Genomic DNA, 72,089 nt, shown 5'->3' with positions numbered 1-72,089 from the left:
ATTTAAAGTAGTTGTTCTTGATTATAGTAGAGAAATTCATAGTGTGTGTGGGGACTAGATGTAACCCAAGTTTGGGTGAACCAAGATAAATCACAATGTGAAATCTCTCTTATCCTTATTCTTATATATGTTTAAATTACTTTAAGTTGCTCATATTTATTGGTACATGATTATGGCATATCATACTACGTTTATAAACAAATAGAAAGCATTTTCAAATACCTCAAAAGCACAAACTTCTAAGAAGCTATTTTATAGAGAAATTGCTTGGAAGAAAAATTAATTTTTTAAATCTTCAAAAGCATTAACTTTTGAACATCAATTTGATAAAAAGAAATTCAAATTTTAAGATAACCGTAATTCAATCTCCTTTCTTATTGGCTAACATTTATTTCAAGATTTTCTATTTCTTGATTTTGTATGAATATGAATATAAAACATTTAAATATAGTGAAAATGTAAAAAAAATATTAATAATTTTTATATTGTAAAATTATTTATTTAATTATATTTTTAATTATATATATATATATAAGAAGGTTGAAATGACACCAATGTAACTTTTACTAAGTATTACACTGCTCAATAATTTTATATTAAATGTGAATTTTATAAATCTAACTGTTAGATTGAAAGTTCCTTACTCTTAAATCATATATACAAAATTTTATTTTAATTCAAGATGATTTGATACTTTATTCTTATAAAACAAAATTGACGTAATATATACATTTAAAAATATAATAAAATATTAACATTTTGATTACCTTCAAGTTGTTGTTTAATTTTAACAAAATTTGATATAAACATATAAAATGATATAAAGTTATAATTTAACGATTGGATTTACCAAATTCACATTTAATATAAAATTATTGAGTGGTATAATACTTAGTAAAGATTATACCAATATCATTTGAACCCTCCTTATATATATATATATATATATATATATATATATATATATATATATATATATATATATATATATATATATATATATATATATATATTTATTATATCATATAAATAAATATATTTGTCTATCAAACATAATAAACTTTTTTTTATATAAATTTAAGCTCAATTTTTAAACAATATTTTTTCAAAAATTTAAATATGATATTTTTATTAAATAGGTCAAATTTTAAATAAATTGAGTTATAGTATTTTTTCTAAAATCTAACCTACTTCCAGTCATAATTATTCTTTAATATAAAATAATTATCTTAACTATAACCCTTAAAAATCAATTATTTCTTAATTTTTATGTGAATTCAATCCAAATGAACCTTAAAGTTCACGTGTTGGAGAAAAGAATGGCCAATGCTATTCAAAAACAAATTTTATACTTTAATAATATTAGTCTTTTGACAATATTTTTTTAATTTAATAAATTTATTTTAAAAATATATATTATATAAGAGCATTTTAATTGAAACGACGTCGCTGATGTAAACACTTGAGACGGGGTCGTTTTAGCAGCATCGTTGAAAGGGGTTATTCGCTCGGAGGCTGGAAAAGAGAGACAGAGAGAGAAGAAAGTTGGGGAAAGAAAAAATGGGGTATGTGCTGAGAGTGAGATTGGCATCGTTTTTCACAGGTGCTGCAACGGCGTCGTTTTTGGGTCTCTACATCCTCCACCGGGATTACAAGGTTGCGCACCAATCCTTTACTCAACAGGTACACGCGAATATCCACATAACTTATTATTATTATTTTGATAATTTTAAATATTCTTCTCAAAGATTTATGTTTTTGTTCCCTAATCATGTCTTTTGCGAGAACTGTTAATTGAAAGAATTTAGGGGTAATTAGATTAGCTTTTTGGAATTTTGGTTAGAAAGAGGGTTAAAGCTGAATTGATTATGATGATTGTTGAAATTGATAGATTAGATTAGAAATGCCACAATATATGTAAGATGTTGCAATTGGTTAGGGCTTTTATTTGGATATCTTCCCGTGTTTTTGCTATGTTACTGTCTTCAGCAGTGGTTATATTATGGCAATGCTGTGTTGTGGCTGATTTTGAAAGCTATTCTGCTGATCTAGAGGGAAGGTGTCCCTTTAGTTCTTATAATTTAGATGTGTGGGTGTGCTCTTTTGATTGATGGAGTGAGGACTGTGCAGAGGTAGATTGACTGCCTTACTTCCTGACCCTGCTTTTGAATTTTTGTTAATGGATCGTTTGGTCGAATTGAGAGGAGAAAAGGGAAAATAAAATCCTTCATTGTTGGTTAGAGGGGCAAAACATGAAACGGAGGGATTTTAGCCTCATTGTTTTCTCCCTCCTCTCCCTTCATAACTTCTGAACCATACAAGGGATTTTTATCAAATCACTCCCCTCCTACCAATTAGTATGTTAATGTTGTGAATGAGTTGGAAGAGTCATTGGGCCTATTTGAGTAAACTTCTCCATAACATTTTTAGGAGAGAAAAATAAGAAGGAAAAATGAAGTAAACTTTTTCATATATTAAAATTAACTTCTGCATAAGCTAATTTATAGAAACTCTCTCCAATTAGTTTTTTCAAAATCTTATTTTTAAATCATGCATAAGCTAGCTGTGTCTGGAGTTTGGATAATGGAGAGGTAGTCACGGACTCATGGTATTCTGATAGTTGATAGAATTCTTATGTTTTCCTGTTTAATATAATCAACTCATACTTGTGATATCTACATATATTTATTTATTTTGAGCTTGCTTTTAATTAGTTTAGTGAATAAATTTAACACTGCTCTTGCTGTTGGCTGTACAAGTATTTTCCTCCCTGCCTTGGCCTGTTTCTCCCTTGCCTTTTTTAAAATATTATTATGGTCATATAAAATTCTTTCACTCACGTTGCTTCATAGTTCTGTAAACAAATATTTCTCCTTGTTTTGCTATCCAAAAGACCTACTCATGTTCTCTAGCACATTCCCCTTCATTTGGACCCAGCATTTTCCCGTCTTACCTTCTTGGCTATATGCAAACTGGTCTTATCAATAGTGACTTAGTCTTGTTTGTTGGAGAAATGGAATGAGCAAAATTTTCTTGTGTTGCTTGTAAGGGACTTTAAAATTAAATAGAGGATGAATCTAATTAAATAATCCATATATTGTTTTCTTATATTTTTGGGTTATGACTTATGAGTGTCAAATGCAATGCTCTTGTTGTATTCAATATAGTTTTGAAGGCCTGTGGAACTTTTGTTTGAATGAGGGGGATGCAATGGGAGTTGCAGACTAGCATCATGATTTATTATTGTTGTCTCCAAATGAATGTCTGCTCTCTCTCATGGTGTAAAATTTATGTTCATTGTCAATTAAGAAAATAATTTTGGTTTTCTTTACTAATTGTTCATATTGGGTGTGAAATATGTTTTTGCTGCCAATTTTTTTGGGGTTTCACTTTGAATCTCTAATCCAAATTACATTTACTCATCGACGGAGCCATATTGTTCAATGCTTTTTTGGAGAGGTGGTGCATTTATCACTTCCTCCATCCAAATTGCTTCTCCATTTGATGAATGAACTTCCATTTCTTTTCCAGATGAATGATCTGCACCAATCACTAGAAAGTCGAATTTCTTCCTTGGAAAAACTGAAACAAACGGAAACTTCAGAACAGGTTGAAGCAACAGAATAAGAGTTTGGACTGAGGTATCCATTGTGGAAAAAATTGATTCTATGTACTCACTATGAAAAGTTACTTTTAGTTGTTTGTTTCCTAAGGAATAAGTTTAAATTGACTCATTTTATGGCACTCCATCTGACTTAACTTTTTCATCTGAAGTGTACGGATCAGTTGTGTCACAGAATGTAGTTTGGATTATTTTTGGCTAAGAGCATTTACCTTTCACCGCGGTTATGCGTGGTAAGTAATGGATATTTGGGTTCCTTTTTAAATATGAAAATTGTATGTTCTTTATTATTTCTATTGAAGGCACATGGCTTAAAAATTAAAAAAAAATATGTTTCTTTACAGCAGAATATTTAGTTTAAGAGTTTAATTTCCATGTAGCGAAATTATTTTACATCATCAACTAATTAGAAATTACCCATTGTATAATAACAGTTTTATCTTATAAATGGATGACACTGTAAATAATCATTGCATTGATGAAGTATTTTAATTAAATTATAGTATTTAAATATGCTTATGGAACATATAATTATCATTTTTTTAGGATTTTATAAAAAAATAATTCATTTTTAGTTTTGCATATAACAAAAATGAAGTGGTATGATTTTTGTAATCTTTAAGCATTAAAAACGTAAATTTTTTTTTTATAAGGACTGAATATATGAAGTTATGGTGGATTGATTTAAATCATTAAAGTATTAATTAAATTGTCCCTTAGATTTTTGTTTTTTGAAAAAAAGATGGGTTTAATTGTTATCCATCATTTTAATTATATGATCATTCAATTTTATTTTAGGTTTTTTGTTTGAACAATTAGATATATTGGATTGAATTTTACATGCATGGATCGGATGAATTATAAATAAACGAGTTATTTTGCCATACATACCAACTACTTATATTCCCACAAAACCCGTTCTCTCTTAAAAAAAAAAAAAAAAAAGTTCTTTCATTTCATTGATTTGTCATTTTAGAATAATTTTTTCTTTAATTCGTAAGAATTATAATGATAGTAATAGGGTTAAAATTAAAACTTTGCGTATGCCATTCGATTGTCAGTATTGCTCTTTTTAAAATATAGTTATATCCTTTTCATCCAAATTTCATTAAATCATAAGCATTTGAATACAACAAATTCTCATGTTTGCTTCCCTTCTCTCACCCACAAAATGAATGAGGAAAAAAAAAAAGAACTTCACCTTAGATTTAGCAAATGTTGGGACCTGGCGTCATCTTTGATCACAAATCCAACCATGACCATGGTCCGGTTATATAACTCACACATGAAGAAAAAAAAAATTATAATCAAGCACAACCATCAAGAAGACCAAAACCATGCAAAATGAAAATTACGTTTGCAACAACTATACTCTTAAAGCTCTACCAGGCCTTGGCTAAGGTTAACATCTTAACCATCTGGCTCAAGCTCAAGTTCAGAATGCAGCAGTATTGAACTCACCAACAAGTACCAGTATTCAGCATCTATACTACCCAAATAGTATTTCCAAAACGTGTAGAATAATGCCAATCTGACATGTTCCTAATTATACAACTTTTAGAGGTTGATATGGTAATGCTCATGTTCCCAACTCATCAATGCAAATGGATCATATCTCTAATTTGACCTTCACAAATTTAAAATAGAATAATGCATACAAAGTATAAAAAAAAAATATTAAATATTTTTTTTAAAAGTATCATGTAATTCAAATGGAAAAGTATATATACCAGAGAATGCCCAAATGATCAAGTCGGTCGTGTCGGCCGGCCGACGTATGATCGACCCCCTCGATCTGGTCGACCAATGATGATGAAAATGCCTAGTAGAAGTGGTTGATATCTTCATCCAAGGTCCATCTCACGTCCAATCTAGCCTTGAGGTTGAAAGATCTTCACGGAAGCAATGGAGGTTCAAGCTTTTAATGCTTGAAGAAACAACCATGGAGGTTCGGTTTCTCCTTTGGAGGAGAAGAAGAAGTGAAGCACCAAGACACAAAGGAAGGAATCCTTTGTGAAGGAACTTAAGGAGAAGGTGTTCTTCTTGGTTTTGTGACTCTTAAGGGAGAGAGAAATTTCTGAAAATTAATCTCATAAATGTTCAAAAGTGATTACAAAGGTAGAAAAGGAAGGCTTATATAGATTATGGAAGCTTGTGGAGCAAGTTAAACTAACCATGGTTCAAGAGAATCATTGTTGGCTTAACTTGACTGTCCACCATGGTTTAGGAGGCTTGTGGAGCAAGCTTCTAACTTAGAAGCTTGGGAAGCAAGCTAAGTTAGAAGCTTGTAGCACAAGCTTCCCAAAGGTGCAAGCTACAAGCAATTCCGACCAAGGTTGGTCTAGGCGGCCAAGGTGCTTGATTCCATGATTTTTCAATTCCAAAAAGTTGGAATTGGTCTAGTTTGGTTCCCCAAATGATGGTAGAACCTAGCTAAATCAATTCCTTGAAAAATATGGAACAAAACAAACCTAATATGTAAAATTTGGTCTAGGCTCAACTCGGACCCAATTACTAGTGGCACCCTCATCCCTTACTAAATGTCACCCCACTTCTATTACTGAAAATAAAAAAATAAATGACCCTTAATACAAGGTCAAATGGCGCAAAAGTCTCCAAGTAACATACCCTAAATTTACAATAGAATACCCTATAAAGAAAGAAATAAAGTACCTTACAAATACAAAGGCAAAAATGAACCTATATAAGAACTACTATGTACAAATGAGTTAGGCCTTCTCTTCAAGATGTGATGGCCCATGTGAAGAGTAGCTTGGGCTTAGAGAGTCCACTAACTTCTAAGTTAGCCATTCCTTCTTGTATGCTCCTAGCCATAGCTTTAGTGATTGGGCCCTTGGCCCATGGTCCATTAGATGAGGTTGGCAAGCTCGGCCATCGTGAATCCCAATTGCATACTAAAGCAAGATTATTTTACCTAATACATTGGTTTAATCCCCTAAATTTACGGGGGTCATTCCCTAATTACGGCCCATATACAACTAGTATAAATAGACCTTCAACAAGGTACATAATTCAATTCAACTACTGCATTTAATACGTAGATCCCTTATTGACTTGAGCATCGGAGTGTGATGAAGCTCCTATATGGCAAGCTCCTTGACCGAATTGAAAGGAATTCTCAAGCTTGAACCGAGAGGATCTTCAAGGCCGAAACTAGCTTGGAGAATTAATGTTGATTCAAGGATGCTAGCAATTCCGGAAAGAACTCCTAAAGCTCCAAAGAGGAAGGCTCAAGGAGATTAGAAGAAGAGAGTTCTTCTTGAAGAGAGAAGAGTGGCTTTCGGTGGGGGATTCAAACTAGAAGAAATGAATCTCATATATGCCAAAAGTGGAGATTACAGGGATCCTAAGAGATTTATAGGCTTTAGGAAATGTGATTGAGAAGCTACTAGACCAAGAGTTAATATTAAACCATGGTATGGTTAATATTAACCCTTGGCGCCAAAAGGAATTTGTGCCGTCCAGGTCGAAATCCGACCTGCACCTCTATTCGGCAGTAGGGCGACCATGCCTACTCGGCACTAACCCGACCGAGGGCTCAGCACAGACCTAGTCGATCATGACTCGACTCGACCTGGGGGACTCGATTCCTCTCGCCTATAAGGACTAAGGAGACTACTCGGCATTAACCCGACTGGGTCCTCTGCGCGGACCCAGTCGGTCAGAACCCGACTAGACTTATCCCCTTTAACCTCGCGCCATCAAGATAAGAACGGTTAGGGAAATCCCTTTATTCTCGGGGCCCAAGAGGCCCATGAATGACGTACCATAAAACCCAAAACCCTAGAGTTGAGAAAGCAGATTACACTTTTGAATGCTCTGGCTTTGAGGCTTGACCTAGGTAGAAACCCTAGTCCACCCCTTGGCTGGAACATTTTGGCGCCCACCGTGGGGCTACGGTAAAACTTTTCCTACGCCCCAAGAAATACAAAAAACCTACACTATACTATGGCGAGAGGCGGCACATCCAACCACGACAACAACACCCTACCATGGAGGAGATGATGGCGTTGATCAATGGCTTGAAAGAGGAGCGCGACCCCGAGAGAGAGAAGGAGAGGAAGTTTCCCGCACAAAAACAGAGTGGGCTCTGTGTTTTCGTCAGTGTAAGGTCTTGCACCGTTGGATCGAGCTGATTTTTGGACTGTAGGTTCCAGAAATGTGGTTCTTCATTCTGACCGTTCGGATTATTAACCGGAGGCCTGGTTTGGGAGAAAACAGCTTCATATCAGTAGGTGAAAGTGTTCCAGCACAAAAACAGAGTGGGCTCTGTGTTTTCGTCGGTGTAAGGTCTTGCACCGTTGGATCGAGCTGATTTTTGGACTGTAGGTTCCAGAAATGTGGTTCTTCATTCTGACCGTTCGGATTATTAACCGGAGCCCTGGTTTGGGAGAAAACAGCTTCATATCAGTAGGTGAAAGTGTTCCAGCACAAAACAGAGCTGGTACTGTGTTCTAATCGGTGTGAAGTCGTTCACCGTTGGATCGGGCTGATTTTTGGACTATAGGTTCAGGAAGTGAGGTTCTTCATTCTGACCGTTCGGATCGTCAATATGAGGTCTGGTTTGTCAAAGAACAGCTTCGTATCAGCAGGTGGAACCGTTTGACGGAAAACAGGATCCTAGTCAACATCTAATGGACTTTCGTGCTCAGATGTTAATTCGTGGAGGAAGCATGGGAGTCTGCTGCGAGGGTTTTATGCTACAAAGGTTTTTAACGAGGTAACATCAAATAATAAAAATCGTTATTTTCAAATTGATTGACTCGCAGGAAAACTCGTGATTGTCGGCAAAAGTCCGGCTGGGCGAGTATAAATAACTCGAAGACCAAACTCGTGATTGTCGGCAAAAGTCCGGCTGGGCGAGTATAAATAACTCGAAGACAAACTTGTGATTGATCGGTAAAAATCCGACTGGGCGAGTATAAATAACTCGAAGACAAACTCGTGATTGATCGGCAAAAGTCCGACTGAGCGAGTATAAATAACTCGAAGACAAACTCGTGATTGATCGGTAAAAATCCGACTGGGCGAGTATAAATAACTCGAAGACCAAACTCGTGATTGTCGGCAAAAGTCCGGCTGGGCGAGTATAAATAACTCGAAGACCAGACTCGTGATTGTCGGCAAAAGTCTGGCTGGGCGAGTATAAATAACTCGAAGACAAACTCGTGATTGATCGGTAAAAATCCGACTGGGCGAGTATAAATAACTCGAAGACAAACTCGTGATTGATCGGTAAAAATTCGACTGGGCGAGTATAAATAACTCGAAGACAAACTCGTGATTGATCGGAAAAAGTCCGACTGGGCGAGTATAAATAACTCGAAGACAAACTCGTGATTGATCGGTAAAAATCCGACTGGGCGAGTATAAATAACTCGAAGACAAACTCGTGATTGTCGGCAAAAGTCCTACTGGGCGAGTATAAATAACTCGAAGACCAAACTCGTGATTGTCGGCAAAAGTCCGACTGGGCGAGTATAAATAATTCGAAGACAAAATATTAAACGACCCTACTACACAAAATGTATTCCGATCTAGTTCTAGCAACGAACTTCAACTTTTAGATAAATCCCTAGTCGATTTTTGGACGACTAGATGTTTTGATATTCATTTTTAACTTAGAAAATTTTTTGGCATCTTTCTAGTCGGTATTTGGACGACTAGATGCTTTGAAATTCAATTTTTAACTTAGAAAAAATTGTGGCATTTCTGGTCAGTATTTGGCCGACTAGTGACATTGAGATTCAATTTTTAGACAAATAAAAAATTCCTCGTTCGTTAGGGTCGGAATTAGGACGACACGTTTTGCAACACTACAATTTATATATATAACTTGTAAGAACGAGTATATAAGAACAGCCAGCCATGAAGTTATGTGAAAGAAAAAGATACCTCTTTTAGGGCTCCGGAAAACCACGGTCCCACGTGACGACTTGATTCTCGGCGTTCTCTCGACACCTATTCCCGGCCCATGGCCGTGGAGGCTGCACCGTCTAGATCAAAATCTGACTTGATCTTCTACTCGAACAATACCCGACCAGGTTACCCGGCTACAAGCCTTCTCGCCTTACAGGCTCAAGGCTGGAAGGCAAGTGTACCGTCCAGGCCGAAATCCGACTTGACCTTCTGCTCGGACAATACCCGACCAGGCCGCCCGGTTACAAGCCTTCTCGCCTTACAGGCTCAAGGCTGGAAGGCAAGTGTACTGTCCAGGTTAAAATTCGATTAGGTTTTCTTCTCGGGTATTTCCCGACTATCGTATCAGGCCACAAGCCCTTTCGCCTTCTCGGCTCAGGGCTGGAAGGCAAGTGTGCCGTCCAGGTCGAAATCCGACCTGCACCTCTATTCGGAAGTAGGCGACCATGCCTACTCGGCACTAACCCGACCGAGGGCTCAGCACAGACCTAGTCGGTCATGACTCGACTCGACCTGGGGGACTCGATTCCTCTCGCCTATAAGGACTAAGGAGACTACTCGGCATTAACCCGACTGGGTCCTCTGCGCGGACCCAGTCGGTCAGAACTCGACTAGACTTATCCCCTTTAACCTCACGCCATCAAGATAAGAACGGTTAGGGAAATCCCTTTATTCTCGGGGCCCAAGAGGCCCATGAACGACGTACCATAAAACCCAAAACCCTAGAGTTGAGAAAGCAGATTACACTTTTGAATGCTCTGGCTTTGAGGCTTGACCTAGGCAGAAACCCTAGTCCACCCCTTGGCTGGAACAGAATTCAAATTTGAATTTCAAATTTGAATTCTTCCTTGCTTGACGGCACCAAATCCGGAGCCACATGGTGAGTTGAATGTTCATGTGATTTAAGTCTCATTTAGGGTGGATTTGAGTCACACCATGTGCGCCTTCTCACATGGCCCGTCACATGGTCCAAATCCAACCTAAATGATAGAAACATGCCAAGGCCAAGGAATCTAAGAGGTGATACTTTAAAAGAACCAAGAGGAATGAGATGATTTTGAAGACCTTTTCTTATATTGTATATAAACTTGTACATATTTCCTTTGTATAGGCTTATTTTTTCCTTTGTATTTGTGAGGCACTTTATTTCCTTTTATTAGTCATTGTATATTATTTTTAGGGTGGGTTACTTGGAGACTTTAACTCCATTCAACCTCATCTTTTGATACACTCATTTTCTATTTTTTCAGTAGTAGAAGTGGGGTGACATTTAGCAATGCTTGAGGGTGTGACTAGTAATTGGGCCAGAATTGGGCCTAGGCAAAATTTTACATATTGGACTCATTTTGCTCCTAATTTTTCATAGATTTGATTTAGTTAGGTCTCATCATTTTTGGATGAACCTAACTAAACCAAATCAAACATTTTTGAAAATAATTCATGGAGTCAAAATGACCAAGGCCGCCTAGCTCCCATCCATGGCCGAAATTGCTTTCACACTTGGAAGCTTTGAGAAGCTTGTGCTACAAGCTTCTCCTTAGCTTGCTTCCCAAGCAAGCTAAGTGAGAAGCTTGCTCCACAAGCCTCTTAACTAGCTTGGATGGTCAAGCCAACCAAACCATGGTTCACTTGAACCATGGTTAAGGTTAGCTTGTTCTATAAGCTACCTACTTCTATAAATTTGTAAACCTTTCATTTTCCCTCACTTTGGATGAATGAAATCAGAATTTCTAAAAGAATTCTCTCTTCTCAAAGTCTCAAAACCGTGGAGAACAAGTTCTCCCTAGTTCCTTCACAAAGGTTTCCACCTTTGTGCCTTGGAGCCTCCATCTTCTACTTCTTCAAGGAGTAACTGAGCACTCCTTAGTGCTTCTTCACCATTGGAGCTTCTTTAAAGGTGATTCTTCATCATTGGCGTGTCTAACCTCAAGAGAAGAAAGGGATTGAAGGTGGAACTTGAAGAATCATCAACCGTTCTTCAAGCTTGTTCCATCACTAAATGTACCTTAAATTACATGAAACTCAAATTCACATGTAATGAATCATAAATGGCCTAATTACATGGCCGAAAATTACACCTAACCTAAATGACCCAAAATACAAGGTCCAAGAAAGTTCAAGCCCATTGGGCCTAAACCTAAACTACTTTTAGGTTATAGCCCAACTAAAAAGAACTATGGGCTTTTCTTTAGCACTAACCCATTCTTCATGTATCCTCTTGGCCATTGTCCTAGTAGTTGGGCCCTTGGCTCATGGGCCTGTCGCAACCCAAAAATTTCCGATCTTGCGACCTATGGTTTAGACATCCTTTTAAAGATCTCATCAATTAAGGAATGCCCGGACACCATACTAATCCTTAATTAATGGTTTTGAAAATAGGTTCATGGAGTCGCCACCAATGTTTTACTCAAAACATTGGAAAAAGAAATGGTTTTTAAAAGTCCAATAATGGCCTTGATAACCAGAATTGGGTTCGGGGGTCGGTTACGTGTAGGGAAGGTATTAAGCACCCCTGCAACGCCCTAAATCGGTATCCTATGATGAAAATAACGTAATAAGAATTAATAATTTAAATATTTAATCCCCTTTATTAATGATTATTTACATGAAAACTAAATTACACGATGAACCCAAAGATATCTACATGATTGCGTTTATTATAGCAATATATGAAATAAAAGAAGAGAAAGATAGAACAAGAGATTAATGAGTAATACCTCGTAGCAAGCTTTATTAGATCTTCAACTATGGAGATTTTAGGTGTTTTGCAGCAACCTTTCACACTACAATATGCCTCACAAAATTCAAGAAATACAATAGGAAAGAGAGAAATTTCGAGCTCTAAGGAGTCTTGGACAAAATTTTTGAGGCCTTGAGAACTGTGCCCAAGCTGTCTATTTATAGGCATCATAAAGGTTTCCAGAACGGCTCGTTCCAAAATCGGAACGGCCCATTCTAGATCCGAACGTTGTGTGTTAATCACGTACCTGAGAACGATCCGTTCTAAACTGAGAACGGCCCGTTCCGGAGTTGAGATTAACACTATGTTCCCTTACTTAGAACGACCCGTTCCAAACTAAGTTTTTAGGCCTTTTTAATAGTTTGGAACGACCCATTCTGGTTTAGGAACGGCCCGTTCCAGACCAAGTTTTTTTAGGCCTTTTAATTGGTTTGGAACGGCCCGTTTTGGTCTGGAACGGCCCGTTCCAACCAAGAGTCATTAAGCCTTTTAGGTGGCTCGGAACGGCCCGTTCCGGGGCCACTAAAACCAGTTGTTTTGGGCTTTCGACCCTCTGATGTCCTATCTTGTTATTTTCCTGCTTTGGGAGTTTTTTTCCTTAATAATAGACGTCCATTTCTTTGTTTGTATGCCCCCCGGATGAAATTGGGTGTCTACAGCTTCCCCTCTTTACTTGTCCTTTGGAATACCCGTAAAGACGTAAACATTTCGTCCGGGTCTTCTCTTTGTCTCTTTGTGTGACGCTTCTACATTGCTTTCCTTGGATAGGTGTATTTGCTCGAATCATTACCTTTTAGAGCAGCTGAGTTTTGGGTTGCATACTCTATGGGGTAACAAGGGTGACAAACTATACACCTGATCTTCAGTCTTCGAGTAGATGCTCCATTGTTTTCTTGTGATAGTGAAGCAAAAATTCGAAACATCTAGATGTAGATGCTTCCTGTTGCTTCTACTTGTCTCATGTAGTGAATTCTTTTATTTGTGAGCTTGTTAAAGAGGGAGTATATTTTGAGCTCAGCCTCTCCAAGCTGGACTGAAATTTAGGGCTTCAGTCGGCCCACTGGTGGGAGCTCGACAGCGGTCCCAATTTTGACTTTGAGGAACTCGGTGATACCCTCGTTGTCATTCACTGATTTGAGAGGCTCGACGGTGACTCTCGATCAAGTTGGACTGATTTTAAGGCTTCATCCGGCCTATGGTGGGAGCTCGACAGCAATCCCTATTTTTTACATCAAGGAACTCGGTGGTATCCTCGTTGTTGATTAATGATTTGAGAGGCTCGACGACAACTCTCGATCAAGCTGTGCTGATTTTTAAGGCTTTGACCTTTGGTGAGAGCTCGACGGTGGTCCCAGTTTTGACTTCGAGGAACTCGACGGTGCCCTCGCTGTCGTTCTTGATCTAAGAGGCTCGACGAAGGCTCTTCACTCAAGATGGACTGATTTTAAGGCTTCAATCGGCCTATGGTGGGAGCTCGACGGCGGTCCCAATTTTGACTTCGAGGAACTCGACGGTGTCCTTGTTGTCGTTCTTGATCTGAGAGGCTCGACAGTGGCTCTTCAATCGAGATGGAATGATTTTAAGGCTTCAGCCAGCCTATGGTGGGAGCTCAAAGGTGATCACAATTTTGACTTTGAGGAACTCAACGGTGCCCTCGTTATCGTTCTTGATCTGAGAGGCTCGACGGAGGCTCTTTAATCAAGATGAGTATTGACGTCCTTTATAAAGGTGTACCTCGAACCTTTGATGGATGCTCGACGATGCTCCTTTTTTTTTTTTTACTTGAGGTACTCGATGGTGCCCTTGTGGTTGATTGATGATTTGAGAGGCTCGATGGCAGATCTCGACTTGGATGGTTGTTGATGTCCTTTGAAGGAGGACCTTTAAAATCTTGGGTGAATACTCGACGATGATCCTTCTTTGATTTGAGGTACTCGACAGTACCCTCATTGTTGACTTGTGATGGAAACTTCCCCAAGGAGGATGGGCAGGATATACTTGATGTGCCCCTGTGTTGGTGGGCAAAGAAAATAAATGGATGATAAGGATTTTAGTGTTGCCCCTACCCTGTGAGTATTGTGATGCCTCTCCAGACGTCTGCTTGTAATAGGTTTTTTTTTCCTAAAATTTCATTTTTGTTTACCTTCGGCTCTTTTATGTTTGAAGCTTGCCTTTTTCTATTTGTCATCAATGGCGGAGGGATCTCATCCCATGATGATGTTATCTGCTCAATCTTTATTGATGAGTATTATTTTGGAAGCCACTCCTGGCTTTGGTTAGGAAGTCATTCCTGGTCTTGGCATTTTTTGGATCATCCTTCATTTAGTTGAGGAGTAAGGCGCGATGGCCTCTTCATGCTTACAGACTTGCTTGTTTGGTCGATTTTATTCTATTCCACTGTTGATATGTCTTTGCTTAGTGGGCACATAGAATCACTTGAGGTTGTCGTTTGCCACTGCTTGGCTCATGGTTGGCTATTTAGCTTGTGCTTCGTCCTGATGACTCCTTCTAACCTATAGCAAGCAGAATGGATGGATGCATGGTTGCAATGAAAATGCAAGACAGGAGTGATTTTATTATTTTTTTTTTGTGTAACGCCCTTCCATATGCCCTTACCTCATATGCATGCGATGTAGTTTATGCTCATGTGTTTAGTCTTAAACATGCAATTCAATTTTTTTTTAATTTCGGGAAATTAACCTGTGCGCGTTAAGGTTAATGATGACGATTCCTTTTTATCCATGCCATTTTTTATTATTGTCGAGATGTGTTCCTTTGAACCCAAGCTTTTAGTGGCTCATTGATTATCCAATCGATGTGTAGTCAAGAGTCTCCCAACTCTGTTCGGGGACATCTCAATCTTTCCTCTATGAATATTCACTATGCATTCTCCGTGTATATTTTTGGTACCATTTCAATGCCATAAAGGTCAAGAGAAAAGAAAGAAGGGATGTTAGAATGGATGTTTTTTTCCAAAAGGGTTTTTTAGAAGAATGGCTGGCCAAGGTGGGCTTTAGTGTTTATGGCTATTAAACAAAGCATATTTGCTACAAAGAAGCTATCATTGTGTTTTAGCCGTTTTGGAAAGTGGAGTGATAACTTGGGGTTGTGCTTTGTTTAGATGATCCCTTGAGCCGCCTTTCGGTTTTCAACTCAGGTCGCTGCTTTGACGTCCTAACTTTTGCCTAGGTTACTTAAGATGTGTTCCCTAGCGGACATTTTCTTTTGATCCTTACTTTTACCTAGGTTACCCTTTTTGATTGTGGGTTGCCTAGCAGATCTTGCCCTAACTTTTGCACTGCCCCCTTAGTGGGTTTCCTGCTGGGCTTTCATTTTTGCAGCGTTTGTGTGGGACGCTCTGTTTTTATTAAACCCTAGTCATGTTTGAATTCCTGATTGTTCCTTCATTATCCTTTCCATGCTATTATTGAGTAACATCTTTGTCACAAATACATTTTGTTTGTTAAGGGTTGATGGATAAGGCCTAGAGTGAATATTTAAAGGGAGAAGAGAAATAAAAGAATGTTATGACATTAAAACAGTACTTCCAATTTACAAGTTTGAGTTCGTGATTCATACACAAAGAGATAGAAGGAGGTTGCCCCCTAGAGAGTCATGGATGACTTGATTACCTCAGAAAAACCCTTCCACTTGCTTGGTGTTTGTAGTTCAGAGTCAAACCTTTATGGATTCTTGCTTTGTATAGGGAATACTCAAGCCGCCTTTCGATTTTCAACTCGAGCAGACATTGCTTTATATATATATATATATATATATATATATATATATATATATATATATATATATATATATATATATATATATATATATATATATATATCCCTGACTTTTGCATAGGATGTATCCTATCGGGATTTTGATTCCTTTACCCTAATTTTTGCCTAGGACGACCTCTACGAGTTTTTGTCCTAGCGGGTTTTTGTCATGCAATGCCTTTATTCTTCAATTGGGTTTTGTTGTAATTCCCTAGAAGCAAGGATTCATTCATTCTTGATCATTCCTCCTATCCCAACAGTTGTCATTTTCGCATGGGGAACTCTCGGTGTTTGAATCGTCAATTTGGGCGTGTTTTGCCCCCCAGTCTTCTTGCACAATTACTAGTTTTTAAGTGCTTTTAATTTGATGTATCGAGTTTGCACTAGATTACCAGTGATCTCATTATTTGATTAACACGCACATGTTAGGTTTCCATTTTTATTCTTATTTATTATTTACAAGGAAGGCATATTATCTATATGAAGTGCAAAATAGGATGCAAAGGTGATTGAGAAATTCAACAAATATCATTCTCATTGATTTGTTTGTTTAGAGAACATTCTTTGTACAAATCTTTCGGTGCACTTTGACGATGTTGTAACAGGCTACAGAAGCTAATGCTTGAATGATGTCCTTATAGACATGCTTGCTCGTTCGTTGATTTGCAATTAGTTCTTGTTTCTTCTCAAATTCTCTTCTTGCTATTCCCATCAGAAGTAACTGTTAATAGGATCTTCGGGTTCACCACTATTTTGGTGATTGCCAAAATTTTCATCTTTATTGACGAGGTTGATGAGTCAGAGAAGAAAGATGCAGTTTGGAGTGATTTGATAACGAATTGGAGGTATAAGGGAGCTTATCATCAATTTTTTTTTAAACTCCCTAGGTTCATGATTTCTCGTTCATCAGCGGAGTTTTCTTTAGCTTCCCAAACTATGTTCTTTTGAAGCAAATTCTTTTTCTCTCTTTTTTTTTTTTTGCTTCAATTTCCTTTTTTGCGTGCCTCCTTTTCAAAATTTCAAATAATCTCCTATTTGAGCTGAGGAATGACATCTTTCTAAATTGCAAGAAGTCTTAGAAGATGTAGACTTTGCCTTCTGTTGAAAGGATGACGAGAGTCCAAAGTCTAGTAGGCCTCCTTAGTATAAGGGCACACGATTCTTGTACTTTAGAATGCTCTCCTTTCTAAAAAATCTTTACATACTATGTGCCTTCCATTTTCTAATGAAAATATATGCTAAACTAAAAGATACATGATATTTTTTTTTGCCTAAATTTTATCATTTTTTTTACTAAGGTTATGATGCATGATTTTTGCTATATATTTATTTGTTTTTGTTGTTTTTTTTTTGTTGAAATAAACTATCCTATATGATGCTTTGAGGTTTAAGTATATAAAAGGGAGTTAAATTTTTTATCATATTTTTTTATTAATATCTATTCGTTTGTAATTCTTATCCATTTGAAATAAATAAACACAAACAAATGCAACACACATATACTCAAACAAATGTACACCCGCGAACAACCACGTTTAAATCCTTGGTATGTGGTCCCTGCAAGAAAAGTGCATTGTATAGGACAGTTCTAATCTCACTAGTTTTAAGGCCCCCAAGGTGCCCCCATTATAGGGACCCAGTATCTCTGTCGCTGTCACCTGACAAACTCTAAAGTCTGTCGCAATATTTCGGGCTAGAGTAACCGGTTATCACCTTGAGTGTGATTTCTGACAAGGCTCGCAGGCTCCAAGGCCAAACTTGGGCCGGTCGTACGTCAACCACTCACTATGTTTAATACCCTCATGCCACCGGGTGTAGGGGGAACTGTTGTGTGCAAAGGTTTGTGTACAATTTTTTATTCAAACAGATGCAGAATTTAAACAGGCAAACAAATATTAAAGCCAAATAAATAAAGCAAACAAAGTAAAGGGAAAAAATATTTAAATTATTTTTTTTTTATTAACTTCATCAATTAAATGGGCCTGACCCTCTTTAAACGTCCCCAGTGGAGTCGCCATCTGTCGCAACCCGAAAATTTCCGATCTTGCGACCTATGATTTAGACATCCTTTTAAAGATCTCATCAATTAAGGAATGCCCAGATACCAGACTAATCCTTAATTAATGGTTTTGAAAATAGGTTCATGGAGTCGCCACCAATGTTTTACTCAAAACATTGGAATAAGAAAAGGTTTTTAAAAGTCCAATAATGGCCTTGATAACCAGAATTGGGTTCGGGGGTCGGTTACGTGTAGGGAAGGTATTAAGCACCCCTGCAACGCCCTAAGTCGGTACCCTATGATGAAAATAACGTAATAAGAATTAATAGTTTAAATAATTAATCCCCGTTATTAATGATTATTTACATGAAAATTAAATTACACGATGAACCCTAAGATATCTACATGATTGCGTTTATTATAGCAATATATGAAATAAAAGAAGAGAAAGATACAACAAGAGATTAATGAGTAATACCTCGTAGCAAGCTTTATTAGATCTTCAACTATGGAGATCTTAGGTGCTTTGCGGCAACCTTTCACACTACAATATGCCTCACAAAACTCAAGAAATACAATAGGAGAGAGAGAGAAATTTCGAGCTCTAAGAAGTCTTGGACGAAATTTTTGAGGCCCTGAGAACTGTGCCCAAGCTGTCTATTTATAGGCATCAGAAGGGTTTCCAGAATGGCCCGTTCTGGATCCGAACGTTGAGTGTTAATCACGCACCTGGAAATAGCCCGTTCTAAACTAAGAACGGCCCGTTTCGGAGTTGAGATTGACACTACGTTCCCTTGCTTAGAACTGCCCATTCCAAACTAGGTTTTTAGGGCTTTTTAACAGTTTGGAACGGCCCATTCTGGTTTAGGAACGGCCCGTTCTAGACCAAGTTTTTTTAGGCCTTTTGATTGGTTTGGAACGGCCCGTTCCAACCAAGAGTCGTTAAGCCTTTTTGGTGGCTTGGAACGGCCCGTTCCAATTTAGGAACGACTCGTTCCAGATTAGGGAACGACTTGTTCCAATTTTGGAACAGCCCGTTCCGGGCTACTAAAACCAGTTGTTTTGGGCTTTCGGCCCTCTAATGTCCTGTCTTGTTGTTTTCCTGCTTTGGGAGTTCCTTTCCTTGATAATAGACATCCATTTCTTTGTTTGTATGCCCCCGGACGAAATTGGGTGTCTACAGGGCCTCCATCAGAGTGTCTTTTGCAAGCACCCCCTCCGTATCAGACTACGTAGAGTGAGGATCCCGACCCGAAGCTGAGATTGTGATAATCAAGTGATTAGCAAGGTGTGTCTCCTAATACAGGAACATTTGTCGCCCACCGTGGGGCTGAAGAGACTTTTTTAGCCCCTTTAAACTTCACCAACTAAGACTAAGACATGGTAGCTACACGCAAAGGACCTTCAACATTGACTCAACCACCCTCGAATCTGAACACCATTTTGGCATACCCGGACAGGAGCGGTACCATTATGGAATGCCCTAAATGCAACAAGAACCCACAGGACATGAAGGTCAACCAAACACCGAAGACTAGCCAAATCTCAATGATGACTTGCGTTTATTGCGCGAAGAGATGTCAAGATGACATCGCGTTATGCCGTATATTCCCTACTTCCCTAAAAGGTAGGGCGTTAAGCTGGTTCACACGCCTACCTAGCTCCTCCATTAATTCATTCAGCAAATTGGCATCTCAATTCGCCCTGCAATTTGCCACTAGCAAACCGTACAAGATGACCTCACTTGTGCTAGTGGGGATTCGGCAGGAGAAAAAGGAACCTTAGAAACTTCATGGACTGATTCAACAAATTCGCCATGGAGATCGGCGACCTTAACCCAGCCGTGGCGTTGGATCAGTTGAGTACTGCCCTAAAACCAAGACCATTTGTGAACAGTCTATGCAAAAAAGATGCCTGGAGACATGAATGATCTCCGACATCGAGCAGAAAAATACATGCAAATGGAGGAGTTGGCCAAAACAAGAAATCAGGCTAGGGCTGACGAAGGTTATAGTCAAAGAGACTATGGTCGAGAGCCAGTTAAAAAGAGGAATATCGAGCAGCTAAGTACTCGTCCCTCGCGCGGACCACGTCACACAACATATATGCCTCTCAATGAGAGTAGGACCAAAATATTGGAGCAGGCTCTAGCCTCCAAGATCCTCATTGTACCGAAGCGGGCGAACACCCCTCTTAGGACGGACAAAGCGAAGACGTGTCGGTACCACTATAACAGAGGGCACTACCCCGAGGAATGCCCAGCACTTAAAGACAAATTGGAGGATCTTATCAAACAAGGTCACTTGAGAAGTTTTGTCAACCGTCGAGACTACGCTTCGACGTTAGACCACCGCCAAGTATTGAAAGAAAGGTCCTACCACCCTCATGAAGTACGGCACGTGAGGGACCATAGAGGTCGTTCTTGCTCCGACGAACAGAGGGATCATTCTAGGGAAGGTAATGAGCAACCAAGAAAGGTGATAAACATTATAGCAAGAGGTTTCGCAGGAGAAGGAGCCATCTCATTGGCACGGAAAAGGCACCTTCGAGCCATACGTTTGGTAAATATTTTCGAGCACCCGAAGACATCCCGGATGCCGCCCATAACATTCTCTTATCGCAATTTATGCGGGGTCGACCCCATTCAGGACGATCCCATGGTGATTTCTGTCGAAGTGCACAATTGTATTCTAAAGAAGACTATAATCGATCAAGGAAGTTCAGCGGATATATTATATTGGAATACCTTCGTGCAAATGGGGATCCCAAAGGAAAGCATATCACCTTATACTAAACTGCTGGTAGGATTTTCAGGGGAAAGGGTAATGACGAGAGGGTGCATAGAAGAGGAAGGTCGCGACCAATTGCCCAAAAGAAAAGAAAAATGGGCGACAAAAAGAGGAAGGTCGCGAAGTAAAAGGTACAAAAGTTGTTGCAAGCTAACTTCATAAGGGAGATCACGTATACCACATGGCTTGCCAACGTGGTTTTGGTAAAAAAGACAAATGGGAAATGGAGGATGTGTACCGACTACACCGACCTTAACAAAGCTTGCCCTAAAGATGCCTACTTGCTTCCCTACATTGATCGTCTGGTCGATAAAGCTCCCGGACACTCGGTCTTCAGCTTCCTAGACGCCTACTCCGGCTACAATCAAATTAAGATGCACCCGCACGATGAAGAGAAAACAACCTTCACCACCGAGGCCGCAAACTTCTGTTATAAGGTTATCTCGTTTGGGCTAAAGAATGTTGGGGCGACCTATCAAATGCTAATGGACAAGGTGTTTTACAAGCAAATAGGAAGAAACATTAAAATTTATGTAGATGACATGGTGGTCAAGTCCAACTCCATAACCGAGCACATAGCCGACCCGGGTGAAATTTCTGGTGAGTTGCGTAAACATAACATGAGGCTCAACCCCGAGAAATGCACCTTCGGGGTTCAAGGAGGGAAATTTTTGGGGTTCATGTTATCCACTAGAGGGATCGAGGCCAACCAAGACAAGTGCAAAGCTATCTTAGACATGAGGAGCCCGAGCAACCTTAAATAATTACAACTCTTGTCTAGAAGGTTGGTTGCCCTATCCCGATTACTCCCCCGCTTGGCTGACAAAATTAGTCCCATGACGAAGCTTTTGCAAAAAAATTCCACCTTCTTGTGGAATGAATCATGTGAAACTGCTTTTGCAACACTGAAGATGACCTTGGCATCGCCACCAATCCTGACCAGACTTGAGACCTCAACCACATTGGAATTGTATTTAGCCATCTCCGGAGAGGTAATCAGTTCGGTCTTAGTTCAGGAGAGGGGGGCAGTCAATTGCCTGTGTACTTTATCATCTGATTACTACACGACCTTGAGACCTGCTACCAACTAATAAAAAAGGTTGCACTTGGCCTAGTGCATACGTCTCGGTGCCTCAAGCATTATTTCCAAAGTCATAAGGTCGTTGTGCACACGGATTGCCCGATCTCCAAAGTTTTGGGAAAGCCCGAATTAGCTGGAAGAATGATGGTTTGGTCAGTTGTTTTGTCTCAATTCAATATCGTGTTCAAGCCGAGGGGGCCGATCAAGGCCCAATTCCTTACAGATTTCATCAATGAGCTTCATCCGCATGGCACTTTTGAGGAGCACTAGTGGACTCTTCACATCGACGGCTCCTCGAATTGTTAAGGAAGTGGAGCAGGAGTAATTTTAGAGAGGCCGAGGGGCGTGATTTTGGAACAATCCTTACGTTTCTGGTTTAAGGCTTCGAACAATCAAGCCGAGTATGAGGCCTTACTTGTAGGATTGAGACTAGTAAAGGACATAGGAGCTATGAAAGTCAAATGCTTGACTGATTCTAAAGTCGTGACCAAATAGGTCGGTGGCTTTTCAAGTTAGAGATCACAACATGATCAAATACTATCATGCCTACTAGAGGATGAAGGCAAGGTTCCAAGAGGTGTCAGTCGCACACATCCCTCGCGAGGACAACGCTCGGGCCGACCAATTGGCTAGACTGGCTGCAAGTAAGAAACCAAGCCAACTGAGAACCATCATCTAACAAGAAATCAACCACCCAAGCATCAAAGTAGAAATAATTGGGAATGATGCTGATTCGACCGATAGTTCTAATCCCACCGATTGGTGCGCAAAAATAAAATCATTCCTCACCCACGGGATTATATCGGATGACCCGGTGGAGGCGAAAAGACTGAGGACACAATCTAGTAGATATGTTATTATTGTCGATTAATTGTACAGACGCGGGTTCTCCATTCCGCCCTTCAAATGCCTAGACCACATAGAGGCCAATTATGTAATACGCGAAGTTCACGAGTGAATTTGTGGAATGCATTTCAGGGCACGAATGATCGTCTTTAGACTCATCCGCGTCGGTTACAATTGGCCAACAATGAACACAGATTGCTCATCATTCATTAAGAAGTGTCAGCAATGCCAAAAGTATGGCAATTTGATTCACCAACATGCTGAGCAGCTACATTGTATTCCCCCAGCATGGCCTTTCGCCACCTGTGGGGCAGATATACTCGGACCATTGCTTATGGCAAAAGGGCAATGTAAAATCCTCATCATGGCCGTGGACTTGTTTACCAAATGGATTGAAGTCGAGCCTTTGGTGAACAATTCAGCCCGTCAAATTCAAAAAAATTTATGGAGGAATGTCATCACCCAATTTAGCATCCCGACAGTCTTGGTGACAGAAAATGGCCTCCAATTCACTGATCAGAAGCTGAATGAGTCCTTAGCAGGGCTAGGACTACACCATAAAGTCACTTCATTCAAACACCCCCAAATGAATGGCCAAGCTGAATCTGCCAATAAAGTGATCTTGACCGAGTTGAAGAAGCGACTGGTAGAGGCTAAGGGCGTCTGGGCCGAACAACTACTTGAAGTGCTTTGGGCCTACAGGTGTACACCTCGGTCAACTACATAGGAAACCCCGTTCCGCTTGGTATACGGATCAAACGCAATGCTCCCGGTAGAGATCGGAGAACCATCCCTTCGTCGAGCTCACTTCTTTGAACACACCAATGAGAATGAGCTTTGTACAAACTTAGATATTGTGGAAGAGGTTCGAGACCACGCACTCATCGTAGCCGAAGCATGTAAGCAACGCTATAAAAGGAGATTTGATTCCAAGGTGAGACCAAGAGAGTTTCAGGAAGGTGACCTCGTCTGGAGAGTCACAAGTGAAGCAAGGAAAGATCTGAGACATGGAAAGCTCGCTCCAAACTGGGACGAACCCTTCAAAATACGGCACAACTTACACAACGGGGCATACAAGCTAGAACATCTCTCAGGAGAGCCCATTCCTAGAACTTGGAATTCTACTCACTTGAAGATGTATTATAGTTGATGTATAATAGTGTACTATTTTCCTTTACCGACTCTTTTTTCCCTAAGGAGGGTTTCGGTCGGTAAGGTTTTTAACGAGGCACTCAATTAATTTATAAAGATATCATGTTTTCGCCCATGTGTTTATAGTATTATTATTTTTATTATTATATACATCACGCCCACGTAGATCCGATCTCTCTCCTCGGTAATGAAACCAACCTGAATCCAACAGGTCGCCTACCTTTGCCGAGTACTCTCCGCAGACAAACACTCTCTTGTCGAGAACCCGTGTCGAGCACTCTCCTGGTCACATCCAATTTGAGCCCAATAGGTTTCTCTCCCAAGTACCCATCTTGGCTAAGGACATACCTGTGCCAAGCACTCTCCTTGGTCACATCTAATTTGAGCCCAACAGGTTTCCCTCCCGAGTACCCTCCTCAGCTAAGGACGTACCTGTGTCGAGCACTCTCCTTGGTCAAATCAAACTCAAGTACAATAGGTTTCCCTCGCGAGTGCCCCACTCAGCTAAGGATGTACCTATGCCGAGCACTCTCGTTGCTCACAACCAACTCGAGTTCAATAGGTTTTCTTCCCGAGTACCCTCCTCGATTAAGGATGCACCTGTGCCGAGCACTCTCCTTGGTCACAACCAACTGAAGGTTTCCTTCCCGAGTACCCTCCTCGGTTAAGGATGCACCTGTGCCGAGCACTCTCCTCAGTCACAAATCGAAATCGAGTTCAATAGGTTTCCCTCCCGAGTACCTCACTCAGCTAAGGATGCACATGTGGCAATCACTCTCCCTCCCGAATACTTTTCTCGGTGATGTCATACTCTCGATCAAATATCCCTCCCGAGGATACACCTGCAACGATCACTCTCCTCGACTAGGCACTCATTGGTCGAGGACACATATGTGCTGAGCACTCCCCCAAACCAAGCTCTCTCTTGATCACAAATACATCGCGAATCCTACTCAGGCATTCACTTTCTCCTGGGAGTACCCTCTTCGGTTAAGGACGCAGCCGAGTTGAGTACTTTCCTCGATGAGCATTGGTCAGGGAAATAGACCTATGCCAACACACCCTTGCCGAAGACAAATTGTGCCTAGAACTATCATCTTGAGCATTCTCCAATTGAGGAGGTTTGCCAATCACTTTGCACATCTGAGTACCCTCTTATTGAAGAGGTATACCGATTACTCCACTCATTTACAAATCTGCACAATTTATCTGCCGAATACTCCCCTAGTCCTAGTACCCTCTAGCCGAGGAGGTCTGTCGACCACTTTGCACGGCCGAGTACCCTCTTGTCAAGGAGGTATACCGATTACTTCATTCAGTTACGAATCTGCACAGTTTATCTACTGAATACTCCCCTAGTCCGAGTACCCTCTAGCCGAGTAGGTTTACCGATCACTTTGCACAACCGAGTACCCTTTTGTCGAGGAGGTATATTGATTACTCCACTCAGTTACGAATCCACACAATTTATCTACCGAATACTCCCCTAGTCTGAGTACCTTCTAGTCGAGGAGGTTTGTCAACCACTTTGCACGAGCGAACACCCTCTTGCTGAGGAGGTATGCCGAACACCCCATTCAATTGAGAATGTGTCCCGCATGTTTTACAATATAGTCGAATACTCCATTGCGAATAAATTCCAACAAAGAAAATAAAGGTAAAACGAAAACTTCATTCAACTAAGGTCGAATGGGTACAACTAATTACAAAAGGATTCAAAAAATGGCACTAACGGCTGAGATGATTCAAAAAAATGGCACTAATAGCCGAGATGATTCAAAAAATGGCACTAACGGTCGAGATACAAGGCCCCTGAGAAAAAGTACAGCCCGACCCCACCGGCCAACTCGTAGCCCTACCACTATGCCTTACCCGATGCATTATTGTTGTCCTCATCCCTCGTCTGGACATCAGCTTGGTCGTCTTGAGCCACAACCTCCTCGACATGGGTCAATATCCCTCTCGGAAGAGCATTCTCATCAAGCTTTGCACCTCGGGGGAATTCAACATAACTTATAAATTTCCCCCTAGGAAATCCCTGTCGACGTCGAACTCGAAGTCATCCAAGATGTCGCAGAATTAGAAAGCCTGAAGAACGGCATGTTGAAAACCAGCATCTTGCTACACAAGAATCTTCTCGGTAGCATCGGCCTTCACCTTGGCAATCGATTCCTTCAAACGATCAATTTCACCGGCAGTCACATTCGCCTCAGCCTGAAGCTTCTGAACAATTAGCTTCCAGTCATCTGCTTCCCTGTGGTGTGCATCCAAAATCTTCTTCAACTCCTCGGCCGACACGAAGATCTCAACATTGGCAGCCAGTGCTTCTTGTAGGTTCCTCTCAGCCTCCTTCAACCGACCTTGAAGCCGACCCTCCCCGATTGTCGACCTCATCATCATATGCTTAGCCACCAACGAAGTCCTAGCATCCAACTCACAAAAGAGCTTATACTCAGCCTTCGAGGACATACCTTCCAAGTATTGTAGCCCCCCACCAGAAGTGATATCAAGGCCAATCAAGTTCTCGGCCTGGGCAGAAGTTGTTAGGAAGTTCGACCCGACCACCACCGCGGGCATAGAAAATGCCCCACAGGCTGGCCGATCAAGATTCTGCTGCTTAAGACACTTCAAAAATGAACTCGGGCGATCCTCATCATCGGCCAAGTCGGCATGCTTCTTTCGGATAGTAGTCTTCTTCTTTTTTGGGTCAGATTTCGGGAGGGTCACATCGACTGGTTTATCCTTTGGAATCCTTAGAGCAGACTAACCCGGCAACACTTTCCCACTGGCTTTGGCTACACTCACTCGGCTAGCAAGCATAACAGTCACGTCCATGTCATCCTTAAGATCGACCATCATTCCTACATCACAACCGAAGTCAACATCAATATAACATGGAGTGATATAATCGATATAAGGAGAGCATACCTAAAATATTCAATTCAATGTTCGAAGTTGTGAAAATATCCAAGAGGAACCGAACAGGTAACCCATTCAGCAGTTAATCTAAAAAAGAGACAATCTCTTGGTCCTCGACGGGTAAGCCCGACACGGACATAGCTTCAAAATGCATCGGGGTCTTCGTCCAATAGAATGGAAACAACCTACCCTCCCTCTTTTGTCAAAGAAGCAATCCTGCATCGCTAGCCCCCAACGTATCTTTAAAAAACCACTTTTAAACCCCTTATAAGAGGAAGTGAACGCCCTCAAAAACCCTCGTTTCGGCACCTTGGCCAAGGAAACCCATTTAGTCGGGCGACAGATGTAATAATACAAGAACGAAAGAGGCCTAGGATTAATATTCAAGCATATACACAAATTCCGAAAGGCCTGCATTGCTGCCCAAGAATTCGGGTATAATTGGGTCGGTGCCACGTTCAATACTCGCAACACCCCCATTTGAAAGTCATCCAAGGGAAACTTCACACCTAGATCCCGAAACCAGCACATGTAAGCGTAAAAGAAATCGACATCTTTGGGGTGGCATTCCAAATACACGAAATCAGTACCCGGACCCTTGTCATGACACGCCTCGGTAACCAATGGCATTTCACCCTCACCACTCCCGAAACACTTTTCACACTTCACAAATTTATCCAGTAGACCTTGATCCGAGAAGGAGGAGAAATAAGTCCCAACCTCCCCGTCCATCCACTCATACCTCGCCATCTCTACGGTCTCGTAGTCAATCCTTCGGCGAACACACCTAATTGTTGGTCGATGCTCCGCTTCACTTCCTCCGTCATCCCGATTAACCTCAGTATCCCTTTCCCCGACCACATTTTGAGGTTCTCTCCGTGATTCATTACTCAATCCAACTTGCCGAGCCACTTCGAGAGGCATCTCTACCACCTTCTCGGGATCAGAATGACTCGACACCTCAGGCTGGTCAGAACCAAACACCACTTTGCATTGCAATAAAGGCTGACTCGACTCACTCCCTGACTTAGAGCCGTTTCCATCCCCAGTGACCGACCCCGACACTTCCGATGAAGTCTAACTCCTCGTTGAGGAAGAATCTTCCCCCATTTTAAACTAGAGAAATAAAAGATCTACAAACGCTCACCTCGATCGGCTGAATTGTTTGCCCTCAGTAAATACTCGATGCTCAAAAATTTTACAACAGGTAAAAACACCAACGCTAAAAGTCTATTTATAGGCAAGATGGAAAAAGAAGGTGAAAAGACACCTCTGCCTCACAACTATTAGATTTCGATCATCTAACGGTCCAGATTTCATAACTGTTGGAATTCCAACCACTCCCAAATGCAAGACGTGGTCACCATGTGCGACCCGCCACAGTATCTTAGATTATACTTGCTCGAAATTTTCGAATGAATGGAAAGCCAATAAAGTATCGTCTTCGTATGATTATCCTCGACGTTGTGGGGCCTGTATACCGAAGAGTCCTTGAAAGCGATCGAGTCGGTCGTGTCGGCCGACGTATGATCGACCACCTCGGTCTGGTCGACCGATGAGGTTGGCAATCTCGACCATCGTGAATTCCAACCACATACTAATGCAAGATTATGTTACCTAATACATTGGTTTAATCCCCTAAATTTTCGGGGCTCATTCCCTAATTACAACCCATATACAACTAGTATAAATAGACCCTCAACAAGGTACATAATTCAACTCAACTACTGCATTTAATGCGTCGATCCCTTATTGACTTGAGCGTCAAAGTGTCTTTTGCAGGCACCCCCTCCGTCTCAGACTACGTAGAGCGAGGATCCCGACCCGAAGCTAAGATCGTGATTAGCAAGGTGTGTCTCCTAATACAAGAACAATATATATATCATATCTACTTCAAATATGTAATTGCAGTAGGCCAAAATCACATAATTAAAGGTAGCTCAAGATATGTGACTAAATATTGTCCTCAACAAAAAAACACGGTCCCTCACACAACAAAAATCACAAAGATAGCTTAAGACGTAAAACTTCACAATGGGCATTCTAAGAGAGAAAAAAAATGAAAAATAAAATAAAATAATTTTTTTATAAGCTAAAATTAATTAATGTATAGACTAATTTGTAGAAACTTTTTCCTATTTAGCTTATAGAAAAATAAAATTATTTCAAAAAAAATTTCTTATTGTCCTCAACAAAAAACCACGGTCCCTCACACAACAAAAATCACAAAGATAGCTTAAGACGTAAAACTTCACAATGGGTATTCTAAGAGAGAAAAAAATGAAAAATAAAATAAAATATTCTTTTTAAAGCTAAAATTAATTAATCTATAAACTAATTTGTAGAAACTTTTTCATATTTAGCTTATAGAAAAATAAACTTATTTCAAAAAAAATTCCTTATTTTTTCTCTTTTATAAGTGCTTTTGAAAAAGCATGTCCAAATAGCCAATATCCTCAACGAAAAATTATGTGTAGTAAAATCCCAATTTACTGGGCCAACTTAACTCGATCCTATACATGCAAGTTCAGGTCTTTTGCCAACTTATTTGTTAACTTTGACCCTATTTTTTTTCTTCTCTTTTTCTCTCTATATTTTTCATCATATCATAGATCATATTTATCATTTCTCATCTGTATTTCTCTGAATATCTCTCTTCCTTAGGTCTCAATCCATCTTAAAATGGTGTGAACTAACAATACAATTATGGCTAGAGGCTTAAAGCTACATGTACAGAAGCAATGCCAAATATGGGTTGGAATAATTTGATTAAAAGAATCCAAGCAAATAAGTCAAAGGAAATGGGCCTTATTTGAACTCATTTGTTGAATTAAGTGAGTAACTCAGTGGGGCCTAAGCTATGTTTTGTCACAATTCATTGTCTTGTCTAAACCATTTCGTTTCATATTAAATGGGTCGTGCAGGCAAAATTTAAGTAAATGCTTGTCCTGGGCCCTGGTACTATTGTCGTCTCTGCACTATTTGACGGCTACCTTATTTTGGGCCTTTCTTCTTCGGTTTTAAAAATTAAAAAGTCATTAATACATCAATCGGAACTAAAATAAACTCTCAAATCAAATCAATTAGCAAGGGGACTTTTTATATAAGAAAAAATTAGCAAGGAGACTTGAAAAATAATAATAAAAAATAGGATTATTTTAGCTACATATTTTATTTCTAAATTTTGTTATTTAATTTTTAAATTTACACATTTAGTCATTCAATTTTTAATATTTTGTATATTGTTTCACTTAATTTAAGGATGTAAAAAATATCCTTATTCACGAGTATTTTTAGGAATAAAATCTGCGACGAGTAGAAAATAAATATTATAAATGAGTACTCCTAGATAACAAGTACATATATTTTTTATACCTGTATGTTAATGAAAAGGGTAGAAGTATCATAATGTCGGTACTCCCACAGATATTCCTACCCGCTAATATTCAATTCATTTAAGTTTGTATAAATTTGATTTGATTTGAATTTGTATGAATTTTATTTGATTTGATTTGAATTTGTATGAATTTGATTTGATTTGAATTTGTATTAATTTGATTTTATTTGAACTTTGTTTGAAATTTATAATAATTAAATATTATATTTTATTTGAATTCATGTACAATCAAAATATTTTATTATAATAATTATTTTTTGAAATTTAAACTTATATGATTGAATATTTAAAATTTAATTTTTAAATTCACTTATTATTATTAGTATAATTGTGAAGAATATTTGAATTTTAATTTTATAATCTTCAAACTTTTTTTATGCAGATTTTATTTGAATTTTAGTTATAATCTTCAAAAAAAATTATGCAAATTTTTATAACTTTTAAAAGAAAAAATTGTTACAAATAATTAAAATGTATAGTTAAAATATTTTGTTGAATATTTTAAGAATTTTTTTAGTAGATACCTATAGGTATTCGTGGATATTTATGAATATTAAAAAAAACATGTGGATACCCGTACATATATGGGGACGAGTACAAAGTGAAAATTCATTCGACATGAAAAGAAGCAAAAAGCTACTACATATTGATTGATCACTAACTAGTTAGTTATTTGTCTAATAATAATAATAGTATCATTCCTTGATCACTCACATTACATATTGATTGTTGATATGATATATTATATCTTTATATATATATATATATATCACATTATCAATTTACATAATCGATTAACAATATTAAGATATTAGTTAACAAGTGACAAAATATATAAAATTTTAACAATTGAAAAAAAAATGTATAAATTAAAATATTTGGTGAAATTGTAAAATATAAATAACAAAAAATATAATTAAATTATTAAACAAGAAAAATAAACTAAAAAAGAAAATAAGAATAAAAAACTAATTATTTTTTTAATAATCACATATTAATACGAAATGAATTACAAAATCTATTTTCCAACAAAGAATTAAAAGTTAGTATATTCCTTATTTTCATTCTAAGTGGCATTAAAAGTTAGTATATTACAATAGGTTTCCTTATTTTCATTCTAAATGTCTGACCATGGAGGCAAGGACCTATCTCGTGTAAGTAAATAGAATTTACACAATTTTTATCTATTAATCTAAAAATATTAAAATACCAATAACTTTTATCAAATAAAAACAGTATATGCTTGAGAGTATTGCTATTTATCATGGAAAAAAATCGGTAGGAATTTATCATTTCAATAATATATTTTTCTAAATTTGGAATTAATGTGACAATGAATATATATTTTTTTAAAATTTGATTGACTTTTTATAATTTTAAGAATTAATATGTAGATATTTTTAAAATTTAAAACAAAAAGGTCATTTAGTTGTAAGAAAATGAGGAAAGAAAAGGCAAAGAAATGATTTGAAAGAATATCAATCCAATTTGGTAGAAAAAGAAAGAAAGGTTATGTGGATGGGACCATTTTCATTTGGATGTGGAGATAGAAAGAAGTGGGCATCCATACCCATGGGTGTGTTGAGAAGATAAAAATAGAGATGGTCCCACCCTTCATAAAAAAATAAAATGATTGAAAACCAAGTCGGTGTTTCCTTCACGGTGGTAGCTTTGCTTTGGAATCAACAACGGACATGTCCCATGTCATTCCCTACTTTTTCTTTCTCGCGTGTCCCTACTCGTTTCAATTTTTTACACTTTCTCTAAAACATTATCTTCTTTAGGTATTAATAATTCATTAGAGTAGATGTATTAATATTCAATTATCTTTATACTTGGTGTTGGGTTGTGACCTTATAGTCTCTTTCACTAAAATTGTTTTGTAATCCCCATTCATGTGTTGTGGCCTTTTGCAACAAAATCAGGGGATTAATATTATAAGAATAAAACTATTGAGATAACAAATACAAGATAGTAACTTGATAAATTAGGTTAACAAGTATGTGACCACATAACATTTTTGTAGACTATAATTGGGTGGGAGGGAAAAAGGAATAAAGAGAAAGAGAATGGAGATAGGATTAGGAAAGATGGGAGAGGATAAGAATGCAAAGGGAGATTTGAGTGTTAATATGGATTGGGTTTGTGGGCACGTGAAGGAGTGGAATTCACGCACTGTGTTGCAAAATGGGAATGTTATGGTAGGAAAGAAGAAAAGGAGTAAATGTGAATTAGTTAAAGGAGAGAGAGAGTTTGCAAATTGCAGTGGATGATGGAGACAGCGCGCTTGTATTACATGTTCTACAGCTGTCTACCTCTTTCGTCTTTTTCACCTTCCCTTCCCTTTCTCCCATTTCACTTCCTCTTTACTTTTGACAAGTGGGAAAATAAATAATGTTATAGTATATTTTCAACTAAAATTAAAAAGGTTTAATTATTTTTATTTTTATAATTTTATAAATTTATTCTTTTAATTTTTATAATTAAAAATATTTAATTTTAATCCTTATATATTATTTTCTTTTGTTTCTTTTTAATCTTTATAAAATATATGAAATTAACTAAAAAGAAACATGAATAAATACTAAAATAAAATATTATTAATATAAAAACTAAAAGCTAAAATTTATAAAATTATATGGTTAAAAGAGTAATTAAATTTAAAAATAAAATAATTTTAGTTTAGTTTTAACTAGTATTTTAACTCGTGCAATAATATTTATTATATATAATTAAAATTTATAATAAATTATAGTTTGAAATATAAATTGTAACACTCAGGTCTAGTAGAATTTCATTAATCTGTTTTTAAATAGAGAGAGCTAGTGCAAGATAGTTTTTTTCTCATTTCTTCCTTTTTTCTTTTTTGGTTGAGATTTTCTTTTTCTCTTTCTTCCTTTCTTTAATTGACCGGAGTGGCTGTGTTGTGGAATAGAACTCAATGGAACTGTGTTGTGGAATAGAACTCAATGGAACTGTACGAAGTGTGTGGAGTTTCTCCTTCCCTTGTCTGCCTGACAGATTTTGATCCTCCAAAGAGGTAAGAAGAGCTTACTATTAATTCTTATTGCTTGGCTATTTTGGAAGCCATTCTTGCGTGGAGGAATGAGTTTGAGTTATGAATTTTGTAAGTTGAAGAGGAACACTCTTGAATGAGATTCTTGAGTAATTTGGGTCAAGATGAAATGTTGATGGTTGTATGTATTATTTTGAGTTGATTTTAAGTCAATTATGGTGAATATGTGTTATTTTGTGTTGCATGTGATTGAAGTTGCTGATTTTTGAGGTGTATTGGGTAAAAATTCAGGCTCTGGATTGTGTGGGAACTAATACATATTAGGTGCACCTTCAAGGCATCGGACGTGACTTTAAAGTGGAGTCTCTATCTCACTCACATTGGGCATAAGATTGGTGATGCTGGGTGTGAGGAGAAAGTCATCTCAAGTTGGAATCACGTCGAACATGGTCTGAATGACGCAAGGCGTAAGGAGAGAGACTCATTTCTACCTAGGTTCACATTAGGCACTAATGGATGTGGCACCGGCTGTAAGTCAGGTAAAGGCTCTCTACTTGATTAAGACCGAGCATTGGTTTTGCCACACCAAACATGAGAGAGTGGAGTACTCTTTGCATCAATCACGTCGGGTGTGAGTGGTGCAATATTGGGCATGGATGAGACGTGGTTGTGAAGTTGTAGATATATGGTTGAGATACATCTTTTGATTAAGATACATAGATGCTAGAGGTGAATTATGTTATTTTAAAGTTGATCTTCCCTCTAGGGTCTATGTGGACTGATAAGGAGGTAATCGAACAATATCCTAGTTAAATGACTAATCACCTCTATTGTAGGAGATCTCCTTAGTTGACATGTATAACGATGCATTAATTATTTATATATATATATATAGGAGGGTTTAAACGACACCGGTGTAACTTTTACTAAGTGTTACACCGCTCAATAACTTTATATTAAATGTGAATTTTGAAAATTCAACCGTTAGATTGAATGTTCATATCTCTTAGATCATATATGTCAAATTTTATATTAATCTAAGATGATTTGATACTTCATTCTCATAAAACAAAATTGACGTAATATATACATTTCAAAATATACTAAAATATGAACACTTTGATTACCTTCAAGTTGTTGTTCAATTTTAACAAAATTTGACATATATGATCTAAGAGATATGAACTTTCAATCTAACGGTTGGATTTTCAAAATTCATACTTAATATAAAGTTATTAAGTGGTGTAACACTTAATAAAAGTTACATCGGTGTCGTTTGAACCCTCCTCATATATATATATATATATATATATATATATATATATATATATATATATATATATATATATATATATATATATTTGCGGAGATGAGTATACTAAAGTTGATAAATGTGGGCAACCTGTAAATGTGTTATTTTTGTTGACATATACTTTTGTTGCCTTTGTTATATTGTTATATGTTGTTTCTTTCATAAGCTTAACCTTATTTTTCTTATGATTGGGATTACAGTGACTATACTTGATAGGGTAGGATTAGGCGGGTAGTTGAAGTGATGGTGACAAGTCACACTTAAGGTGCTTGTTTTATATGACTCTTCTCGTAGAGTCATGCTTTGGAGTTTTCGATCGACTATTTGATGATATTTTATAGTAGTTTAGGCTATGATGTATATAATATACATGCTGGATTTTTATATGTATATTCCATACATATTATTTTATGCATGTTTTAGCTTTCACTTAATGTCGATTTTTAGTAATAAATGTAGAGTGATATGTTAGATTGTTACATAAACTATATTTATACTTAGTATAAATAAATATTTTTAAACGTATAAATTATATTTTAGATTAATGATAAATATTTTATATTGTAGTAAAATTTTTATTTTATTTATTGATAATTTATTTTAAAATATTAATATTTAATTTATAAATAATTATAATAAATAAAATTAAATTAAAAGTTAAATTTTTTTTACAAATTTCCGTCGAATAAAAACTCCTAAAAACAATATCACATAAAATATATTCGTGTTTAATATATAAAAATTAATTAAAAAATAATATTATGTCATTGATATATGTCTTGTAACAAATTAAGAATTATGTGAGTAATCAATCAACGACATTAAATGATCAATTAAAAAAATGATAAAATATATAAAATTTTAAAAATTGAATGAAAAAATATACAACTTTAAAATCTGGTTAGTAAAATTAGAATAACTATAAAATTCGAGGAATAAAATTTACAATTAAGCTAATTACTTAATCATTATTTAAAAACATAATTAACAAAACAATATTGACAAAGTCAAATCAATTTGACTTTTTAATAAAATAACATTATTAAAATTATTTATTGTTATAAAAATGTATTATTAAATTATTTTAGTAGATAGTTATTTTTTTTAGCAAGTGTAAAAAATAAATAAAGAATAACAAATTTGAGAGCACTACCACAACCGTTAGTTCCTGTCATACTACGCGCTTTAGACTCTTCGTTCCAATGTTTCTCCAACGGGCACATTCTCAGTTTCTCACCGAATTATGCAAAAATTTCAAGTACAAAAACGCACTGTATTTAATGAATACTATATATTCTTGTAAAGAAAAGAAGTGATCTGTTTAGCATATTTAATTCAATTTTTATTTATAAATTAAAATTTAATATTTTTAAAATAAATTATTAATAATCAATGTGAAGGTTGATTAGAAGGTGATGTACAAGATTGATTTTTTTTTTCTTGATGAATGACAATGTCAAAATAGGAGCTTAAAAATGTATACTATGTGGTTAGAGTAGTGGAAGAGGAGGATGTGTGTGGGGGCTGTTGCGGAAACGTCTAGCAAATTTTAAACCAAAAGCAAAACAAGAAAGAAAGAACACCAAGAATTTAACGAGGTTCAGCCAATTATGCCTACTTCCTCGGACACTACCAAATATATTTCACTAAGAAATATTACAATAGAGAGAGAAGAGAAAACTACAAGCCTTAGAAGTTACAAATGAACTTGTAGTTGGGATGATTTCAAAGTGAAGGGAAGGGTTTCTATATATAGAACCTAAGGCACTACACATTCCCAAACTTATCCAATGTGGGACTAATTTGGCCACATCAAAAAAAACTTATTCGATGTGGGACTAAATTTGCCACACCATATTCAACAAATCTCCACCTTGGCAAATTTCATATTTTCAAATCTCTCATCTTTGATAGTGTCTACCAATGCAGTCTTCAAATTTTGATAATATTAATCAAGTCCAAACAGTGTTGGAACTTGATTGAATCTACTACCTTTGTCAACATATCAGCTGGATTCTCTGTGGTCCTTATCTTCTGGATAGCCACTCCACCTTCTTCGATAATCTCTCTTATGAAGTGGTAACGAACATCAATATGCTTCGTCCTTGCATGGTAAGTTTGATTCTTTGCCAACATGATTGCACTTTGACTATCACAATGTACCTTCACATGCTTTTGTAGAATTCCCAATTCACCAAGCAACCCTTGAAGCCAAATTGCTTCCTTCACAGCCTCTGTCAAAGCCATATACTCTGCCTCTGTTGTAGACAAAGCTACAGTTGACTGTAAAGTAGACCTCCAACATACCGGTGCTTTTGCCAAAGTAAAAACATAGCCAGTAGTTGATCGACGATTATCCAGATCTCCAGCATAGTTGGAATCACAATATCCAACCACATTTTGACCATCTTGTTCCTGCTGAAATACCAAACCAACATCTACAGTGTTCAGAATGTACCGTAGAATCCATTTCACAGCTTGCCAATGCTCTTTTCCTGGATTATGCATGTACCTGCTCACAACCCCTACTGCATATGAAATGTCAGGCCTTGTACACACCATAGCATACATTAAGCTTCCAACAGCGCTAGCATATGGAACTTTAGACATGTAGGCTTTCTCTGCTGCATCTCTTGGAGATAAATTTGCACTGAGTTTAAAATGAGAAGCAAGTGGTGTACTAACAGGTTTGGATTCATCAGATATGCCAAAACGTTTTAGTACCCTTTTCAAATACTCTTTCTGAGTTAAACAAAGTCTTCCCAATTTTCTGTCTCTACTTATCTCCATGCCAAGAATCTTCTTTGCTTCACCAAGATCCTTCATTTCAAATTCACCATTTAATTTAGTTTTTAACTTCTCAATTTCCTCTTTGTTCTTGGAAGCAATCAACATATCATCAACATAAAGAAGAAGATATATAAAAGATCCATCATGCAGCTTGCGCAAATACACACAGTGGTCGTACTTGCTCCTTGTGTACTTTTGCCTCAACATAAACTTGTCAAATCGTTTGTACCATTGTCTTGGTGATTGCTTCAATCCGTACAACGATTTTTCAAGTTTACAAAACATATTTTCTTTTCCAGCAACCTTGAACCCTTCAGGCTGAGTCATATAGATTTCCTCCTCCAAGTCTCCATGTAAAAATGCCGTCTTTACATCCATTTGAACCAGTTCCATATCCAATTGTGCCACCAAAGCCAACAGAACACGGATGGAAGAGTGTTTTACAACTGGAGAAAACACCTCATTGTAGTCAATTCCTTCCTTCTGAGCATAACCTTTGGCTACTAACCTTGCTTTGTAGCGCACTTCTGACTTGTCAGGAAATCCATCTTTCTTTGCATATACCCATTTGCACCCAATTGCTTTCTTTCCCTTTGGAAGATTTGCTAACTTCCAAGTCTGGTTCCTTCTAAGGGACTCCATTTCTTCAGACATGGCACTTCTCCACTTATCTTCTTCTGAACCTTTGACTGCTTCAATATAAGTAGTAGGAATGTCATCACTTGCAACTGGAGATGCATAGGACACCATATCAACATAACGAGCAGGCATTATGGTTGTCCTCTTTGGCTTTCTTAATGCAATTGATTCAAGTTGCTGTGGAGGTTCTTGGATATGAACCTCTTCTTCATCTGACTCCTCATCTACCATAGGAGTTTTTTCTTCATCATTTGCTGGAAAAACAATCTTCCTTTCAAACTCCACCTGTTTTGGAGTACCATTCTTCTTTTGTTCTGTTATCACCTTTCCCAACATGGTAGATTCATCAAAGGTGACATCCCTGCTAATGATTGTCTTCTTGGTCTCTAGGCACCAAAGACGATATCCTTTTACACCAGATGCAATCCCCATGAAAATTGCTTTCTTTGCACGAGGATCTAATTTTGACTCCTTAACATGATAATAAGCAGTGCAGCCAAACACATGTAAGGAATCATAATCTGTAGCAGGTTTTCCGAACCATTTCTCTAGTGGTGTTTTGCCACCAATTGCACTTGATGGTAGGCGATTGATAAGATGACTCGCATATACAACAGCTTCAGCCCAAAACTGTTTGCCCAATCCAGCATTGGACAACATACACCGAACTTTCTCCAGCAATGTTCGATTCATGCGTTCTGCCACTCCATTTTGTTGTGGTGTGTGCTTGACTGTGAAGTGTCTGACAATGCCGCTTTCTTCGCAAGCCTTCTTAAATGGATCACTCGTGTACTCCCCACCATTGTCTGTTCGAAAATGCTTGATCTTTCGCCCAGTTTGGGTTTCCATCCTCTTTTTCCATTTAAGGAAAATTCCAAGCACCTCATCCTTAGTCTTTATTGCATACACCCAAATTCTCCGGGAAAAATCATCAACAAAGGTGACATAGTAGTGGTTTCCTGCCAATGATGCTGTTTTTGAAGGTCCCCACACATCAGAATGAACATAATCCAAAATACCTTTAGTATCATGGATAGCTGTTCCAAATTTCACCCTTGTCTTCTTCCCTTTGACACAATGCTCACAAAAGTCCAATTTGCAAGCCTGAATATTTTTCAACAATCCTTGTTTCATGAGTAAATTCAAGGATCTTTCACCAGCGTGTCCCAGCCGCATATGCCATAACTTGGCCGACTCCAACTCCTTCTCGTCACTGGATGCCATTGCTGCAGTTCCAATAATAGTAGTACCTTGGTAATAGTACAACCTATTATTTTTCCGAACTCCTTTCATTACCACTAGAGCTCCAGAGATTATCTTCATTACTCCACCTTCTGCGTGCACCGTGAAACCCTTCTCTTCTAAGGCTCCCACAGAAATGAGATTTCTTGATAAACTCGGGACAAAACGAACATCCTTCAAAGTTCTGATTGCTCCATCACGATTCTTCAATCGAATAGAACCAATCCCATGTGTGGTAAGAGGAACATCATTTGCTGTATAAACAACTCCTTCTTCTAGTTCTCTGAAATCATAGAACCATTCTCGATTAGGACACATATGATTGCTGCATCCCGAATCAAGAAGCCAAGCACTAGAAGAGCTGGTTGAACCAGAAACAGCAAGTGAACAATCTGAGTCATCAACATACTCAGCTACATTTGAATCTGCAACAGTCTTAGATTGACCTTTGTTTTTTAGTTTAGGACAATCTTTCTTCCAATGCCCCTTTTCTCGACAAAAGGCACACTCATCTTTCCCAACTTTAGCCTTCGACTTCGATCGCTTCTTCTTTCCTTTCGCCTGGATCACCGGACGTCCTCTTGCAACCAAAGCTTCATTAGCCTTCTCTGAGCTATCTTTTTTTGTCTTTTCTCCTCAGTTCATAGCTGTATAGGGCTCCACAAACTTCATTTAGAGACACAGCAACCTTCCCATGGAGTAGAGTTGTTTCAAGAAACTCAAACTCTTCAGGAAGTGATCCCAACAACATTAGGGCCAGATCCTCATCTTCAAAAGTCACGTCCAAGTTTAACAAATCAGCAACAAGCTGATTAAAACTGGTGATGTGATCATTCATTGTGGTACCAGGAATGTAAGTGAACCGAAACAGCCTTTTCTTCATGTGAAGTTTATTCTGACTGCTTTTCTTCAAGAACTTTTCCTCCAACTCCGTCATCAACTTACTAGCAGAGGTCTCTTTGCAGAATGCATACTTCTGCTCTCTTGATAAGCATGACCTTATTGTACCACATGCCAATCGATTGAGGGTCTTCCAATCTTCCTCTCCCATACTTTCTGGTTTCTTTCCTTCAATTGTAATGTCTAGACCTTGCTGAAAAAGAGCATCTAGAACCTCACTTTGCCACATGCCGAAATGACCGCTGCCATCGAAAATCTCTACCATCAACCTTGGATTCCCACCAACAGCTCTTTGCAAAATGCTTGAAGAAGCATTCAAAGTTGATGATGTAATTCTAAGTGGATTTTCTTCGTTTGCCATCTCAGCTCAATTTGAACAGAGGTTTAAAATTTGCTAAATGTCAAATAATAAAAATAGGTCCAGGATTAAGGAAAAATTTTCTGATGTGCCGACTATAGAATACCTACAGCGCACAGAGCATAGTGTTTTTTTTCCTTAAAATAACCTGGCTCTTGATACCAATTGTTGCGGAAACGTCTAGCAAATTTTAAACCAAAAGCAAAACAAGAAAGAAAGAACACCAAGAATTTAACGAGGTTCAGCCAATTATGCCTACTTCCTCGGACACTACCAAATATATTTCACTAAGAAATATTACAATAGAGAGAGAAGAGAAAACTACAAGCCTTAGAAGTTACAAATGAACTTGTAGTTGGGATGATTTCAAAGTGAAGGGAAGGGTTTCTATATATAGAACCTAAGGCACTACACATTCCCAAACTTATCCAATGTGGGACTAATTTGGCCACATCAAAAAAAACTTATTCGATGTGGGACTAAATTTGCCACACCATATTCAACAGGGGCAACTTGTTTAATGAAATGTCACTGACAATATTCAATATTTAGTTTCAAAATCTGACCCTCATCATAATGGCTGGGGGCGCAAGGGAGGACAATTTACTACACTATTCTTCTATGTTGTCCTTCAATGTTGGCCATCTATGGCCAAACAAGCCTCTTCGGAAGCCAAAATGTTTAAACAAAATTTGGTGCCCGAAATTAGGACACCTACTTTCGATTTTAAAGATGGAGAGAAAAAAAAAGGCCACTTGTCATTTAGGTTTCATTCTGTTTATCTCATACCTACCTCCATGGGGTCACCACCATATTCAATTATTCATCTTAAAGAACATTGTTTGGAACATCATTCATTTGAATTTTTCCAACCCGGGTTAAGCTAAATTTGGTGTAATTCTTTTTTTTATTTAAATATTCATGTTTAGTTATTTTCAAACAATGTGATCATATTCTAAAAAGTATGCTCGGTTGAAAGTAAAAAGAAAATGTAACCTTTTACATTTGTGTTCCTTTGAAAATTTTATTGTTTTATTAAACTTTCTATTAAAATTACTCAAAGTGAAGTTCACATATGCTGACTCAACCGATGCGTATTACAAGCAACATGCACAGACACACCTTAGTGGAGTGTCATTATTTATTTATTACAAGTTTTGGCGGTGCTTGATTGTATATTTTTTTTTCCTTCGTTATTGCAAAAAAACTAGAAAGGACTTTCAGGAGTATTGGCATTTTGCAACCAAACGGGTTAATGCCTGGATATGTGTAGGATTTCAAATTTGGATCAATAATATTGGTATCTTAGTACTTAATAATTAATACTAAGTACAAAAATTATTAACACAATTAGTTTGATATTTGTATTTTTTAATAAAAAAAATATTATTACTTTGTTTTTATATAAAAAAACTCTATTTGATAAGGAAAAATTATACTTTTTATATAATAGTTATAAAAATAATATTAATAACATTTATTTCATGCTTAATGTTTAACAATAATATAAAATATGATCATTTCGAATGTTCAGTATTAATTTACACCCAATACGTACGGGATTAATGAAATGTAAAATTGTATTGAAATGTAAAATTGTATTAAATAAACATAGTTGAAATACAACATTTATATTTTTATTTAAAATATTTTTAACGTTTATTCAGTTGCCCGAAGGAAAAAAAAATACTTTAAATTTATTTATTTGTGATATTATGTTTTAAAGAATAGTATGTATTTTAACAATTTTTTTTGATATATTTTAATGTTGTTGTTTGATAACAGCGAAATTGAAGGGGATTAATCTACAATTTGGTAAAATAAAAGTTACAATGAAATGTGAAAAATGTCATGAGAGCCATAAAAAAAACTTTCACATAAAATAAGTACATTGTGAAGAAATTAAACCATAAATATAACAATTAATTATTAAAGATAATTAATTATGTTGGTACTTTTTCTCTTTCATAAGTTACTCCTCTCTAATCATTAATTTATTACTCACTCCTTCCCCACTCCAATTCTTGGTGTAATGGAAGTTGAAAGGAAAAGGAAAGAAGAGATGGAAGTTGAAATTTTTAGTGTAAAGATTTGAGTGGGAGTGAGGAAAAGATGTGGTGAGACTATTTTTTATACATACCTCCTAGCTAAGAATGAGAGCATTAGAGGGGAAGTTGTGTGTGTTTTACCTTTTTACCCTTATATTAAAGTTAGTTGATAATAATATATAAAAGATAATTGTGTAATTTAATTGATAACATTAAATTTTGATTTTTTTTTTCATATATTTAGTCTAATATAAAATAATCAAATAATTTATCTTTTTTTCACTTCATTTCTACTTTCCTTCTATCAAACAACCTTACTTTCTACTTTATTTCTTATTTATTGTCACTTCTTTTTTCTCTAATTCTTTATTTTTTATCAAACACAATATTAATAAAATAATAATTAAAATAATAACAATAATTAAAGATATTATATAGTAATAATAATGATAACAAAAATAATCTTTAATTTTTATTTTATATTAAATAATCTTTCCAAATACTTAGATAATTTTTTTGGTAGCTCTTCACGTGATTGTTAACGAAATACTTGTTCGAATGTTGTGAAATCCTATAGTTTATAGATGGTGACATTTACAAAATCTTCAACACTCTTGAGTAAGAATTTGATGGGCTAAAGTGCATATCTAAGAGAGAGATCTGTAACCTTTACATCTATAAATAAAAGTTAGAGAAAACTCTAGGTATAGGTTAAGTTCAATAAAGGGATTAGAGATTTTTTGAGTGATTATAAACATGATTGTTTTATGTTATGTTTAGTTTTTTTTTTCTTCTTTTCTATTGAACATAATTTTGAATTCGTGTTTTTATTAAAACTAACATGTTCCATAATAAGATGAACGAGTTATTATAACACTTCCTTATTTGAGGACAAACGAGTTATTGGAGAAAATTTTAATATAGAACAAGACACTTAAATTATATATTATTTAGTGATTAATAAAATTTAAATATATAAAAGACATTCTTAATTAATCATTTAAAGTTATTGCAATATCTTTAAAATTGATTTGAGACATTCATCATAAACTGATGGACGTTAAAGCCTATTTTTGACCAAAATCATTTAAATTAGGTTTTTTAAAGGTCAATAAAGTAGTTTCGCTCAAATTAAATCAATTCTTCTGAACAGTGATCAATAAAGGTTTAGGTTCATTAATATTTTAGGTTATTCCTACTGCGCATGTATGTCTCCCCAACTCATTATACATGTTTAAAGCACTTCAATACACTAAGATAAAATTTATTTAATTCATAAACCACTTACGACTACATAAAAAATCATATATATTATTATTTTTTCCTCTATTTCTATTCATGAATCATTTTGTCACGTATTTCCTCTTGCTTTCGTTTTATGAGCTCTTTATTTTATAAATTTTTGTACAAGATTTTTGTACCAATATAATTTTATGAGAACCCATGTACTGTCACATGTCACCATGCAAGTAAGTATTTCAAAAACAAAATAATTATTTCGGAAGTCAAACATTAGACAAAGACTTCACCTAGCGATACGGAAATGTTTATTTGGATAATGGAGAAGAATGGTATTTGTAGCAAGAATATCGGAGAATGCTCTCACCTAGCACAGCAACGTTGATTATTGATTCCTTATATATATTTGGATAAATATAGTAGAGCCGACAGATTAAAATATCTAAAATAGATAATTATTTTTTTATGGGATAATTAAAACGAAATTTTTATTTATTAAAATACATTCAACACTATATCATGTAATTCTTGGTAGCATCGTTTTTCTATTTTAAAATTTTTTCACCCATTGTAGAGAAAAAAAAGCAGTGTGATTCGACTTCCTTCATGAAGAGGAAAGTTGCAAGGCATACCCATGAAAACAATTTAAGGAAAAAATGAAGGAATATGTTTCGTGAACATTGGATCAAATAACAAAACGTTTTGTTCGTTCTAATTTTAGCGTATAGTTTTAAGAAGCAAGTATAAAAATAAAAATACAAATAATCAGACATAGAAATAAAATTTGTATCAATATGCATATAGAGGCAAAATGGTATTTTAGTGGTGGATGTGTGATGGCACGTAAGCAAAGGGAATGATGAAAAAAACGAAAACGGTGGGCGTTATATGATAGGGAAGTGGGTGTGTGCGTGTACGTTCTGTTATGTTATGTGCTTGCTATCCTTCCCAATAAACTCAGTGAAGGATAAGAGTATCCGGAGCGGGGTTTAGCCATACATGCAGAAAGGGATAGATACGACAATAATGATAGATAATAGATAAAAAGTGAAGAGAGAGGGTGAAAAGAAAGAAACAAAAAGGGGTCACTTTTTTACTAATTTGTCCGCTAGCGTGTGGTGCGAATGTTGGAAGCATGGAAGCAAAGTAAAGGGCGAGAATGGCGGCAACCCATAACTCAATCATAAATCCCACATCAACCTCACTCTTTCTCCATTACAACACCTGGCACTAGAGGGATGACATGAATACCCTCTTTATTATCATTACTGTTAGATAGATACACATAAACACCACTTTCCTCATTCTCTTCTAGTTCATGGAAAACTGCTTTTCCCATTTTCAGCAAACTGGGTTCGCTGGTTTAATTTAATCATGCCTCAAGCTACGGGAAAAAGGGGGTTGGATGTGAAGGTGCACACCCCTGAAGCATTCCATAATAAGATGACGATGATGGCGCATCATAATCATCACCACCGTCCATTGTCTTCATCACCCTTTGATAATGTTCCCTGTGCTGCTGCTGATGCTGATGCTGATGCCGATGGTCCCACGGCTTACATGTCTTTTACTAATCATATAAACCTTGTTAGTGCTCTTGCTCCTCCTGCTCCTGCACCTGCAACACCTTTGCAGCCTTTTGACATTTCTCCTTATACTTCTCCCACCACCACCTTCAAACCCTCAGGTTTGTTGTTAAATTCTGCTTTGCTTGCGTCTTTCCCACTAATACACCGCAAAGTTTGCATCTTTTTGCTAAAAGTGGGAGAAAGTAAAGATGGGTCAAAAGAGAGAGAGAGAGAGAAAGTGTGTGTGTGTGTTCTGTGTAAGTCTCTGAACATAGTTGTATACTGGTTTGTGTGTTGCTACAGCAGGTGGTATGGCGGCTTCTTTGGGGTTTCCTTTCACAACTGCTCAATGGAGGGAGCTTGAAAGACAAGCCATGATTTACAAGTACATGATGGCTTCTGTTCCTGTTCCTCCTGGTCTTCTCAATCTCATCCCCACTTCCACTTCTCGCTCTCCCTGCAGTATGACCCTTTTGCTAACTACTACTCACCTTCATGCACAAACACAACACAACATGTTCATGTGCCTTTTCTGCCTTTTAAGTCCATTCACATCAAAAGTTTGTGTCTTTGTGCCCTCATTCTCGACCACTTGTTGTATTTGTCTCAAAGACTTCACCTTTTGTTGTTCAAACTTCAAATCACTGTGCCCCTTTTCATGGGGCTTGCTTTCACTGTTTCTTGAACTTTGCATCCCGTTTTTTTATGTTGGCAGTGGACGGTGCTTTCAATCTGAGGCTGGCAAGTAGCAGTGACCCGGAGCCAGGTAGGTGCAGAAGAACAGATGGTAAAAAATGGAGATGCTCAAGAGATGTGGCTCCTAACCACAAATACTGCGAGCGCCATATGCATAGAGGCCGACCCCGTTCAAGAAAGCCTGTGGAAGTTCACACCAACACCCCCACTCCCACTAGCATCAACAACAACAATAATAACGAACAAATCAAAAGAGCTCGCCATGAGTCTAACCCTTTCCCTACACCTGATGTTGCCGTGGCTGTTTCTAACCCCACATCCAGAAAAGATGGATCTTCGCCCCATTTTCTTGCTTCTTCTACTACCACTCAGCCCTACCTTGAATCTTCCCTCTCTCTTGCTAACTTTGGTGTCAAATCTGCGAATTTTGACTCCGTGGCTCCTCTTTCTTCAAATAATAAGGAACCCAGGTGAGTTCTCAAGTTTGAATTTACTACGTCTTGTTCTGATTTTTCTTCTTCCCTTGGATCTTTGTTTGGTTACCCAAAAACAAAAATAACACAGCAAAAGTTACAAAACTTAAACTTCCTATATGAAACTCATTCTCCATGGCCTTGCACACATTTTGTTTTGATTATTAATTCGTTTTTTATTTTGATTCAGTTGAAAATTTGAACTACTGATTTTGTGTCTACTTATTTATTCTTCATTAGAGTCGCAGAGGAAATGCCTTTTTTTGTAGGGGTGTTGTTATGTTGGGTTGTGATTACTTCAATAATCTATTAGTGATTTGGTGAATTGAATGTGAATGTGAAGGGGTTTGGACTGGATGCTGAATGGAGATCCGATTTCCCTGGGTGCTTCTGACTCAGAATGGCAGTCTCTGATACATAATAAAGTTGGAATGACAAGTGAGAGTTCCTGTAACACCACCGAGCCTCAGTATCTGAACTCATTTGCGTTATATAGCTCTGGAATGGATCAACACAACAGACGCCATCCTTTGTTCCTGAACCCTCTTGTTGTTCCCATGGAAAATCTCCAACAGGAGAAGCCAAGGGGTTTCATTGATGCTTGGTCCAACTCAGAAACAGGTGAAGGCAATGCCAACATCAACAAGAACTCTGCTGCATCAATTGGTAAACTATCCCTTTCTTCTCTTGATCTATCCATGGGGGGTGGTGCTGTGCATGAAGATATAGGTACTATTGAAATGGGTTTGGGCAACAAACACACTGATACTAAAAGCTCTCTCTCAAATTGGCTTAACCCAGCACCTTGGGTGGCTTCAACACCTGGTGGTCCTCTAGCTGAAGTTCTAAGATCAAGCACGGTCACAGCCACCAATGAAGCAGCCTCGACCACATCCTCACAAGCCACTACACATGTTGAATCCAATAGTCCTCTGGGGACAATGGTGTCATCTCCATCTGGGGTGTTGCAGAAAACGCTTGCTTCATTGTCTGATAGTAGTAGCAATAGCAGCCCAAGGGTTGCATCATCAAGGGCCAATTCTGAGATGGCCTTGCTCAGGTTTCAATCAAGTGTAAATTAAACCAACATTTTCTAGTACTATGGTTCATTTTAAATGGGGTTATATTATTGTGTAATCTTGAATATTTAGCTTGTGCTATCCATTGGGATAGTTATAGGCCGTATAGCCTATTGTTGAGGACGGTTTGTTATATACTAAAAAACCTGTGGTGAACAACCTGGTTTCTGTTTCTTTTATGTGATGAAGACTCTTTGCAGCTTTAAATTCCACCTTCATGGAAACGTCTTGATGTAACTTATCTCTACCACCCAGTGTACTGAATGAATGCCATGGGGTTGTTTGTTGTGGTTGTGGGGTCCTGGCCCATGTTGTCGGAAAACGCATAGATCTAACTTTGACTATGTCAACTACGTATCTCTTCATTCTTCTCTCTCCCCAAAAAATATCAACCACTTCCAAGTTTTTCTACTCGTTTTTTATTTTCGTCTTCCACATGTATGCACTAACAAAATTGTACGTCATTTGATTTGTCAACAGTTTAATTTTAGGCAATAAATGTTGAGGCCAAAGCCCACAGAACAGAGATCTGGGTGAGATTTTGATACAAAAAAGAAATCGAGTGAAATTACAGCGTGTTTGCCCGTGTTTATTTAGCGTTTCATGACTCTTTACGTCAACTTCTAAATTTAAGCATAAGCAATAGAGCGGCTGGGTAATTGCGTTTTAAAATTAAAGCCAAACATTCACTTAAAATACTGTACTGCAGAAGGCGTAGATTGAGTGTGATGTGTGTTCGGTTTAGTAGACTGATACAGAATTGAATTTATGAATTAAAGTTCTGCCTCGGCGTTCGAATGTTTGTTTAACGTGATTTTACGACGAATTTAGTGCGTGTTTGTATTCAAACGTGGATTTTCACGTTTGAGTAAAAGTAACAAATAATAATTTCAGTGTAAAATTATTGTTGGACTAGAGAGAGAAAAAAAAAATTGCTTTCCAAAATGAAATCTAAACACACGCTTAATGTCCTAAGAAGCTCCTTAAGTTAAAAACTTAAAATACAAAAATTAAATGTATGATTCTTTTTATCCATGGACAACATGTATGATTTAATGAATTTATCAAGGAGGATATAATATTTAAATAAGCAATTAGTATAATTTATATATTTTTTATCTAATCAGGAGAAAATATTACAACACAGTAATAAGAATCGAATCCAATTTCATCTATCCTAATTCAACAATTTATTTTTTGTTACTAAGAGCTAAAATAAGAAAAAAAGAAAGCTGAAAATAAACTACTCTCTCACAAAGAGAGTCCCCCTCGCATCAACATGCATGTCAACAGATAAGCATGGCAAGACATCGTGAAGAGTATTAGCGATTCACCGAAAGGAAAGAGTATTGCAATCTAATATATATTAGTTACAGTAACCTTCAGTTTTGTATAATAGATTTCATATGGGCTTGAGACCTACTTCACAAGGCCAACATAGATTGCCTAATTGCTTGCAATTTTGTTGTGGCATCTCTCATCCTCCATCGATCTTTTGGTCGATGAGTTGAGCAACACAACCCAACTCTTATCACTGCAGCTACGCATTCCTCTGCTTTGCATGTTCTATGTGTGTTGTCACCAATGCTACTGCTACGGTCACCAGTGCTTGAGCTTTGTGTTGAATATTCATAATCGTCAATAAGTCTTCGATCAACAACCCTCAATACTTGATTCTCTTCCATGGTTGAGACAAATTTGTTTAGGCTTAATCCTTCTTTGAACATTTCATCAGTTGGTCTTTTGCCTGTGAACATCTCTAGCAGTAGGATCCCAAAACTGTACACATCACCATGAGTTGAAGCCTTGCCTCCTACTCCATATTCTGAAACATATTACCCCAATATTAGAGATCCACGTATAACCGTATAAGTGTGTGTATATAATATACCAGTTGTGCACAAATATCAAGTAAAAGGAAACTACAAAGAAAAGGAAAACTCAATTAGTATTAGTAGGAAGCAAAGCATTAATGTGTACCTGGGGCAATATAACCGATTGATCCTTTGATTCCTAGAGTGCTACTCTGCATCTCTGATTTACTTTGAGATAGAAACCTAGCCAAACCAAAATCTGCAACACGTGCAACCATATTTTCATCTAGAAGCACATTGGCAGGTTTCAGATCACAATGCACTATAGGTGGATCACAATCATGGTGCAAGTAGTCCAAAGCAGAAGCAACATCAATGGCAATGTTCAGTCTTTGCAACAAGGTTAGAGAGGATCCTGACTCAACATCTTTCGGGTATAGACTCGCATCCAAGTTACCATTGGCCATGAATTGCATAACAATGGCCTTGAATTCTTCTCCCTTATAATCAAGGCTGGAGCAAGAAGTGATAACCTTCACTAGGTTCCGATGTCTAACACTTTTCAAAGCTTCACATTCAACATTAAAACTCTTAGAAGCTTTGCTTTGTTGCAGGTCCAGGACTTTGACAGCAAGGGTGGCGGTTTCACCTGTGCTAAAGCTGAAAAAACCCTTATACACACAGCCAAAGCCTCCTTTTCCAATCAAGTTTTCAGCTGCAAAATTGTTTGTAGCAATCCGAATATCTCCATAAGATATATTTTGAGGCAATCCTCTGGAAGGGGCAGATGACACCCCGGTTTTTGCCTCCTTTCTCTTCTTCTTTCGGGACATCAATGTGCAAAATAGCAAGAGCATTGAAATGAACAAAGCAGTGGCACCAACAACTGCAAGGATGATAGGGAGTAAAATCTTTCTTTTCTTTTTCTGGAAATTATGCACAATTTCCCTGTTAAGGCTACACAGTTGGTTGTTACCTCGAAAATCAAACTTGGTAAGGTTCAGAAAAACACCTTTCATAGGAACCTCGCATTCTAAATGGTTGAAAGACAAATTTAATGTCTCTATATACCTGAGCTTTTGTAAACTTTGAGGAATAGGGCCAGTGAGATTGTTTGATGATAAATCCAAAGTCTCAAGGAATTCTAAATTCCCAAGATTAGTTGGGATTGAGCCATTGAATTTGTTTCTTGCCATCACAAGTGTCTTCAAGCTAGAACACCCCTCTATTTCCTTAGGAATTTTCCCTGACAACTGGTTGCTAGAAATATCCACGGTCTGAAGCTGTGTCATGGTGCCAACCTCGCGAGGCAGAGAACCATGCAGGGAGTTTCCTGTTAAATTCAAGTATGTTAAATATGAAAGCTGAAAAATCTCCTTTGGTATGGTCCCACCAATTCTATTCATTCCCAGGTCAAGAGAAAATAGCCTATTGCATTGTCCGATACTTGTGTGAATTCTGCCCGAGAACTGGTTATTTCCCATTGCAAGGGTATACAAATTTGTTAAATTACCAAAAATGTCTGGAATTTCCCCAGAAAATCTATTACCGTCTGTCGCAAAATTCTGTAGCATATGTAGTGCTCCTATTTCTGATGGTAACTCTCCAGTGAAAAAATTATTTGCAAAGGACAAGGACAGGAGATTTTCAAATTTCTTAATTTCTTGTGGAAAGTTTCCAGTGAGCCAGTTATTATCAACGTAGAATAGTTTGAGATTGCTAGACAGATTCGCAAAAGAATTTGGAAGCTCCCCAACCAAATGGTTGTCATTGATCTTGAGCATGTTCAACTGGGTGGAGTTGCTTAAGTAGTCAAAGAACTGAAAAGTCAACGAGGTCGTGGGTGAGAGAAAGTTATTATCAAGTGCCAGGTAGGTAAGATTTATCATGTTGTTGAATAGAGGTAAGGGGCCGTGAAATTTATTGTTAGCAAGGTCAATGTATTGAAGATTGGAGGCGTTGGATATGGAATTAGGAATCACCCCTTCAAACCTATTGGTTCCCAGAGACAGAAAGTTTAAATTTGGAAGGTCATGGCCAAAATTGTGTGCTAAGTTGCCTGATAGATTGTTGTTTTCCACATATAACAAGACTAAGGAAGAGATGCTGAAGATAGAAGTGGGAAAGTGGCCAGATAAATTATTCTCTGAGAGTTGCAGACTGGAAAGATTCAAAAGATTACCAAGTTGAGTTGGAATGTCACCCACAAAACTGTTCCTTGCCAAGTCAAGATTTTTAACCGAGAAAAGATTGCCAAGTGATGGAGGTAGTTTACCTGTGAGACTATTGATTGACAAGTCTAGATTTCCTAGACGTTGGAGGTGACCAAACTCTTGGGGAATTTGGCCATAAAAGTTGTTTTGAGAAAGGTCAAGTGAGTTGAGGTATGTGAGGTTGGAAAGCTGAGGTGGTAGTTTGCCAGAGAGGGCATTTCCTGCTAGATCGAGAGATTGGACCCTCTTTCCATCTTCATAGCAAGTGACACCGATCCAGGTGCAGTGATTGGAATCTGAAGACCAGCTAGAGAGAGCATTTTCTGGATCACTCACTTGCAATTTGAAAGAAAGTAGGACATCTCTCTCTGTGTCGTTGTTGCAGGTGATGTCATCAAAATGATATAGTAGGAAACATAGAAGCAAAAGAAGTCGAACGTAGATCATCATGGGTAACTTGGCAATGTTGGGTATGTGCAACTCAACGAGCATGCACATGTTTACTACTGAAATCCAGGTTAAGGGCTCTGTTAGAAACATATATTTTAGTTTTTCGTATTTTTTAATAAGGAGAAGGACGTTTTGACACGCCACTTCATACAAAATTATTCAAACTTATCACCAAACCGATTTTAGCAGATAAATCAGTCATGCTAGCTGGACAGGTTCGGAGCCAGAACTGTATATCGAGGGGAATCAATATTTTTTTTTAACACTTGGATACAGATACTCGGCTTAAGAACCAGAATAAATAAAAATTAAAAAAAAATTTCAAAAATAAATTAAAAAAAAAATTATTTACCAAAATAAATTATTTTGGACACGTAGGAGCGAATAAAGTGTGAAAGCGTCAAGCAATTTGACGTTTTTAGTACACTGTGCATGGGACGAAAATGTAAATACTGAAAGCGTCAGATTGGGTGACGTTTTGGTATTGTTCATATACAAAAAACGTCAACAGTGTTGACGTTTCCTGTATAAAGTGAACATTAAAAAATAAAATAGAAAAATTGACGGGCTGGGGTTTCGAAACACAACTAAAACGGCCCGTTCTGAAACAAGAACGGGCCGTTCCGATTCACTTTTCGTGTGTTTCATCTGGATCTGGAACGGCCCGTTCCAGATGCAAATGAAACACAAAAATAGTGAATCAGAACGGCCCGTTCTGGTTTCAGAACGGGCCGTTCCAGGTTTTTCTGCATTAAAAAATTATAATTTTTTTTTAACATAAATTGTGCTTTTGATTTTTTTATGATATTCAATTTATGATTTTTGTTTCTCAATTTTTAGTTATTCAATTTTAGTCTCTCAATTTCATTTTTATGAATAGGAATATTTAACGCGGCTACATACACAAGACAGGATTCGAATCCTTGACCTTGCTTAAGGTGGATCAACCCCTACCGCTGAACCTTACGCTTAAAGTTTAATTTTAATTTTATTAATAAATATTATCTATTAACTATTAAAATTATAACATTGATTATGAATTTATAAATTAAGTAGATGATTAGATAATTAATAATTACTTCAATTATTATATCATTTATTAGTGAGATAAAAATTGTAAAGTTTATAGAATTAGAGTAAATTTATAAAATTATAAGTCAGGGAAACAAAATCGCAGATTAAATATTATAGGGATAAAAAATAAAATTTATCTTTGATTTTAATATTTAATTTAAGAAAAAAAGTTAAAAATGAAATGATAGTATAATATTTTTGATAACGTGACAATTAATGAGATGAATTTTTTTAATAACTGGCATTTTTATGACAAAACACTAGACATGGTAATAGGCACAACAAAGGTAAATTTTATTTTTAGTTCTCATCTTTGTCCTCGTAAAAGGCCAACAAGTTCTGATTTGGATAAATTCATAAGAGAATGTTAGTACTTTTTTATAATTTTAATTTAGTTTAAAAATTTTAAAAAAATATATTTTAAGTTATTAATTATATATAATTCAAATAATATATAATATTAATAAATAATGAATAAATTTAAATAAAAAATTTAAGAATTAAATTATATTGGAACGGCCCGTTCTGAAACCAGAACGGGCCGTTCTGGTTTTATTTTTGTGTGTTGCATTTTCATCTAGAACGGGCCGTTCCAGATCCAGATACAACACGTGAAGAGTGAATTGGAACGGCCCGTTCTGGTTTCAGAACGGGCCGTTCTGGTTGTGTTTCGAAGTCCCAACCCGTCAATTTTCTATTTAATTTTAATATTTTTTACTTTATACAGAAAACGTCAACATTGTTGACGTTTTTTGTATATGAACAGTACCAAAACGTCGCCCAGTCTGACGCTTTCAGTGCTTACATTTTCGTCCCATGCACAGTGTACTAAAAACGTCAAAGTGCTTGACGTTTTCACACTTTTCTCGCTCCTACTTGTCCAAAATAATTTATTTTGATAAATAGTTTTTTTTAATTTTTTTTTGAATTTTTTTTGAATTTTTATTTATTCAGGTCAAAATGTCCAGATACTCTGTTATAAACAGTTCATTAATATTTATATATTTTGTATCTCTTTTATTGATTATATTATATATTAATTTCATAGATATTCTTTTCTTTTCATAAATATAAACTGACATAATTTTTCCATTTATTAATAATAATATTTTTAATTTAAAATTTAGGAGATCAAAATAATATTTTAAAAATAATTTTGACTCATTTTAAAAAAATGGAGAGCATAGCCCTCCCGGTTCCCCTCCCTCCGCCCCTTAGCTGGACATCACATTCTGACTTTGGGATTGAATGTTTGGAGTCAGCGGTCGTCGACAGCCAAAAGAGTATTTATTTAGAAAAATGCTGCATCTTTCGAAAGTAAAATATTTGTTCCGAATTATTAAAAAATTAATTTACATAATATAATATTAAATTAAATAATTATTTTATAATAATTTTTTTAAAAAGATATTAACATTTTAATGATTCAAACATTAGGAATATGTTTCGATTTATATAATAATGATCATTTATTTACAATAGTTCAGACTTCACATGTATGAGTAATGTAATTAGTAAATTTCTTTTGAATTTTTTTATTATTACATTATCTATGTGAATTTTTTATTTTTATTTTATTTTTTATTTAAAATATCCTTTTTTTTATAAAAATATTTTCATAAATAACATAGATTCTATTTTATTTACTTAAATGATCCGTTTTACCATTACAGTGTGAAATCGATTTCTCATTAAACAATTTTTCACTTTTGTTTTAATCAAAACATTTGAAGCCGCTTTGAGAAGTTGGTAGCTCCCAAATTCATTTTTTAGTTTATTTTTTTGTGTAAATATTTTAAAAATTATTTTAGTTATAATTAAAAATTTAAATTTATAAATTAAATATTTCACGAAGTCCTCTGTGGGAACTCTTGTTAATAGTGAGGTTTACATGAAATGTTCATGCTACATATGAATTGGTGGATTCATTAAATAAGACTGGAGATATTGTTCCACATTATAAGGTGGGTTGTTATCTCCAACAATTAAGGTATGTGATAGTGTTGGATAATATTGTTGAAATCCTATAGTTGCTGGTAGTTGTGTACTTGAAGTGGATGCACCAAATGTAAAATATTGGCCAAAAAGAAATAATTTAGAATTTGCACGAAAATATTGCAAATACTCAACACTGTGTTGGAGAGGCCTTTAAAGTGGTTGGCCAAAAAGAACATTTTTGCGTCTGTTTTTCCATATAGAAATCCAATCCGCATGTTGTTTAGCCTAGTTGGTATCGCTATATCCTCTCATGTCTATTTTGTATATTTTGTCAAGATAATGTACTTGATTAGGAATCGGTTATCATTGTTGAGGGTGAAACAATATATGCATGATATTTCTTTCTACATTACCTAATGTATTGGGATAGAAAATGAGCAAACCACTCGGCCATTGTCTAGGCCGAGTACCCTCACCTCGACGGACATTACATAAGTATTTATTAAGATTAACTAGCCATAAAGAACCATTCGACCATTATGTGAATTGAACACCCCTTTGACCATCATATAAGCCGAATACCCCTTCAACAATCATATAAGCCGAATACCCTTTCGGCCATCGTGTAAACCAAGCATCCCAAACCCCTCGGCCATCTGAAGATGTATTCGTCCAAGGAGAAGAATGAACTCCTTACTATTAGGACTAGAACCTAATCATGATTAAGTGATAATTACCCACATTGCCCTAGATTAAGACGTAATCCTTTGATCACCTACATCTTAATCTATAAAGCCCATTAGGCCCAAATATGTCACTATAAATATAGAGTTGATGAGACAGGAAAAAGAGAGGTATGATTATTTAATACTACAATATATATTGCTTTGAATCGAATACTTACTTGAGCGTTGGAGTGCCTTTGTAAGTACTCTTCCCACCATTCAGAAAGAGGATTTGGGTAGCTATAACCTTCAAGTTAGGAGAAGATCGAGCATTAAGGAGGAGTCCAACAAGGAAGTGTTTCTCACAGGAACATTTTGGTGCCTACCATGGGTCCGAAGCCTAAATAGTTTTCGACCCTTTAAGTCAAGATGGTAGCAACGAGAAGCCAGTAGGAGACCATGACCATCCCCAACCTAGGGATGCCACAAGAATTAAGACAACCAAGTATAACCAAGCAGTAAGGGAAGAAATGGAAGAGTCACATGAGGATTGACCTCATCCAGTCGACCCATCCTCAGCAATGGAACAACTAACGACGAAAATGATGGAACTTTAGAGGCTACGAGAAAAGGACGCCCATGGGTTGTTCATCTTAAGGAAAAAAAATACCGAACTCAAAAGTGACAATCATTCATGGAAGCCCTTTCAGAGCATTCCCCCTACTCGGGCTTCACACGACCATGGTGAGTCTTCGGGGTGGTATAGGGAGCCCAAACTCTCTAATCAACCCACCTCAACTACAATGGCCACACTTGATCAACAAATCCGTCAAGGAAGAACACCTTTCACCCCAAGAAATAGCAAACGCCCGCCTACCTGATAATTGAAAAAACTTGGCTTTGGATCAGTACGATGGAACAACTAACCCAAATGAGCACCTTGATACCTTCATCACCCAAGTTAGCCTGTATACAGATGAAGACACTATCCTGTGCAAAGTATTCCATATGTCCTTAAGAAGGCCCACATTGAGCTGGTTCACCAAACTTCCTCTAGGATCGATTGATTCCTTCACAACCCTATTAGCCCACTTCAACATCCAATTTGCTACAAGTTGACCTCACAGGCTCACTTCCATAGTTTTGGTTAACCTTTACCAAGAAAAGAAAGAGCCCTTAAGGGCTTTAATGAAACAATTCAGAAAGATGACACTAGCCATCCAAGACCTAGATCCCGTAGTGGCCATGCACCATCTCACCACGGCACTACGACCCATGCCTTTTGTGAATAGTATATGTAAGAAGCCACCACTTGATTTGGATGACTTACGCTAGAGAGCCACCAAATACATGCAAATGGAGGAACTAGCTGAATTTCAAAATCAGACACGACTTGAACAAGCCTACGACAAAAAAGAAGTAGAAAAAGAACACCCCAGCAGAATCTGTTTGAATGATACTTCAGATCATGAGAAGGTAGCCTGAGGACCCATGTACACACACTACAATCCGCTTAATGCCAGTCGATCCAAGGTGTTGGAACAAGCTTTTGCCACGAAAATCCTAACAGTACTGCGGTGTGCAATGACCCCATCCCAGGCAGATAGAATGAAGACTTGTTAATTCCATATAGAAATAGAGGTCATAACACCAAGGAGTGCATAACCCTCAAGGATTGTATCGAGCACTTAGTAAAAATGGGACATATCTAGAGCTTCATACAGAACCCGAGCAAAAATAGAGAAGACCATCAACTGACCTCAAGAGCTCAGCCCCAGGATAGACAAGACAGAGGACCAACAAAATTCAGGAAGAGGGAATGTAGCAGATCATGTGAACGTCAAGATGATCGTTGGTGCAATGACTAGTCAAGAAGAATAATCAACACTATTACAAGAGGATTTGTAGGGGGAGGAACCTCCTCAGCCCGAAATAGACATCTACAAGCCATTAGATCCGTAAACATGGTATCTCGAGTGGATCTAGTCCCCATGCCACCCATCACATTCACCAATAAAGGCTTCTAGGGGATTGAGCTAGTGAAAGATGATCCCATGGTGATCAATATTGCGATCAATAATTGCTTAGTGAGAAAGACGCTGATTGATCAAGGGAGTTCAGCGGATATCCTATATTGGAAAAAATTTGAACAACTCGATATTCCCAAGTAGGAACTGACACCTTATCATAAACCTCTTGTCAGGTTCTTGGGAGAAAGGATAGATACTAGAGGAACCATCAATTTCTATACCTATTTCAACTCAGGACAAGAAGGACGACTCATCAAAGTACGACACGTGGTGGTGCATGCCAGTACCTCCTATAACATCCTACTCGAGCGACCGTCATTGAACAAGTTGCGCACAATTGTTTCAATCCCGCATTTGGCCATGAAGTTCTCGTTAGAATTTTGGGGGGTACTCACGCTGCATGCCGACCAGAAAATAGCCAATGAATGCTATTTTGCGAGTTTATGGCTACAACTATTGCTTAAACACTCAAATGACATCAATGTCATCGGCGTGCCTCACCAAACAAAGGGAATCAAAGATCTAGAACTTGACCCTCGATTAGACGATGATTATAGGGTTGAACCAATAGAAACAAGCATTTCCTTTCAACTTGGGAAAGACAAAGAACAAGTCACCCACTTAGGCTCCCAATTGACAATAACCGAATATGAGACCATCAAGGAAGTTTTAACCCAAAATGCCGACCTTTTTTCATGGACCGCGGCGGACATGCCCGACATTGATCCACACTTTCATTGTCATTGACTTTTCATATGTCGAGATGCCAGACCTATCGCCTAGAATAAAAGAAAAATAGGGGGTGATCAAGCCCAAGTAGTGAAAGAAAAAAATGATAAAGCTACTTGAAGCAGGATTCATCAGGGAGGTTCGTTACACCACTTGGTTGGCCAATGTAGTTATGGTAAAAAAGGAAAATGGTAAGTGATGAATGTGCACTGATTACATAGACTTGAACAAGGATTGCCCAAAGGATGCCTACCCTTTGCCACACATTGATGCACTAGTGGACGGGGCAGTAGGACACCAAATCCTTAGCTTCCTTGACGCTTATTCAGGATACAATCAGATTCACATGTACCTTCCAGATAAGGACAAAATCGCCTTCATTACAAATTCAGCCAATTTTTGTTACAATGTCATGCCATTCGGCCTTAAAAATGCCAGGGCCACATATCAATGGCTAATGGATAAGATTTTCAAGAAATAGATTGGGACTTGCATGGAAGTATATGTGGACGACATGATAGTGAAATCTTGCTCTGTTACCGCACATGCGAACAACCTCGAGGAAATATTTGGAGAAATTAGGAACCATCACATGCGTTTGAACCCGGCCAAATGCACTTATGGAGTTGCTAGAGGCAAATTTCTAGGCTTCATGCTCTTCAAAAGAGGGATACAAGTCAATCCTGACAAGTGCCAAGCCGTTAGGAAGTACAACGACTAGTAGGATGAATAACATTGTTGGCACACTTCCTACCTTGTATGGTTGATAAGTCACGACCTATTATAGAACTACTAAAGAAGGTCCACAAATTCAGGTGGACTGAAGAGTGCGAGTCATCATTCCAAGAGTTCAAAACTATGCTCGCTATGCCACCACTCTTAGCAAAGCTAGATCCTTGTTTGGACCTCATCATCTATATCTCCGTTTCAAACAAAGTTTTCAATGCTGCATTGGTGCAAGAGAAAGGAGAGCAAATGCCAGTGTACTTTGTTAGTAGAGTCCTCCAAGAAGCTGAAACGAGGTATCAGCTCCTTGAAAAGATAGCTCTAGCTCTTGTACAAATGGCCCGTCAACTACGTCATTACTTTTAGAGCCATAAAGTGGTTGTACGAACGGATAGCCCGATAGCCAAAATCCTGCACAAGCCCAAACTTACTGGAAGGATGGTTGTCTGGTTAGTGGAGTTGTCCCAGTTCAACATTCATTTTGAAGCTAGGTGGCCAATCAAGGCTCAAAGTATTGTTGACTTTGTTAATGAATTCCACACAAAAGGCCTACCACTAGTTACCACATGGACATTGCATGTAGATGGTTCATCTAACCAACAAGGTAGTGGTGTAGGGATCATCTTTGAAGGCCTTGAGAAGACTGTCATAGAACAATCATTGAGGTTCAGTTTCAAGACCTCCAATAACCAAGCCGAATATGAGGCTCTACTTGCTAGGTTACGCTTAGCCAAAGAACTTGAGGTCACTAAAATTGTTTGTTGGAGTGACTCACAAATTGTGATCGAGTAGATTAATGGTGCTTTTTAGGTCAAGAAGCCCACCTTACTCCAATATTATCATGCTTTCCAAAAGATGAAGACAAACTTTGAAGAAGTGCTAGTGCATCACACTCCCCGAGAACTAAACGCAAGAGCTGACCAGCTGGCCATATTGGCTAGTACTAAGAAGACAAGTCAACTGCGTAGTATAATTCAACATGATATACAGGTTCCAAGCATCACGAAGCATAACTATCTACAAATAGAAACGACATCACAAAATTGGATGACCGACATCATAGCCTACCTTACCACATGAAGCTTACCCAAAAATCCAATTGAAGAGAAAAAAAGTTCGTGTTAAGGTAGTTAGGTACACCTTGGTGTCTGGTGACTTGTACAAAAGGGGGGTCTCAACCTTTCTACTCAAGTGCCTTACCTCGGAACAAGCGCAATACGTCCTCCAAGAAATTCATGAGGGAGTATGTGGTACACGTCGGTGGACGAACTATGGCAACAAAAGGTTCTAAGAGCTAGGTATTATTGGCCCATGGTTGTCGCGAATTGTGTCAATTTCATCCAAAAATGCCAGCCATGTCAACAACATGGACCCTTGATAGACCATTTCATCAAATGGATTGAGGCAGAGCCATTAACAACCATGTCGGCTGGCAATGTCCAGAAGTTTGTATGGAAGAACATAATCACTCGCTTCGACATTCCCCACGCCTTGATCACTGTCGCCACCGGCCCGAAACGGGGCTTTCGGCATTCGCGAAGGATGGTTGGACTCTTTTATTTGTTTAAAAATATGGATTGCTAGAATGACTTATTCTCAAACTGAGACCTCGTCAAACGAGCAATTTTATTAAAAGGCTCACCAATCCATGTTAATCCCAAGCGGGACCCTCCATGGATTAGCGGTTTTCATAAAAAGGAAGGGTTCATGGAGTCGCCACCAATGTTTTACTCAAAACATTGGAAAAAGAGATTTAAGGCAATCGATTCAAAAATCGACTTCGGCCATTACAACCAGAGTCGGGTAAGGGAGTCGGTTACGCGTGGGGAAGGTGTTAGCACCCCACAGCGCCCCTTTCGGGTTCCCTATGACAGATTATTTAAAAATAATAGTGCGAAATTACTAAATTACCCCTATTTATTCCAAGCAATTATAAATTAACTATCTACATGATGACAGTTTAAATATGTACACACAGAAAGCGGTAAAAGAAGGGACTTTAAAGAGATAAACCTTTGAAGCGTGCTTTCTTATATATCTTGACAGAAATTGGGAAGCGTCTTGGCGTTCCCTCCCTCTACAAGACCGCTCGCTCCCTCCTAAAAAATAATTTTTGACTTGGAAATCCGATGGATTTCCCTTCGACTTAGTTTGAGACTCAAGCGAAATGCTCAGAACTCAAAAACTTCGTCGGATCAACTCTCCGAGTGATTTCTAGGCAGAGCACTGCTCAAAAAAACCCAGAATACTCAAGAAGAGGGTTAAAACTCAGTCCAAAAGTCCCGAATGACGTCCCATTGACGTCATATTTCTAGGGGTGAGGCTCAATACGGTCTCTGGGGGTCAATACGGTCCAAATTGAAGTTTTGAACTACAATACAGCCGTATTGAATTCAATACGGCCGTATTGAAGTTCAAAAACCTCAATACGGCCGTATTGAAGTTCAGTGCGGCCGTATTGAAGTTCAGTGCAGCCGTATTGAGTTCAATGCAGCCGTATTGAAGTTCAATACGGCCGTATTGAGTTCAGTGCGGCCGTATTGAAGTTCAAAATGTTCAATACGGCCGTACTGAACCTCTGGGAGGCCGTATTGGGCTTCATTCCTCCCACTTTTCTTATTTTAGCTATCCTAAGACCTCTAGACCTATAGAGAACCCTCCTTGGGCCTTCTGGAAGTCCTTCTGGCTGATCTTCCTTCAGTCTTCGAGAGTCTTCAAGCTTTATTTCCGACCCGGACAATTTTAGGGGTCTACAGCTGCCCCCCTTTACTTAGTCGGACGGCCTTTTGGTGTACCGGCTGACAAGTAAAGGAGTTGACCCAATTGTCCGGGTGATGTGCCAACCTTCTGACTTGTAGCGTCTTCCGGTGGAAAATTGTTGAGTAGCCTCTCCAGGTTGTTGCATACCTCGGCGCTTCTGACAACCTCGGTAGCTAAGTTTACCCTCTCCAGGGTCAACTTCACTCAACGCCCGAGCTGGAAGTTGAACACCAACGTGCCTCTGACGACGCTGATGGTTGAGTACTGTCTCTCCAGACCTTGAGTACCGTCTCTCCAGACTTTGAGTACTGTCTCTCCAGACCTTGAGTACCGTCTCTCCAGACTTTGTTTGAGTACCGTCTCTCCAGACTTTGTTTGAGTACCGTCTCTCCAGACTTTGTTTGAGTACCGTCTCTCCAGACCTTGTTTGAGTACCGTCTCTCCAGACCTTGTTTGAGTACCGTCTCTCCAGACCTTGTTTGAGTACCGTCTCTCCAGACTTTGTTTGAGTACCGTCTCTCCAGACTTTGTTTGAGTACCGTCTCTCCAGACCTTGTTTGAGTACCGTCTCTCCAGACTTTGTTTGAGTACTGTCTCTCCAGACTTTGTTTGAGTACCGTCTCTCCAGACTTTGTTTGAGTACCGTCTCTCCAGACCTTGTTTGAGTACCGTCTCTCCAGACCTTGTTTGAGTACCGTCTCTCCAGACTTTGTTTGAGTACCGTCTCTCCAGACTTTGTTTGAGTACCGTCTCTCCAGACTTTGTTTGAGTACCGTCTCTCCAGACTTTGTTTGAGTACCGTCTCTCCAGACTTTGTTTGAGTACCGTCTCTCCAGACTTTGTTTGAGTACCGTCTCTCCAGACCTTGTTTGAGTACCGTCTCTCCAGACCTTGTTTGAGTACCGTCTCTCCAGACTTTGTTTGAGTACCGTCTCTCCAGACTTTCTTTGAGTACCGTCTCTCCAGACTTTGTTTGAGTACCGTCTCTCCAGACTTTCTTTGATTGTCTTTGACGACCTAGGCAACTGAGTTTGCCCTCTCCAGGGTCTGCGTCCATGTCTTCTGATCACTTCGGCAATGCGAGTTTACCCTCTCCAGGGATCTGAGATGATTTTTTGTCTCCACAGTCCACTATGCTGCTTCGACGTTTTTCTGATTTTGTGCCACTGAGGGCTGGATAACGCAGGGATCCGTCTAGGGGATGTGCAGTCATTCATAGGTTCTTGTGCCCCAACTTGCATTTGCATAGTTGGTACCCATGGGGAATTTCTGACTCCTTGGGGTGTAGACACAGATGCTCTTCTTGAATTGAGCGATGTCTTATGTTTGGCTGACGTCCTTTTGACGTAAGTGGAGTATCCCGGTTATCCTTATTCGGGTGTCTCTCTTCAATTTTCTGATTTTGTAGCCTCTGTGTAGGCTATTATCCGCTGGGGGATTTTGTCATTGATTTTGATTAGCCTCTTCTGTTAGGCATATCATCTTGATGTTCAGTGATTGGCTGAAAGCCGGATTCCGCTTGGGGAATGATTTATTGATCTTTATAATTTCTTTTTTGAAGGGGTGCCTCTGAGTAGGCGAGTGGGGATTTAAAGTTTATATATCCCAGAGTATTATTTAGAAAGCCTCTTCAGGCTTAGCTTCACTCATCGCTTGAGTTGGAAAGCTACCTTCCACTGAGGAAGTTTAAGTCCTTTCGACTTGGATATTCTGTTTAGATGATCAAGCCTCTCTTGGAGAATTTTGCTGATCTTGGTTTGATAGCTTTCACTGGGGAATTTGCCCCATGAGTGGAAGCTGAGATATCTCTGGGGAGTATTATTTCGGCGAGCCTCTCCAGGCTCATTTATTCTGTACAGTTGGGGAGTATTATTTCAGCAAGCCTCTCCAGGCTTAATTATTTTAAAAGGGAGTATTGTTTCGGCAAGCCTCTCCAGGCTCAATTATTCTGAGAGAGTATTATTTCAGCAAGCCTCTCCAGGCTCAATTATTCTGAAGGAGTATTATTTCGGCAAGCCTCTCCAGGCTCAATTATTCTGATGAGGGAGTATTATTTCGGCGAGCCTCTCCAGGCTCAATTATTCTGAGAGAGTATTATTTCGGCAAGCCTCTCCAGGCTCAATTATTCTGTATGATGAATTGGTTTTTTGTTCAGCCCGAGAATGCGAGCTGAGACGTCTTTTGGAGAGTATTATTTTGGCAAGCCTCTCCAGGCTCAGTTATTCTGTATAATTTGTTGGATTTTCTGTATTTTGCCTTTTTGTTGATTTTGGCTTTTTCTGTGTTTTTGCCTTTTTTGTTGATTTTGGCTTTTTCTGTGTTTTTGCCTTTTTTTGTTGATTTCGGCTTTTTCTGTATTTTTTGTTGATTTTGGCTTTTTCTGTATTTTTGCCTTTTTTGTTGGTTTTGGCTTTTTCTGTACAGAAATGTCTCTGAGGAGTATTATTTTGGCAAGCCTCTTCAGGCTCAGTTATTTTGAGAGAGTATTATTTCGGCGAGCCTCTCCAGGCTCAATTATTCTGAGAGTATTATTTCGGCGAGCCTCTCCAGGCTCAATTATTCTGAGAGAGTATTATTTCGGCAAGCCTCTCCAGGCTTAATTATTCTGAGGAAGTATTTTTTCAGCAAGCCTCTCCAGGCTCAATTATTCTGTACAAACTGAGGAGTATTGTTTGTATCCTTGCCTTTTTTCGTTTTCGGCTTTTGTTGACTGCTGTCATACACAAGCAATTTTCTATTTTTTCTATTTTATGCAATTGCCTCGTGGTAAGGTCTTTAAATGTGCAACTAATGTGTGTGATGCACGTGATGCAAGTTTTTATTTTTGTTCTTTTAAAAGTGAATGGCTCTCCCTATCCTCCTTTTCTTGGAGGAGTTTCTGTCATCGACGTGAGGGAATATTTTTGTGAGCCTTTTATGCAGGAGATTATGGACTTTGTAGGAACCCCTCCAATTTTCTTTATTGACCGATTATTAAGGAAGTTTCGTACAATTTTTGAATTATCAATTTAAAGGCATAATCACATGGTCAAGAGAGAAAAGAAACAAATGGATATTTTATTGATATTCAAATGTTTTTACAGAAAGATATACAGAAGGAATTTCTGAAGAATGGCTGGCCAAGGTAGGCTATACATTTTTGGCTTAAACAATTATATCTGTAATTGTCGCTCTTCCCGTTCCCCTGATCGCTTCGGGTGAGATGCCTGAGCCAGGAGTGTAGATGCTGCAAGACGCTTGCTTCTAGAAGATAATCACTTGAACCGCCTTTCGGTTTTCGATTCAAGTGACCGTTGCTTGCTTTGCTTTTACATCTTATTCTTTTGCCCCTAACTTTTGCCTAGGACGTATCCTAGCGGGGATAAATTTGCCTTTGTTTTGCCTAGTACCCTTGTACTGGCGGGCTTTTTATTTTGCCCTAACTTTTGCCTAGGACGCCCTTTTTGGGTTTTCATCCTAACGGGCCTATGCAAGCAACGTCTTCAAGCATAGTACTTCTTTACCACATAGGTGTTGACTGGGTATCGAAGTTCTTCTCCAACCATGTCTGTGAGGATCAATGCTCCTCCTGAGAAGGCTCGTTTTTCCACATATGGTCCTCCGTGATTTGGGGCATACTTTCCGATTTTGTCTTTTTGAGTTGGTAGCAATTTCTTCATTACCAACTCTCCCTCATGGTAGACTCGAGGGTGGACTTTTTTTGTCAAAAGCCTTTTTGATCTTCCTCTGATAGGCTTGACCATGGCATATGGCGTTCAGCCGTTTCTTTTTGATAGGGTTCAACTGGTCGTATCGGCTTTGAACCCATTCTGCCTCGGAAAGTTTTGCTTCCATAATTACCCTTAGAGAAGGTATCTTGACTTCGACGGGTAGAACTGCCTCCATCCCATAAACGAGGGAGAATGGAGTAGCTCCTGTAGTCGTGCGTACTGAAGTCCTATAACCATGAAGAGCGAAGGGTAACATCTCGTGCCAGTCTTTAAATGAGGCAACCATCATTTGCCCTATTTTCTTGATGTTCTTATTGGTTGCCTCGACTGCCCCATTCATCTTTGGCCGATATGGGGAAGAGTTGCGGTGTTGGATCTTGAATTCTTGGCACATTTCTTCCACCATTTTATTATTCTGATTAGATCCATTTTCAGTGATGATTTATTTCTCCATGCTTCCACTAGATTATTCTAAAATCTTTTGGGACAAGAGAGAAGAGAAAGGAAAGATATTTTTGTTCTGAAGTTTGTGTTTTAGAGGGGATTTATTTTTCAAAAATGGTTTTTGTAAGAATGGATGTCCAAGGTAGGCTTATGTGTTTAAGCTTGTTTGATTAAACACTTATGAAGTTAAAAAGTCATGTTGTGATTCGACAACTTGGATAGCTTCCCTTGAACCTTTCTTTTTGAATTCGGCTCATGGTACCATCATGGATTTCTTTTATTTTTTTGATTGTCCTTATTTTTGCCTAAAACACCCTTTTGTGGCGTTTTAGCGGACCTTTGTTTTTGTTTATTTTTGTAACCCTAACTTTTGCCTAGGTCACCCTTTCGTGGGATTCCTAGCGGGTCTTTTGCTCTTATTTTTGCGCAGTCCCCTTTTTGAGTTTCCTGCCGAGCTTCTTTTATTTTGAAAGATTTCTTTTTACCCATGATGGCACTTGTCGAGGCCAAGGGAAGGTGCTCCAAGTTGTCACACACACTTCCACATAAAAATGATGCGGGTTTATTATTATTAAGATGATTTTAACCTCATTCATGTTTATTCAAACAGGGTTAAAAATAATGTGGTTTAGAATTTTATTATAAGCAAGAAAAGAAGCAATGAAGAATGATTTTATTATAATCATAGCGGAAACATGTGTCCTTATTTCATCACTGATATGGGTCCTAATGTTGACCTCTTATATCTCTCGGCCATGCCCCAAATTCACAGTCTCCAATTTCTCTTGACGAGCTTCTTGATCTAGCAATCTTTGCAGATCCGGAGAAATGGTCTCCTCATCACTGTCCAACTCAACCCTTTCTCCTTCGGATCCCGGTCAGAGCGAACAATTAGAGACATAATTATTTTATTGGTTCTGTTTAGGTTTAGAATTATTAATGTTAATGAGGAAAGAGAGAAAAGAACAAAAAAGAGAGTAATGTGAAAAATGCCTCTTTATTGATATGTATTAAAACTGTACAAAAACCCTTATTTACATGAAAAGGTTCTCATGATCTCGGGTACTGATCATGAGTCCCTAAAAGAGAAATATGAAGGGGCCCTATCGTGGCTTGTTCTTCTCTCTACTCCTGCTTTGGCAGAGGATTCTTGCTCATGTCGGGCGCTGTCGAATCGAAGGTGACCCACCCGGCATAGGTTTTGGACCTTGTATTTGAGAGCTAGGCATTTCTCTGTTGAATGCCCTGGTGCCCCCGAATGGTATAAACATTTGTCTTGTGGCTTGTACCAATCGGGGTAAGGTGGGTCGATCTTCCTTGGTGGAACATGAGCTAGAAGTTTGGCTTCTACTAGCTTCGGCAGGAGATCGCTATAAGTGGTCGGAAGTTTATCAAACTTCTTCACAGGGGTGAATTGCGATCTTCCTGACTTCGAAGTGGAAGAAGATGAAGAAATGGTTATGGCGTTGACTCCTCCCTCCTTCTTCTTCTCGAAGGTCTTCTTAGCTTCGAATGATTGGGAGGGCTTAGCTAGCTTCCCACTTTTAAGTCCTTGTTCCACTCTCTCCCCAATGGTGATGATGTCCGAGAAGAGTGTTGTCGTGTTCCCTATCATCTTGTCATAATAGGGACCGGTCAACGAGTTTATGAATAAGGACACCGTCTCCTTATCCGACAGCGGGGGCTCTATCTGTGCCGCCAACTCTCTCCAACGTTGGGCGTACGCCTTGAAGGATTCATCGTTCTTTTTACTCAAGGCTTGAAGATCTGACCTATCGGGTGTTAGGTCGATGTTGTATTTGTAGCGCTTGAGAAAGGCGTCGGCCAACTGCCTCCATGTGTGTACTAGATTTCCATCTAGCTGCATATACCAGTTGAGCGCGGTATCAGCCAAGCTCTCTTGGAAGCAGTGGATCAAGAGCTTTTCGTTTGTGGCATATGCAGCCATCTTTCGGCAGTACATGGTGTAATGACTCTTGGGGCAAGTCGATCCCACGTATCTCGGGAAATCTGGCACTTTAAATTTAGGAGGAAATTGAATATCCCTCACTAAGCACATGTCAGCGGCATCTTTAATATCGAAATCATGCCCCTCCATAGCCCTTAGCCGATCCTCTAGGGCGTGAAATTGTTCCTTTGAAACTTCGGGCTCTTTAATCATAATTCCAGCCCCAATAGGTATGGCGTGCGGAGGCTCTTCTTCATGCACCTCCTCTTCCTCATGATGGGACCCATGGTCACTGTGGCTTGATCCATGGAAGTTATGTTGACGCATGAGTTCCATCATTTGCGCCATTTGCTCTTTAAGCTGTGAAAGCTCGGTTGTGAGCTTCTTATTTTGCTCCTCCAATGCTTCCATTTTCTTGATTTTCTGCGCGCGTGTGAGGACAGAGAGATGACCAGCCACTTTCTAAAATGAATGTTTTATTCTAATTAGTTTATTCATGGTATGAATACACTCTCGATGTGAGCTTGATAAGACTCCATCTTTAAGGCGCTGCCTTTTTAACATGAAAGTTTATCACCCTCCCTAGCCTATGATCTCTCCCCAACGGAGAATCTCAATAGTCACGAGTCTCTTTCACTCACATCGAGAGGGTATTAGTGAACCTATAAATGATGATGAAAATGCATGAGGTATTATTGATAATGATGCCTATGCTCCTTACTTTTATTATATTTTCACACATTGGTTTTTCCTCTCATGTCATGACATTTTCATGCATGGGGATTATTCTTTAGACCTTATCACGAGGTTATTTATTAATGCACAAACAATTGCACATAAGCATTTACACAAACAATTCACTCATCCACGAACAGTCACGAGCGAATCACGAGGTAGGGGTTTCCTGCAGAAAGGTGCATATTCAAGGTGGTTCTAACTGTTCTCACCGGTCTGAGGCCCCCAAGGTGCCCCCATTATAGGGACCCAATTCCTCTCGTCGTAAGTCGATGGAAAGCTCCAACGCACTGTCGGACTCGAGTTCATGGTTATCACCTTGAGTGATGCTTTTCCGACAACGGTCTACGGGCACCTATAGACCCATTCGACAACCGGCCGTACTAACATCCACTCCCTATGGCTTACCACTCATGCCCCCGGGTATAGAGGGAACTGTTGTGTGCAAAGGTTTGTGTGCAGTTTTTATTTCAAACAATTGCAAAAATTTAAACATACAACAGTTATTTAAAGCCAAATAGGTAAAACGTGTTATCATACAAGCAAGGGGTAATGAAGTAATTTTAACTATTATTTGTTAAGAATAATCTGTCACTAAATGGGACTGACTCTCGAGGCTTCCCCAGTGGAGTCGCCATCTGTCGCCACCGGCCCGAAACGGGGCTTTCGGCATTCGCGAAGGATGGTTGGACTCTTTTATTTGTTTAAAAATATGGATTGCTAGAATGACTTATTCTCAAACTGAGACCTCGTCAAACGAGCAATTTTATTAAAAGGCTCACCAATCCATGTTAATCCCAAGCGGGACCCTCCATGGATTAGCGGTTTTCATAAAAAGGAAGGGTTCATGGAGTCGCCACCAATGTTTTACTCAAAACATTGGAAAAAGAGATTTAAGGCAATCGATTCAAAAATCGACTTCGGCCATTACAACCAGAGTCGGGTAAGGGAGTCGGTTACGCGTGGGGAAGGTGTTAGCACCCCACAGCGCCCCTTTCGGGTTCCCTATGACAAATTATTTAAAAATAATAGTGCGAAATTACTAAATTACCCCTATTTATTCCAAGCAATTATAAATTAACTATCTACATGATGACAGTTTAAATATGTACACACAGAAAGCGGTAAAAGAAGGGACTTTAAAGAGATAAACCTTTGAAGCGTGCTTTCTTATATATCTTGACAGAAATTGGGAAGCGTCTTGGCGTTCCCTCCCTCTACAAGACCGCTCGCTCCCTCCTAAAAAATAATTTTTGACTTGGAAATCCGATGGATTTCCCTTCGACTTAGTTTGAGACTCAAGCGAAATGCTCAGAACTCAAAAACTTCGTCGGATCAACTCTCCGAGTGATTTCTAGGCAGAGCACTGCTCAAAAAAACCCAGAATACTCAAGAAGAGGGTTAAAACTCAGTCCAAAAGTCCCGAATGACGTCCCATTGACGTCATATTTATAGGGGTGAGGCTCAATACGGTCTCTGGGGGTCAATACGGTCCAAATTGAAGTTTTGAACTACAATACGGCCGTATTGAATTCAATACGGCCGTATTGAATTCAATACGGCCGTATTGAAGTTCAAAAACCTCAATACGGCCGTATTGAAGTTCAGTGCGGCCGTATTGAAGTTCAGTGCAGCCGTATTGAGTTCAATGCAGCCGTATTGAAGTTCAATACGGCCGTATTGAGTTCAGTGCGGCCGTATTGAAGTTCAAAATGTTCAATACGGCCGTACTGAACCTCTGGGAGGCCGTATTGGGCTTCATTCCTCCCACTTTTCTTATTTTAGCTATCCTAAGACCTCTAGACCTATAGAGAACCCTCCTTGGGCCTTTTGGAAGTCCTTCTGGCTGATCTTCCTTCAGTCTTCGAGAGTCTTCAAGCTTTATTTCCGACCCGGACAATTTTAGGGGTCTACAATCACGAATAATGGTTGTAGTTTATGGATCAGTATTTTAACAAATTCTTGGATGGTTTACATATTAAACACAGAATGACACTCGTTGGGCATCCCCAAAGCAATGGACAAGAAAAACTGCAAATAAAGTCATCTTAAAAGGATTAAAAAGAAGACTAGGACAAGCCAAAGGTAGTTGGCTAGAACACTTGCCGAAAATCTTGTAGGCATACAAGTGTACCCCAAACTTCTACTAAAGACACCTCTTTTCGGTTGACATATGGAATAGATGCCATGATACTCGTTGAAGTTGGTGAACCTTCACTAAGATGATAATAATTCAAGAAGGACAAAAATGAAGAAGCATTGAGCATGGAACTGGATCTCATTGACGAGGGAAGAGGCAAAACTCTAATCAACATGGAAGCATGCCGAACAAGGCTAGCTAGGCAGTTCAGAACCAAGGTTAGACAACGAGAATTTCAACCAGGGGATTTGGTCTAGAAGGTTACAGGAGAAGCAAGAAAGAATTGAGCGCAAGGCAAGCTAGCTCCCAATTGGGAGGGCCCTTTCCGGGTGTTACACAATTTAAAGAGTGGAGCATACAAACTTGAAGAACTCGCAAGAAAAAATGTCCCGCAAATATGGAATACTTTCCACTTAAAAGACTATTATAGTTGAATTTTTCATTATATTTATGAGTGCACTCTTTTCCTACCCCAAGTTTTATCCTTTTAAAAGAAAATGTAAAAGAGGTTTTATCGGGGAGGTTTTCAATGAGGCACCAAATTAATGAAAGTCATTTTTTCAAAAATCGCTCCAAGTTCTTCTCTTAAGTCCATACTTAGCCAAGAAAAGCTAATTCCTTATTGAGTATACCCACTCTGTCAAGAATGAGCAACGAATTCCCTCCCAAGTACCCACACTTGGCCGAGGTTAAATTAAGTCTCTCCCGAGTATACCCAATTGGTCAAGGATGAACAACAAATTCTCTCCCAAGTACCCACACTTGGATAAGGTTGAATTAAGTCCCTCCCGAGTATACCCACTCGATCAAGGATGAATAACAAATTCCCTCCCAAGTACCTACACTTGGCCAAGGTTGAGCTAAGTCCCTCCCGAATATACCTACTCGGTTAAGGATGAATAACGAGTTCCTTCCTAAGTACCCACACTTGGCCAAGGCTGAACTAATTCCCTCCCGAGTATACCCACTCGATCAAGGATAAGCAACGAGTTCCATCCCAAGTACCCATACTTGGCCAAGGTTGAACTAAATTCCTTCCCGAGTATACCCACTTGGTCAAGGATGAGCAACGAGTTCCCTCCCAAGTACCCA

The 72,089-nt window shown here is 38.2% G+C and overlaps 5 protein-coding genes across 8 annotated transcripts; 4 read left to right on the top strand and 1 right to left on the bottom strand.

Annotated features, from left to right (window-relative positions):
• Window positions 1-1,473: 1,473 nt before the first annotated feature.
• LOC109792597 (ABC transporter A family protein) lies at window positions 1,474-3,918 on the top strand. Of its 2 annotated transcripts, XM_083076952.1 has the most exons (3): window positions 1,474-1,683; window positions 3,532-3,641; window positions 3,775-3,918. In XM_083076952.1, the coding sequence occupies exons 1-2, from the start codon at window positions 1,561-1,563 to the stop codon at window positions 3,625-3,627; spliced, it is 219 nt and encodes a 72-aa protein (XP_082933078.1). In that variant the 5' UTR covers window positions 1,474-1,560; the 3' UTR covers window positions 3,628-3,641; window positions 3,775-3,918. The 2 variants fall into 2 exon arrangements, with proteins under 2 accessions (XP_082933078.1, XP_020207605.1); XM_020352016.3 differs by having other exon boundaries at window positions 1,478-1,683; window positions 3,532-3,918.
• Window positions 3,919-18,547: 14,629 nt separating this feature from the next.
• LOC109792594 (uncharacterized) lies at window positions 18,548-29,953 on the top strand. Its single transcript, XM_083076951.1, has 2 exons — window positions 18,548-28,714; window positions 29,529-29,953. Exon 1 carries the CDS (start codon window positions 19,988-19,990, stop codon window positions 21,026-21,028), a length of 1,041 nt encoding a protein of 346 aa, XP_082933077.1. The 5' UTR covers window positions 18,548-19,987; the 3' UTR covers window positions 21,029-28,714; window positions 29,529-29,953.
• On the top strand, window positions 23,557-23,943 carry LOC145958655 (uncharacterized). The gene has a single exon (XM_083076162.1). It carries the CDS (start codon window positions 23,557-23,559, stop codon window positions 23,941-23,943), a length of 387 nt encoding a protein of 128 aa, XP_082932288.1.
• A 14,860-nt stretch (window positions 29,954-44,813) lies between the features above and the next one.
• On the top strand, window positions 44,814-47,828 carry GRF7 (growth-regulating factor 7). Of its 3 annotated transcripts, XM_083076950.1 has the most exons (5): window positions 44,814-45,492; window positions 45,677-45,835; window positions 46,089-46,539; window positions 46,886-47,208; window positions 47,344-47,828. In XM_083076950.1, exons 1-5 carry the CDS (start codon window positions 45,180-45,182, stop codon window positions 47,622-47,624), a joined length of 1,527 nt encoding a protein of 508 aa, XP_082933076.1. In that variant the 5' UTR covers window positions 44,814-45,179; the 3' UTR covers window positions 47,625-47,828. The 3 variants fall into 3 exon arrangements, with proteins under 3 accessions (XP_082933076.1, XP_082933075.1, XP_029126230.2); XM_083076949.1 differs by having other exon boundaries at window positions 44,825-45,492; window positions 45,680-45,835; window positions 46,886-47,828; XM_029270397.2 differs by having other exon boundaries at window positions 44,826-45,492; window positions 46,886-47,828.
• A 1,006-nt stretch (window positions 47,829-48,834) lies between these two features.
• Window positions 48,835-52,197, bottom strand: LOC109793636 (uncharacterized). The gene is made up of 2 exons (XM_083076948.1): window positions 49,602-52,197; window positions 48,835-49,446 (listed from the first exon to the last, which is right to left on the bottom strand). The coding sequence occupies exons 1-2, from the start codon at window positions 52,186-52,188 to the stop codon at window positions 49,046-49,048; spliced, it is 2,988 nt and encodes a 995-aa protein (XP_082933074.1). The 5' UTR covers window positions 52,189-52,197; the 3' UTR covers window positions 48,835-49,045.
• Between the last annotated feature and the right edge of the window lie 19,892 nt (window positions 52,198-72,089).

The sequence above is a fragment of the Cajanus cajan genome, chromosome 6 (genome assembly GCF_000230855.2).
Source record: "Cajanus cajan strain Asha chromosome 6, NIPB_CcT2T_4, whole genome shotgun sequence".
Taxonomy (NCBI): domain Eukaryota; kingdom Viridiplantae; phylum Streptophyta; class Magnoliopsida; order Fabales; family Fabaceae; genus Cajanus; species Cajanus cajan.
Note: the sequence above shows the minus strand (reverse complement) of the source record. Positions and strands in the feature narration are given on the sequence as shown.

Coding starts and splice junctions, on each gene's coding strand:
- LOC109792597 (XM_083076952.1), top strand. CDS start 1,561: ATGGGGTATGTGCTGAGAGTGAGATTGGCATCGTTTTTCACAGGTGCT. Junction 1,684..3,531: donor ACCAATCCTTTACTCAACAG/GTACACGCGAAT, acceptor TTTCTTTTCCAG/ATGAATGATCTGCACCAATC.
- LOC109793636 (XM_083076948.1), bottom strand. CDS start 52,188: ATGTTTCTAACAGAGCCCTTAACCTGGATTTCAGTAGTAAACATGTGC. Junction 49,447..49,601: donor AATCGGTTATATTGCCCCAG/GTACACATTAAT, acceptor AATATGTTTCAG/AATATGGAGTAGGAGGCAAG.
- GRF7 (XM_029270397.2), top strand. CDS start 45,180: ATGCCTCAAGCTACGGGAAAAAGGGGGTTGGATGTGAAGGTGCACACC. Junction 45,493..45,676: donor CACCACCTTCAAACCCTCAG/GTTTGTTGTTAA, acceptor GTGTTGCTACAG/CAGGTGGTATGGCGGCTTCT. Junction 45,836..46,088: donor CACTTCTCGCTCTCCCTGCA/GTATGACCCTTT, acceptor TTATGTTGGCAG/TGGACGGTGCTTTCAATCTG.
- LOC145958655 (XM_083076162.1), top strand. CDS start 23,557: ATGCTCCCGGTAGAGATCGGAGAACCATCCCTTCGTCGAGCTCACTTC.
- LOC109792594 (XM_083076951.1), top strand. CDS start 19,988: ATGCCTGGAGACATGAATGATCTCCGACATCGAGCAGAAAAATACATG.